At 33.0% G+C, this 70947-nt stretch overlaps 7 protein-coding genes and 2 pseudogenes across 10 annotated transcripts; 6 read left to right on the plus strand and 3 right to left on the minus strand.

The window, feature by feature from the left end:
- Window positions 1-1203: 1203 nt before the first annotated feature.
- On the minus strand, window positions 1204-2797 carry LOC122602322. 2 transcript variants are annotated; one of them, XR_006324214.1, is made up of 2 exons: window positions 2479-2797; window positions 1204-1892 (listed from the first exon to the last, which is right to left on the minus strand). XR_006324214.1 is itself a non-coding variant. In XM_043775018.1 (2 exons), the coding sequence occupies exons 1-2, from the start codon at window positions 2571-2573 to the stop codon at window positions 1519-1521; spliced, it is 465 nt and encodes a 154-aa protein (XP_043630953.1). In that variant the 5' UTR covers window positions 2574-2749; the 3' UTR covers window positions 1204-1518. The 2 variants fall into 2 exon arrangements, 1 of the variants encoding a protein (XP_043630953.1); XM_043775018.1 differs by having other exon boundaries at window positions 1204-1888; window positions 2479-2749.
- A 2354-nt stretch (window positions 2798-5151) lies between these two features.
- LOC122599451 (gamma-glutamylcyclotransferase 2-1-like) lies at window positions 5152-8840 on the minus strand. The gene is made up of 9 exons (XM_043771965.1): window positions 8767-8840; window positions 7841-7978; window positions 7667-7743; window positions 7466-7522; window positions 6964-7020; window positions 6806-6846; window positions 6577-6648; window positions 6406-6485; window positions 5152-5594 (listed from the first exon to the last, which is right to left on the minus strand). The coding sequence occupies exons 2-9, from the start codon at window positions 7947-7949 to the stop codon at window positions 5410-5412; spliced, it is 678 nt and encodes a 225-aa protein (XP_043627900.1). The 5' UTR covers window positions 7950-7978; window positions 8767-8840; the 3' UTR covers window positions 5152-5409.
- A 12986-nt stretch (window positions 8841-21826) lies between these two features.
- LOC122600271 (protein KAKU4-like) lies at window positions 21827-26161 on the plus strand. 2 transcript variants are annotated; one of them, XM_043772971.1, is made up of 8 exons: window positions 21827-22285; window positions 23450-23514; window positions 23818-23897; window positions 24026-24066; window positions 24198-24328; window positions 24492-24639; window positions 24973-25046; window positions 25678-26161. In XM_043772971.1, exons 1-8 carry the CDS (start codon window positions 22009-22011, stop codon window positions 25855-25857), a joined length of 996 nt encoding a protein of 331 aa, XP_043628906.1. In that variant the 5' UTR covers window positions 21827-22008; the 3' UTR covers window positions 25858-26161. The 2 variants fall into 2 exon arrangements, with proteins under 2 accessions (XP_043628906.1, XP_043628905.1); XM_043772970.1 differs by having other exon boundaries at window positions 21831-22285; window positions 24026-24108.
- Window positions 26162-27288: 1127 nt separating this feature from the next.
- LOC122601954 lies at window positions 27289-28578 on the plus strand (annotated as a pseudogene).
- A 5428-nt stretch (window positions 28579-34006) lies between these two features.
- On the plus strand, window positions 34007-35275 carry LOC122602407 (annotated as a pseudogene).
- Window positions 35276-35431: 156 nt separating this feature from the next.
- LOC122600193 (protein ACTIVITY OF BC1 COMPLEX KINASE 1, chloroplastic) lies at window positions 35432-42880 on the minus strand. The gene is made up of 14 exons (XM_043772868.1): window positions 42490-42880; window positions 41488-41694; window positions 40423-40512; window positions 40175-40321; window positions 39866-40030; window positions 39598-39738; window positions 39341-39520; window positions 38925-39120; window positions 38699-38826; window positions 37622-37693; window positions 36956-37062; window positions 36633-36780; window positions 36490-36559; window positions 35432-35839 (listed from the first exon to the last, which is right to left on the minus strand). The coding sequence occupies exons 1-14, from the start codon at window positions 42802-42804 to the stop codon at window positions 35775-35777; spliced, it is 2031 nt and encodes a 676-aa protein (XP_043628803.1). The 5' UTR covers window positions 42805-42880; the 3' UTR covers window positions 35432-35774.
- A 2406-nt stretch (window positions 42881-45286) lies between these two features.
- Window positions 45287-48838, plus strand: LOC122599918 (probable plastid-lipid-associated protein 8, chloroplastic). The gene is made up of 4 exons (XM_043772534.1): window positions 45287-45638; window positions 46826-46949; window positions 48188-48367; window positions 48512-48838. The coding sequence occupies exons 1-4, from the start codon at window positions 45378-45380 to the stop codon at window positions 48700-48702; spliced, it is 756 nt and encodes a 251-aa protein (XP_043628469.1). The 5' UTR covers window positions 45287-45377; the 3' UTR covers window positions 48703-48838.
- Window positions 48839-49592: 754 nt separating this feature from the next.
- LOC122600646 (senescence-specific cysteine protease SAG39-like) lies at window positions 49593-50946 on the plus strand. Its single transcript, XM_043773396.1, has 2 exons — window positions 49593-50046; window positions 50141-50946. Exons 1-2 carry the CDS (start codon window positions 49611-49613, stop codon window positions 50731-50733), a joined length of 1029 nt encoding a protein of 342 aa, XP_043629331.1. The 5' UTR covers window positions 49593-49610; the 3' UTR covers window positions 50734-50946.
- Window positions 50947-54247: 3301 nt separating this feature from the next.
- Window positions 54248-65361, plus strand: LOC122599109 (putative leucine-rich repeat-containing protein DDB_G0290503). Of its 2 annotated transcripts, none has more exons than XM_043771570.1 (9): window positions 54248-54369; window positions 55439-55997; window positions 56169-61303; window positions 62235-63036; window positions 63116-63798; window positions 63889-64033; window positions 64172-64253; window positions 64418-64535; window positions 64951-65361. In XM_043771570.1, the coding sequence occupies exons 1-8, from the start codon at window positions 54319-54321 to the stop codon at window positions 64518-64520; spliced, it is 7560 nt and encodes a 2519-aa protein (XP_043627505.1). In that variant the 5' UTR covers window positions 54248-54318; the 3' UTR covers window positions 64521-64535; window positions 64951-65361. The 2 variants fall into 2 exon arrangements, with proteins under 2 accessions (XP_043627505.1, XP_043627506.1); XM_043771571.1 differs by having other exon boundaries at window positions 55439-55984; window positions 56180-61303.
- The last annotated feature ends 5586 nt before the right edge of the window (window positions 65362-70947 follow it).

Genomic DNA, 70947 nt, shown 5'->3' on the forward strand with positions numbered 1-70947 from the left:
GAATGATAGGTCATAGAGGGTGATAGGTCATAGGGGATGATCGGTGAATGGGTGATCTACCTAACGGGCTTCGCCCTTAGCTATTATGGCTCCGACATAAGCTGAGAGGCTTCGTCTATAGCTTACGAGTTACGCCTTTTGAAAAAGAAAGAAACTTTAAAAAAAATTTAAAATTTTTTTAAAGTTAATTAAAGAGAGAATAGAAAAGGTGAAAAAAAGAAAAAAGTTCAAAAAAACAAGTTAAAAGAAAAAAAGCAAAACCTTCTCACCTTAAAATATCTTCTTATTTGATCTATTTCCTATTTTTACCCACACGATGTGCAGCTATTTAAAACAATCATTCTAAAATAAATAAATAAAAGTTTTGACTAATGATATTAATTTTGTAATGTGAGGCTATTTAAAACAATCATTTATCAAAGTTTTGACTAATGTTATTTATTTTGTAGCTATAAGATTAACATGTATTAAAATTTAATCACATAATTAAAATTATCAATAATATGATATGAATCGTTTTTTTTCAAATTTATTCATGAACATATCTTATAATCACATACACTCAACCTAAGTCCTTACAAAAATTCATAAAAAAATCATTAAAACTCAACATATTAGTTTGATATTAATAATAATATAATAAAGAAGTGTAGTCTGTAGCATTAATATAATATTTAATATTGAATTATAAAGCTGTAATTGTGATTATATATACATAAGATTTGATCATTTTGATGGAAGATTTTTTCTTTTTTTAATCTAAAACTTTCTATAAATATAAAATAGGTTATAAAATATTGTTAAAAAAATATGAAGTTGTCACATGAGATAAATTATACGTGGCAATTTTTTAGAATAACTTTTAGTTTGAAAAATGTTTTAGAAGGCTTGTTTAACTATTCTTTTAATAGATATAAATTTATATAAATATAAATTTATACTAAAGGTGGAATTACAGCTATTTTTGCATTGATTCAGACTTTTCATCTTTAATGAGTAAAGTTTTAAAACATGAGTCGAACTCAAACGACGATCCCTAAAAACAAAAACTTACAAGACCCAAAAGAGAATCACCACAGCTAATGACCATAAAGAAGACATGAAAAAGAGAGAATAAACAATTCAGCAGCGTTGGAAAAACAGACCAAAGATTCACTCACAAATATGTGTATGATATGCAAAGAAAATAAGACTTTTGCAGAGGAAACTTACGACACTTCTCATTAGATTGAAACATGAAAGAGGCTATAAGTAGCCATACTAGACTACAACGTGGACTAACAGAAAATGATAAAAATACTATAAACTTCCTAAAGACTTGGTAGATATGGCCCTATTCTTTGGTTAGAGTACACTTCATGTATCCATGATCTATATTTCACAAGCTTAGGAATCGGTCAAACATCTACCACTCTTCTTATTTAAACCCATACTACTAGCTAACTTAAACCAACTTGACCAAGTAAACTTGTGTCAAAATTAATTCCAATAAGTAGCATAGACCGACACTGAAACACTTTAAGGATAGATTGCCTCCCTCTTCCTCTTGCCCAACTTCTCGCCCTCACGTTCTAAAGAAAATGCTTCAGATCGGACATGTTTATCATCTCCAGCAGCATGGTTCTGCCGTTTTGCTCTTCTTGTGGAGAAACTGAGAGTCTTTCTTAAAATAGACTTGTCCAGGACCTCAGGAATAGAAGATCGAGGTTTAACGTGTTCAATGTGGCTGTTGTCATTAGAGTTGGCAGCTTCAACAAATGCATCAAGCTCCATCCTTGTATTTTTGGGCTTATCCTCTAGATAAAAGTTGACAACATCAACAGCTACACCCAAGCCCTTCAAATTCGATCCATAATCCACTGCATCCGTACCAAATAGGTCTACGAGACTGGCTGCAGCAAAGAGACACATAATTAATTAGCACACGCATGCATATGATATCTATAATACCTTATAAAGGAAACTGGGTTCCTCCCCTTTACTTAATTAAGAACCTAATAAGACAAAAATACCCTTAAATAATCTTCCTTGCTAGGCACCTTCTCATGTGATATACCAACTATGCCCTTCAACTATTTTCATCTCTAAAAAAGTACTCTCACCGTCACCACCGGACCGTCTTCCCCACCACCACCGCCGCATTGCGCGGGTACCATGCTTGTATTATAAAAAGAATAGCCCTTTTTATTTTTGGTAATGTTGAAAATAACTTAACACCCCTTAAAATACTTTCATATACACTATTTTCTTAACATTAATGATTAAATTACACTGTCAGTCCTTTATCATTTAAAATATGTTCATTAACCTTTTACATCAATTATATACACAACTCACCGCCGCTCCACCACCAACAGTCGTCCAACCATCACATCGTCGCCACCACGACCACCGCCGCATAACGCGAGTACCGTGCTAGTATATATATATATATACACACACATAGGAATGAATTTATGCATAGAATTGATTACATACCTTCCAGCAAGAAAAATCATCCTTTTTTCCATATTTGGGGGACAGCCCGCAAAAAGCATCGAGGCACGGTCTATTGCCATTGAAAAGCTCAACATGCGTGCCGGGTGATCAAATATACCTGAGAAACAAGCATAGGCCCATATTTTTATTAGTAATTAAATTGTGCACTACGTGTGTGTACATATCAAATGATGATATAAAATTTATAACGCAAATGAACTGGAAAGAAACGTTTGAAGTCATCCTGGATTTTTTGAAAATCACTGGTAGCTAGGAAGCACAAAACCATATCCTCCTGTAGCCACTGATAATAAGGCCACCTCAGTCTCCGGATTAGCCTGGAGTAATAAAACATATACTCGTATGTTGATATTATTATACAAACAGTTAGTTATTGTTGTTAATGTAAAAATACAAATATTAAATAATGGGCATGGTAAAAAACGCACTTTAAACTTAGCTTTGCAGTAGTATTCAATAGCATCAAGTTGAAGGTATCACGACAATGCGCCTCGAATGAATTGTCAATACAGACAGCTATAAACTGACATCAGATAAATAAAAATCAGTTATTGATTTGAATTTCCATTTTTTTTCTTTTGAAAGGCAGAGAGATATCATATTAACCAACTACTATGCACAAATTAACAGACTTAAAGCACCTATTGTTTTGATGGTATCCCAACTTGACCCGGACCAACACTAAATCCCATAAAAGACCAACCAAAAGAACTACATTATACACCATTACATATGAAAAATTACACAAACAGGATGAGGATAGTTGAACAGGCTTCCTTCCATGAGTGAAGATGATGTAGGCCCAATTATTGAAGCCCAAGCCCATTTGTACTTAGAAAATCAAGACAGGATGAAAAAGAGGCCTTCACTAAAATGGACATAACTTTTGCAACAGAACTCCGATTTCGACGTATTACCAGTCGAAATTGACAGTTGGAAAGAGGAGCATCAAGCTGCAAAAACCCTATTTTCCAGGCGGTTTGGGTCAGTCTTCGGGCCAAAAATGCCATTTTCCATGAGTTATGAGCTTTTTTGTTAGTCTTTTGGACTTTGTTTTTGTTATAGCTTTAGCCCACTTGTCTTTTAGGGCCCCTTCAAATTTTGCTTATCTATTTATATGTATCTCAACTATGGGAAATGATCAGTCTATCATATGTCAAATTTCATTTTTCCCTATATACGTGTGTTTTTAGAGTGAAAATCCCTAATTTTCGGTATTCAATTTTTAACAACGAATTTGAGTAATTTTTCCTGGGTATTCTTTGAATCGACAAGATCAATTATGTATCCATAAATTCTGTCTGCGACGTACTTAAACTTCATGCTCGCCTTGTTTTTACAAACTAAATATGCACCACTGTTTCCATGATATATCTTGAAACTTTCCTAGAATCTTTATCCATATAAAACTTTGGCTTTGCACTTCATTTCTTAATCTCTGCCATGAGGGTACCATTCTGTTAAAACATGCTTCATTTCTCATTTTCCATATACACCACCAAGTTGCGAATAATTGAGTGAACGACAAGGTGTTTCCTACATTTTCCTTTATCAAATAGACACACTAGAAGTCAAATAGAGAATGCAAAAATAGGATTAATTTTGCACCAACTACTGCACAACAAATTAGCAAATTCACATGAGATTAAAATATGATCAATGGTCTCTTGAAACCGATTGCAAAGAGGTCAAAGGAGAGATGGAACCTGTATGTTTCTTTTTAACAGCGCCATTTTCATGGGGATTCGGTCCATTTCTGCCATTTTCGAGTGTGAGACATTTAACCCAAAGATGTTGCTTTTAGTTAATTAATTTCCAGCCGAGAAACAAGTGAGGAACACCTCATGATTTGTGGAAGAACATTCCCCTAAAACCATGAGATCATCCGCATACATGGAATGTGTTATAAAAGGTCCCGCGTTTGGGAGTCTAATGCCCCTTAGGAGTTAGGATGCCCATTTTTTGAAGCTTTAGAGAACACACAGTTAAGAGCTTCCAAAGCAATAATAAAAAGAAAAGGAGACAACGGGTCTCCTTGTCTAACCCCTCGATAACACTTAAAGTTATTGAAGAAAAGTGGACATGGGGACTTCTGTCAGGGCGCAACGTAACTAAGGGATTCCTAAAGTTAACGAGTATGAAGCATAATGAATTAATGATAATCGAATCATTTTGATGGTAATATCAATAATAAAAGTTACATTGCTTAAGTAAACAGTCATTTTTCTTTTGAACGGCATATTAAAGGAAACAATCGGTGTTAACAAATGATATATATTAGCAAAATGAATCAGATTGGCTTTGATTATGTGGAAAAGGTGGTCGTGGACCATCCTGGAGACTTTTATTGCTTCCATGGCCATATAGTGGTCCGCAACACAAACAGCTTGGAGCCTATTACACCTCCATAGTAATGAGGTGGACCAGGTTGGAGCATTGGAACCACAAGCCAGTAGCTTTAATGGACCATGAACAACTTGGAGCATAATGGACCATGAACAACTTGGAGCATATGGTGCTCTTTCGTATATGCCATGGTCCTGAATGGTGGAACCTCTCACAACACTCAGAGTGATGTAGATTCACAAGTCAGGTAAGAGTAAGACAACAATTTCACACCGCCCAATTATCGGATTAAAAACATCATAAAAATTATAGTTTAAAACTAACAATTTCATTGATGGAGAACTTGCATCGAAGCATTACAACTTTATACTCTGAAATATGATCATTCGACTCGATTCTGATGCCTACAATATAAGAAAGTATCCGGACTAACACAAGTATGAACCATTAAAGGTTCAGTTAACAGACTACAAAAGAGAAGTAATCAAGCTTCATGTGTTATGTTATTGCACACCGTTTGAGTGGAGTTAAGTAAACGAAGTTATTGCTTGTAATCTTGTGGTCTTAGGTGTCCATGGCAATTGCTTCAGGAAGGCGGATTAGTTTATGAGGAGACATGGGAGATTTTGGCTTATGAGAAGGCCCTGTTAATCTGCTACTGCCGTTTTCTTTCAGTACTCCTAGGCCTGTGATTCCAAGAACTTTTCTGACTTCATTTGCCAACTCTATGACCATGTCATCTTCATGACCTGTGTACCATGTAGCATACACATATCAGAGTTGAGTACAAGATAAAAAGACAGTAGATATATCCATATACCCCACAAATCGGTTGATGCTGGTTATGTTACATTGATAAGAAGCTAAACCAGGTAAAATCAACAAAAATTAGGTTAAGAATAAATAGGTCAAAACAGGTTTGAAACTTGCACAAATCCTCTTGAACCACTTTATTCAGAAAAAAACAAGCATATTACTAATATAATCGAGCTTATGCCTTATGTAATCATAAATGTTCACCAACTATTTTAAAACCACCAATTTTAAGCAGTTCAACAATAAATTAAGTTCTATAGTCTATACAGAAAAAAAGCCAAAAATGATGCATTCAAGATTTATTGGGACGTCTTGTGATCAACTTGTAGTTTTCACTGGACGCAGTCACGCAGGGAAGATTAGAAAAAGGTTTAATATGATGCCTTAGGACCATCATGATAGTGTTGGTGATAGTGAAAGAAATGCTAGTGTGACAATTTTCTGGTTTTTATGACAATTGCATATCAAGAAGGATAAGCAGGAATTTCAGTGGGGCAAGAAAGCAATAAATGACAATGAACATGCAAGTAATTTATAAATGGAAATATGCCAGAAAATGATGTCTCTATTAGAAAATCGCTTTAAAATTTTATGGGAAAAAGAAGCATGAAGGAACCTGTGGGGTAAAGGCAATAGATGACAATGAACTAAAGCAATAAATACTTGAAAATTCCACCACGGATGCATCTACAATGGTAAAAGCGATAGACGGTAAACAAGGAAATATGAATGTAAAAAACGTACCAATATCAAACATTGCCTTCTCCAGCAAGAAAACGTAGTCTCTGTTGTTTCCGCAGGGGCCAAAAGCAGTTGCAATTTGTCTGGAAATATATGGTAATGAGATAAGCAGCAAAACAAAAATTTTAAAAATTGTGAAAAAGACAAAGCAATGGAGAATGGTAACTATGCGACCTTGCCATATCCTCCAATGGTGCAGGCCCAAGATAATACTTGTTATTTTCCTTATCTGGAGTTGACGTGAAGCTGTAACAAGCGACAAAAATATTAGTTATATTTGCATGCGTCTGGTGAATCTTATTTACATGTAAAAGTAAGAAATTAGAAATATCTACGGTCGGTAGCATGATTACATCTAGTCTAGTTAAGAAATAAAAGATGATACAAATATATAATGACTTACACCATAACTCCTGTTAAAGTAGGCCCATCAATATCCCCTTCCTGAATCAAAAGTTAGCAAAATGTCAAATCTTGGCTTCGCAATTGAATATGTCGATATATGCAGGCAAAAGATGAAATCCTTACTGTAATAGAAAATTCACATATATGCATATTTACCTTAAAAAAGTCTACAGAGGTCTTCTCATCATACTCGCACTCTCTGTTTTCTAGATACTGAAAGATAGACGAAACATCTTATGTAAGACTTTGAACTGAAAACTCTTGATTGTACTATTTTGAAGGACTTGTTTCCATTTCAAGTGAGTTGATTAAAATTAACACAAGCCTGTAAAAGGCAAACTAGCAGGAGCTTGTGGCAAGCAAATCCATAGACAAGATTTTCAAGTTTGGCAACCCACAAGCCGAATTTCTTTTTTTTTTTTTTAACAATCTATGGGTTGCCCTTAGCTAGGAGTTTTCCAGGCCAGAATGCTACCCACTCCGATACCTCCAATACACCACATGGGGGGAGAAACCCCCAATTAAATTAATTGGGAGCTTTTGCCATGAACCAAACTTAAACCTATGTTTGGGTCAAATACCACCCTACTAGCTAGAGAAAGATAAAGTAAATTCCAGAAGTAGCTTGACATATCCACTTATCAGTTATCATACGTACCGCCATTGCCAATCTTTCCTTCTCTTCATCTCCTCTTACACAATACACAGTTCCCCACTGAAAGAAAATCCGTGATAATAATTAGCATTTGAACCGATCTCAAGCAAAACATACACTACTTCAGTAATCAATCATATGAAGAAATACCAACTCTAAAATCAACTGAAATTGCAAAAAAGTCAAAAATTGACGTCTACTTACGCAGATGGCTCCTTCCTTGTATTCAAGTGTGCACGTCCTCGCAGGGTGCTCAGGTGTACCTCTATGATCAATACATGCTGTGACAGAAAGAAATGAAATTTCTTTTTTCAGTTAACACAAAAATGACTAAAAAAAGAAACAAATAAAATGTTAAATCTTTACACAGGCTCTTACCGAGGTCAAACACACGTCGATAATTCTTGATGTACCCAATCATTTTTTCGTCATAATCAAAACCCGGGTTCCACACCAATGAGCCATACCCAAACACCCAGAAAACCATGATTTTTTCAACACTTCACAAACTACAATCTGTATAAAATTACTAACACATCAGCTACATAATTCGATAAAGTTTTGATTTTTATTCAAAAATACATACATTAGCAACATATAAGAAGCTATTTGACAACATTTCAAGCCTAAATTTACCAACTTTTAATTAAAATACTCTTATAGTAATTATAATTTGACTTTTAAAATAATAACACCCCTACCACCTTTCTATAGCCATCAGATTTCTAAATCAGATTCAATTAAAATATCAATAATAAACTCATTCAACTTTTCACCAAAAGCCAAAGTTTGACTTTTTTATATCATTTATACTACTTTCCAAATATGTAAGACACATATAGATATAGATATATCTAGCAACATTTGACAATAGTATTTATCTAATATATTAACTAAATACATAATAAATCAGAAATAAATTATTTTTATACTTTAAAATCAATAAAACTCTAAAAACTAATAAAAAATATATTTTTTTTAATAAAAAGTAATAAAATTTAGGGGTTTTATTTACTTTCCAAAACAAAAACCTAACCAAAAAAATGTAAACATTTATAAAATAGCTCAAATAAACTAATCAATCACACAAGTGAAACATTATTTAAGTAGAAAAATATTAGAAATAAAATCCAAAATAGCTGAAGTTAAATTAGCCCATATCTAACAAATCTATATTTTTGTCATCATTCAAAAACATACACATAGAAATAGATACAACATATATACATATATATATATATATATAAATATAATTTATAAGGTAAAAAATAAGAATCTGAAATAAATTGATTGATTGAGCTTACAAGTGGTAATGTGTGATGGTGGTTGAATAATATGTAATAAATAAATCTGACGAATATATAGATATAGATTTATGGGGATGAATTAAATAAATGGAAAATGAAGAAATTAGGGTTTTGGGATCAATAGATTTGGCGGTGGCGGTGGCGGGGGTGTTCCGGCGAGATAGACGAAAGAGATTTTTTATTTATTATAGAAAGATCTCTTTCTTTTGTGTTAATGTGTGTATAGGCCGGATGTGAATAAAGGTAAAAGGTTGAGGACTATTTATAGAAGTGTTATTTACCTTTTCTTCTTTTGGTAGGTAAAAGTGTAAAACTAACTCATGTTTTTTTTTTTTTCCACATTGTAACTAACTCATGGTTGTTTTTTCCACGTTATAACAAACTCATGTTCTTATGTGTATACATGTATGTATGTATGTAAATGTATCATCTAATGATATTTATGGATGTATTCATGTATGATGAGTGTTAGATAACTAACCATGCATAGGTGGTGGGTGCTTTACGACTTTACATGTATTTTTTTTAAGTATATATCAATATTTTAAATACCGATTGAGGTCGATAACACTAGTTTGATTGGGATTTTGAGGGATGTTTGGTTTTTTACCGGTATCTTATTTATTTTATACTTAGTTCGAAGCGGTTGGTTTCTTGCTTTTTCGTGTCGTTTTTTAATTCAATTGGTTTTATGAATAGTTATATTAAAAGAGATCTTTAAAGTTTTTCTATGATGATGTGAAGTTTGAATGTTATTTTTGTAAACTTTATAACCTTTTCTATTATAACTATTTGGTGGTATTTTTATAAAAAGAAATAAAAAAGAAAATACTCTTACAGTATTTATATGATCACACGATCACATCAACCAAAAAAAAGAAAAAAAGAAAAAAAAAACTAAAAATATGTACTATATCGAATCTATTGTCTCATATAAACTTGTTACACTAAAACTAAGTTCCGCCTTCAAAAGTAATTGGACCATTTCAAGTGTTAATAAAATATAAGGTTTTGTTAATGATCTTTTAAGGCTATTATTAAAACTAACTTAATGCATCATAATTTGTAAATTATTGTTGAGAAGTTTAGGAGAATAATTTTACATTTTTTAATATGTAACGTATTAGTTTTTAAACATATAATAAGTTGTTGTTTACAAAGATATTATAGAATAGTGAAAGACGTAAATTAAAGTTGTCATCCCACACCACACCGAAGACATGATGAGGTATTCTTCGCAACAAGAAAACCATTTTGAAATCGATGTACCACAACGGTACTGCTTTGTTTTGTAGGTTTCCTACTCCACGACATAAAACTTGATCATTTATTAAGAATACGCTTAAATTAAAATCACAACATTATTTCGTTATTTTCGCTAATGTAAATGAATGTCATGCGGCATGATGTGCATGCATGCCATCCATAGATTGAGGAGGTTCATTGAATCTGGACACTCATCTATTAAGTCGAAGTTGAACCACTAATCTTTTCATCAATTATACATTAATTAGTTTTCAATTAAAGAGTACGTAACCCTTTTTAATCAAGTAACGTTTGAAATTGAATACATATCTAACCGCCCCCTGTACGGAGTATTTACTACACTCTTTTATAACAATAAAATCTTCTCCGGCTTATACATATTGTTGTTGTCATTAACGTCATCACCACTCACCAACACAATCACCCATTAAAATAAATTATCGTCATCATACCATTTTGTATGTTGTAAAATAGTAAATTATCGTTACTGACTACATGAGTACCGTATTAGTATGTGTTTGTGTGTGAGAAATAATTGTTATTCATAGATTATTAGGCTTTAATACAGGAATCATTGTTTCCTCTACTCTTAATATTTGATAAAGTCTTTGAAAGCTAGAGTTCTAATTGCCAGCCTATTCATTTTCATGAGGAAATGTTTTCTTTGATTGAATAATCTACATGGTAATTTTAATTAGTAAACGCAACTAAATTAGATTAACAAGAACATTAATCACTTTATAATCAGTAGCTATATATAGTGTAAATTACTAAATTAATTAGCTATAGTGTTTATGGGTTTAATTAATTCAATTTTCTTTACAATCGTTTTCAACAACAACATGAAATACTTTCATTCTCATTCCTAATTAGTTTCCCAAACCCACGTATCAAACACACCCTAATATTCCCAAACCCACCTAATTTAATTTATGTTATGAAAAATTGGGTCATATTATCCGATCCGTATCCAAAGTTTTTGCTGCCACCTAATAATACAATAATATTCCATCCTCTTGCCAATATATTCCCCGTATCACTAGATTCATTGAACCTAGACTCTATATTGTTTATCATTATGTATTGCCTTGAAGTTGCACATATTGAATATTTGTTATGCTTTTAGAAAATTTCAAACGCGGAATGCCTGCCATTGTGTGAGTATTACGAGTAATTAAACTTTTTGATTTGATTTCACTGAATTTGTAGCCAGTCAACTAAAATTTGTCGATTCACATTTTAAATTACTAAAATTTCATGATGTTCTCAACTTTTAAGGTTGTCATCAGGTGTATCTTTTGATCATACGACTAGCAACTTAAGGTTGGCTCGTATCCAATTTTAACTAAATCAAATATTTGGGAGCTTTCGGATGGCGGTTCCCACACATACACAAAATGAAATTAATTGCAGATTGCAAGTGTAACGAACCACATATTTAAAAAAAAATTATTTATTAATTTGATATTATAACCATTTTGAAGACAATACTTATGATATATTAAATATATACAAAAAAAAAAATCCAATATTTAATTTATGCGGGCGTACATAAATACCAAAGGCACAAGGTATAAGAGATCACTAACCCATAATGACAAATACATTCTAATATATTATCATCTCCAAAGCACGTTTACACCTCAATCCTCTTATTGTTCTGGTCTTCTGGGTTGCCTATAAAAATGGGAACAACTAAACAATAAGCGTCACAGCTTAGTGAGTACATCCATATACACATACATATATCATGGCCAACACATCAATTGCCTTAGGAACATAATGTCAACCCGGTCTTACATAATGTTCCTAAGCAAATCAACTAATAGCATATGGATCCATACCAGTGCCACTAAGTACATCGAGTCGTCACCCGGTACCGTGGTCTCTACTCATCATCAACAATATAAGTTAACATGAATTAATGCCCACCGGTCTCACATAATACATGTTAACCCCCATGGTACAAATACATGTAGATAGATGTACTCACTAAGCTGTGACGCTTATTGTTTAGTTGTTCCCATTTTTATAGGCAACCCAGAAGACCAGAACAATAAGAGGATTGAGGTGTAAACGTGCTTTGGAGATGATAATATATTAGAATGTATTTGTCATTATGGGTTAGTGATCTCTTATACCTTGTTCCTTTGGTATTTATGTACGCCCGCATAAATTAAATAATGAATATATATAACTAATGACATTTTAATGAATATGATTTTTTTCTAAAATATGATGAAAATAAATATGAAATATTATATTTTCCAAGAAATTTATATCTATGTGTCTTCAACATCTTTTCTCTACCAAGAAAATTATTTCATTTGCATTTTCTTGCGTTCATATCCGCTACAAAACACATCCTTAGTGAATTCACACGCCAAATTTTTAAGGTTTAAATTGTTTTTTAGGTTAATGACTTAGGTTAAAGTATAATTTTCTATTGATAAATGATAATGATAAATCAACCTAAAAATCAACCTAATTATAAAATATGACTTTTGAAAGAAATTAAGGGATAAGATTAAATTTTTTTTAACGGAATCCACATATGAAGTGTTTATATGATTATTTATAAATCAATAATTTTTTAAATAAGATACTATAATTTTAAGTGTATTAACACTACAACAAATTAGTTGATTCTACACACTTTATTCTACACAATTTTAAAAAGTGTGTAGAATTTGTTGATTTGTTCGCACTTAAAAATGTGTACAAATAGTCTACATAAAAAAATGCGAAGAAATGTAGAAGTTTCACATTTAAAAATGTGAAAAAAAATGTACACACTAATAAGTGTGTACAAATTTTATATTTTATGCACTTATAAATGTGGAGATCATTTATTCCTAAGTGATTTCTACACACTTTCGTAGAACTCATCCGTGAAGAAGTGATTTTTCAGTGCGAAGAAATCACCCGCGAAGAAAATGATCTTTACATTAAAAAGCGCGTACATATCTAATATTGTATACACATATTAGTGTGTAAACATTTTCTTCACACTTTTAAATGTGAAACTTTTAATTTTTTTCACTTTTTAATGTAGACTATTTGTACACATATTTAAGTGCGAACAACTTAACCAAAATTTACGCATTTTTAAGGAGTGCGTAGAAAAAGTGAGTACAAACAACAAATTTGTTGTAGTGTAAATTAAATAAAAAACATATCGTAAAAAGTAAATGACAAATACTATCCATTATCGTATTTAAATGATAACTTATGAATACATTACGAATTTGACATATGCTTACACTGACATCGTGTTATGTTTTTTTTTATATATATTCTTATTTTTATATATATTAAAAGACAACTGACCTAATATTTTATTGAGCAATTATAACTCTTGATTCTATCTAATTAAAAATTGCTTACGTCATCATTATTAAGATTACCATATACTTAAAAGAGTTTTAATTCTAATGAAACTACATAGACGATTATAGTGTTGTTTTTATTATCATTAACAATAACATTGTTATTAATTTATGATAAGGATATCAGTTAAATTATATAAACCACGACATATAGAACCATAACCCCACGAATTCTTTAAAACCCCAAAATCTATTCTTAACAACCATGGCTGATTAGAAGAAGATTATGTTTTTACAAGACCTCAATGACGACAAGATGAACACTTTTTTGGCTCAATGAAGAGTATATAACGTGGGTTAGTGTATACTGATATACCTTTGCTTAAACTTTGGTTGTGTTTCATTGATTTGTCTATTGATTAAATCATTAGTATGGTTGTGTTTTATTGATTTGTCTATTGATTAAATCATTAGTATAGTATATTTTTCCAACACCTTTTTTATTAAATCAAATCCTAACGGGAGAATTAATATAACTGTAGTCATGGAAATGATATTCGGATATATCATTGGTGTTTCTTTTGCATGTACTCTGTTACTTTATGATTTTTGGATCTCAAAATCAAATGATACATTAAGTTTGATGCTCTATCTTTTTTTTTTTTTTTTTGCCATCATCAGTCTAAAAGCCTCTTGAACGGAGTTTCCTTAAAAATCTCGGTTCGTCTAATACACTATAACGCTTAGCTATTTAAAAGCAATTTGTGGTGTCTAAGCTATATAAGTGGATTTGCAAGTGTAAATTTGTGGTGTCTAAGCTATATAAGTGGATTTGCAAGTGTAAAAAATCACGTATCTACAATGATGTAATCTAGGAGTAGTGTATGTATTTTATATATATGCTATTATTATTATTATTTCAAGATAGTATTCTTGATTATATTGTATCTATAATGTCCAGTTTTCACGTTTGAATAATTGTATGTGACCATCTTTTCGGTAAAATCATAAAAAGGCCTGAAGGTGTTAATATATGACAATGAATGGAAGACAAATAACACAACATCGAATGCTGGCTATAAATAAATATTGCGAAAGATGAAGGAAATACATGTTTCTAATTATGGATGGCTTAATGTTAGATACATTCTTAACATCTAAACTTAGTGGATTTTTTTTATTAAATTTTTACATCTGGATTTACAAGGCTTTTTGGACTGCATAAATTAATAAATTGTATTTTGATAATAACTTTATCTTTATAATGTCCTAAAACGGTAAAAACTTATTTTTAAAATGCCGTAAACTAATCCCGTGTATTTGATACGGGTCTAAAATCTTGTATATACTAAAAGATAACTGACATAATAACTTATTAATCAATAAAAAATGCTTAATTTCATCAAATTAAAATTTGCTTATGTCTAATTCATAATGAAATTAAAAAAATGGATATAAACAAAATTTAATATTTATATTTTTTGTTTTTTTTCCTCGAAAATATGAAACTAAAATATAAATGAAAATATCCATAGTCCAAACGTATATGTATACTATAATTTTATTTTTGCGTTTCAACCGGCGAAGTCATTATTCATCTTTGAAACAGTCGAAGTCAAAAAAAACCAAAATAATTTGTTTGTTTAGTTTTTATTTAGCAGTAGTAAAGAAACAAAACACTTGAATGTTTAATACTTTTAATACTTAAATACTATTTAACCGAATTTTAAAATAATCATTTAATATTTTTATATGTAAACCAACAAATTAATAAACTCATTATTTTGGTCTTGAGGTATGTTCTCACATGAAGGGTGTGTTTGGTAGAAAACTTTTAGGAGTTTTTAGGGGCTTCAAGCTTTTGGGAAAAAGCTCTTATCCAATAAAAAGCTTTGTTTGGTTGAGGATCTTCAAGCTTTTAGATTTGGAGAAAAAGCTAGTTTTTGAAACGCTAGTATACATAGCGTTTAACACGAGCCGGAGGTTTTTAGCATATAAGATTACCTATATAACCTCTAATATTTTATTTAGCGATAGAATTGTAAATGTGAAAGAAAAGAATTGTTCATTGGTTAATTTCTATTGGATCACATGGTTGAAGGAGAGTCGGTTGTAACACACTAACACATGCCTCCAATTTATTCTTATCTTTGTTGTATATGCTTAAAAAATTTTTTATTAGGATACATATAATAAAAATATAATAAAACATACAGAATGTAATGTGAGTATGAGACATTATATATGGTTAAAACTTAGATAAAATATGTATACACATGTTGTATTAGTTTTTTAAAAATTTTATTAATGTCTATTTGTGTAATTTTATACATTTTACTAAAAGCTCAAACTACTCCACCAAACGTTTAAAAATATCCAAAAAACTTTAGCTACTAGCCTTCAGCTACAGCTACCGGCTACCAACTAGCTGCTACCAGCTACTAGCCCCAACTAGTTTTGCCAAACATACCCGAAGTCGAATGGTCACACGAGTACATAATATTTTTTTGATATGTTTATGATGATACTGTATAATTTATACAAATAAAAGTATTTAGGTAAATTTTAAAAAATACAATCCTTCATTAATATATTTAGGAATCCATTGATATATTTTAGAAAGTTTATAAATTTTTTTATCTTAATATATACGGTGATGAATGTAAATCTCATTAAAAGGGAATGTAGTTTAGTATTTATTAATTAGTAATTTAGTATTTAATAATTCAAGAAATTATTTTAAAAGTGGTAAATGATGCAAGCAAAGTAATCTAAGGGTTGGAATTCAACTTTGCTTCTCATTTAAGGGCTATGGCTTTTTTAAAAATAAATTTAGAAGGCTATTTTATTATTATTGGGAGATATAACCTTTTTAAGATGGTCTATACCAAAAATCATAAGTATTGTCTTCAAAATGGTTATCGAGAATATCAAATTAATAAATAAAAAGAATTTTAAATACGTGGGGCGTTACAAGATCATCAAATAAGAGGTATGGTTTCGTTTGAGATTATTATTCATCAGTGTGCTTGTTAAAATGAATTGGGTTTTTAAGCTTGTAATATTGTTTGAATATATATATAAAAGTCCAAATAATATGGTAAGGGTAATTTTAAAATGATGCCATCGTAGTTGGATGATTGCTTGATTGGCTAGCCTCTAGTGATCCTATTATGATGTTTGGCTAAAGAATTGTTTTATGGGATTATGAAGTATAAATTGGTTAGGCTTGACAGAGCTAACAATCGATAATGAAGAGATTGAGATGTTAAAATTGACATGAAAATGGAACTTTAATATTAAGTAAATGAGCCAACACCATGATAAGGTTTAAGTTATTGGCTAAATTGGTGATGTTGAAGAACGAGTTAGTGGTTTAATGAATTTCAATTGTATTGATAAGTGCTCATGTGGAAATTGATATATTAAATTAGTCAATGGTCGTGGCCAAGGTGAGTACATCTATCTACATGTATTTGTACCATGGGGTTAACATGAATTATGTAAGACCGGTGGGCCTTAATTCATGTTAACTTATGTTGTTATGATTGGTAAAGACCACGGTACCGGGTGACGACTCGATGTACTTAGTGGCACTGGTATGGATCCATATGCTATTGGTTGATTTGCTTAGAAACATTATGTAAGACCGGGTTGGCATTATGTTCTTAAGGCTATTGATGTGTTGCCCATGATATGTGTATATGTATATGGGTGTACTCACTAAGCTGTGACGCTTATGGTTTCGTTTTTCCCATTTTTATAGGCAACCCAAAAGATTCAGACAATAAGAGAATTGATGTGTAAAAGTGCTTTGGAGGTGGTGACATCTTAAAATATACTTATCATTATGGGTTAGTGATCTCTTATACCTTGTGTTTTTGGTATTTATATATGTCCACAACAATTAAATATTTGATCATTTTTACGTATATATATAATATCACCTTTTTAAGATGGTCTATATTTTAAATTATAATTTTGTTTTTAAAATGGTTATCAAAACTATTAGATTAATAAATAAAAAGAATTTTAAATTATGAGACGTTACAGCAAGGGCCCGAAATCAACCATTAGTAATGCAAGCTACCTCAATGACTCCCTAGCAATGGTTGATCGAATTATCCTAAATATCCTTTCACTTCCACCATCACCACCAACGATAATAATATTTGACATCACCACCAATCAATGCCACCATCAAATCGACATCATTACCACCTTTGTCATGTTGTGTGGATATCGTGCTAGTTTTTTAAAAAGTATATACATATGAGAAATGATGAATACTCCTAAAAGTCACCTCCTAAAGCCATAAGATTGTGACATGTAAATTTCATTAATTCTCTTTCCTAGTTTAATCATTTGATTTTGCCATTTGTATTCATCTTATAATTAGGAGGATTTTTAGACTATTTAGTTCGAAGGGTTAATCATTTTCCTATTTAAGTAAAATAAAACAACTATTAAAATATAAATAAATAAAATAATAGGTTTTTCACTGAAAATTACAATGCATTATAAAAATCACCGTGCATCATTACATATATACCTATATTTTGTAAATATTCGTGCATCAACTTTTATTATGATCTAAAAGTTAAGATATCATTCTACTTATTTTAAGTTAATACTTATTTTATAATAACTGTTAATATATATCGAATGGTTGCCTATGCGGCGGTAATATAAAGATACGAGTATAGGACAACACCACGGGTAGGTAGACACGTTTTTTTTAACTCTTTGCTGGTTATATTATAAAATAACACTATCTATGACTTGCACGATTTAATTATACAAAAGTAAAGTCAATGAAATGGTTTTTAAGAATAAACCATTGTTAACCAAATGTATTATTCACCAAATCTAATTTCACGTAAAGTAAGGATAGTAAGTAAACATCGATCTTAAAAATTTACTCCTAAATGTTACGAGCTCGATCTAGTCATTATCTTCCATATATACTAGTAGATATGTAAGCACATTATAAGTTGTTATTTGTTATAATGTAAGCTATAGGTCCGAAAGTACTATTGTTTATTTTTAGCGTATATTCATGAAAAAAACTATAAAAACGGTTAAAAGTTATTTTTAATAAACTATTGATTTTATGTATAACAATTTAATACGTGTTAAATAAAACATGACCCTATTGTTATGACTAGCAAAATCATTATTAGATTTTTTTGAAAGGTGAATTTCACTTGAGAACTTCATGTCGCGATTCGACAACGGGAGGTTAATATACGTTGTCTTAACCGGGTCCACGTTAAATAGCTCCCTCGAAGTAGTAATGCCTATTTCAAATACCCGATGGGGGGAAAACCCTCTACTAATCCGCCCGAATACACGACGATCAAGAGGGGTAAACCCTGTCCCCTCAGACTTGAACCTGGGTATACCCAAGCCAAGCCTTCATAGGAAGACTTCCTATGTACTTCCCAAGTCTTGAACCCAAGACCTTTTACTTATAAGATAAGTGCTCAACCACTTGAGCTAACTAGGACTAGGAAGTACAAAATCATTATTAAATAACTGTACAAGTTATTAGTAAATTGGTTTTTAAATGTTTTTCACCAAAATTCAAGTTCTTTCTCGTAATGAAGATAGCACGTAAGATTTTGAGATGAACTACAATTGGTGGATTTGGCATGAATCATGAAACGGAATACAAAGGTTGCAAAAGATAAATGTAGTACTCCACTCATTTCGTTTTATTTATACCCACATGTTGGATCTATATGGTCTAATATATAGATGATCCAAAGTTAGCCGAATGACAAACTTCCTTTTAATAAAAAAAACAGTGACTGTAATATCCATATATTATGTTGTTACATATGATTCAGGAGTCAAACTCATCACATAAGTTTAAGTATAATGCATGAAAAATAATATATATCAAAAACAAAGTTATTGTGTAAAGTATAGTTACGGGCAATTTTTATTTTTTTGGGGGGCCCGTTTATGATTTTTAAATGGGCCAACATCATTTTGATTAGGCCTGTTTTTGTTTAATTATTTTTAGGGTTAGACATATATATATATATTTTTTTTAGCCTTCTGTTTTGATCTTTTGAATAATTTCCAATTTTGTTTATAAAAATAACTTATTTTAATTGAATATTATCATTTTATCAATGAAAATAAAATAGATGTTAGATAAGTTCATTAATTTACGTTCACTATACGCAAAGATGGTTGCGAGGGGACACGTTAAAAGTTGTTTGTCATACATATAAGAGTCCTATTCGATAATGTAAAAAAAAATGAACCTTAGCTCGGGAATAAAAAAATGGACCATCAAAAGAATTTCGTTACTTACACCGGGTGTAACACTCGTATTTAAAAGGTATTTTAATATATAAATGTCACACGTGCCATACAAGGTATTATTAAATGAAAACTTATTCAATCATAATGCAGGAACCATAAAATATAGTTTTTTTTATGAAATAGTTAGCTTATATATATATATAAATATATATATAATATATATATATATATGGTGATCATCAAATGAGAATGAAATTAAAATAAAAACAAATAAGAATACTTAAAAACTATATTTTGATACATTAAAAGTCCATAAAACTAACATAGTGTATAACTAATTATCATTATCTAAGTGTTTAACAACACATTGGCATGTCAAAATTAAGAAAATCATATTTTTTTGTTTTGTGCATCCATCTTGGATGCATATTCTTTAAAATGATGTATCCAACAAAAAACGTGATTTTTTCGATTTTGACAGATCAATGTGTTGTTAGATACTTAAATAATGATAATTAGCTATGCACTATGTTAGTTTTATGGACTTTTAATGCATCAAAATGATGTTTTTAAGTGTTCTCACCGTTCTTATTTTAAAAGTGTTTTCACCGGAGTGTTAACATATATATATATATATATATATATATATTACATAACTATTATGATAGTTACAATTAAAACAGCTCAAGTTTATTATTCTACTAATGAAAAGATATCTTAAAGTTAATGCTTCAATGACCAATGACTTTCAAAGAATAAGCTTACGACAACGAAAATAATATTCATATGTATTTCCAATTTTTTTTTCTTAATTAAAAAAAAATTACACATATACTATTTAAAATTTAAAATTATGCTGTACCCAAATTGTAATTAGGGCAGTTGACTGTTGCCCATATGGTAGATTGGTCCTTAAATATACGTATCAACGAGATATGTCACTCATACGTTGCCCCAGGAGACATCATATTTATTGTGTTCTGTACGATGTAAACTTTATAACATATTTTCACAAAAATTACATAGTTCGAAAAACTGAATTGATATTTATCTTTTACTTCGTAATGAGTAAGCAAATATAAATTTAAAGAATTTCTGACAATATAATTTTATAACATATTAAAATACGAGCATATAAGTTATAAAAGATAATAAGTATGGAAATAAAAATAATAAAATAAAAACACAAAATAATAGTAATACAAATACATTCAAACTAATATTCATAATCATTGAAAATAGAAAGTGAAACGAAAAATAATCCATAATAATAAAACATTAACAAAATAAAATAGAAAACTAACAGATATTGCAAACTAATATTCAGAGATGATGTGTATATATTTGAAGCATACCCACTACTATTACGTGTATATATACTATTTAATATGTTTCACGTTTAATGAGATGAGATAATTAAAAAATGTAAGAGAAATTGTAATGGAGGAGTGTGTGGACGGCGTGGAAGTTAAGCCATCGACCACATGGTGTGGAGCCATTACACCCTCAAGGTCTTTTTGGGGTGGAAGGTTCAAGGTTGAAATATCCACGTTGAAATTATGTTGGGTCCTTTAATTTTTTTTCTTTTCTAAGTGTTATATATTAATATAAAGTTGTGGTGTGGTATGGTTATTGTTACAAATGTGGTGTGGTTGCTGAGTAATTTTTGTGTGGTATTGTGTGATACTGATGTGGTGCTGATGTGTTACACCACCTGGTGTGATGGTGTGAACCATTACAAACACTCTAACAAAAAGTTCGATTAAATTAAAGGTTAACGCTTTTTGCTTTTGGATCAGAAATCGATGTTCCTCAACAATTTTTTTTTTATGAAGACAAGCGAATAAAACCTGTAACTAAATACTAACAAAAGACAACTTCATATGCTGACACCCCTGGTATGGTGGTGTGAACCATTATAAACACTCTAACAAAACGTTCATTTAAATTAAAGGTTACCGCTTTTTGCTTTTGGATCAGAAATCGATGTTCCATAACAATTTTTTTTTTATGAAGACAAGTGAATAAAACCTGTAACTAAATATTTACAAAAGACCACTTCAGCACTAGATAGCCCAAACCTGTAAAAGTCCAAGCAAATATTGAACTTCTGTTTACATAAATTGGCCCTTCCCGAACAAAAAATGTCCTTTTAAGGAAAAAACTAAAACTATGTTAAGACAGAAAAACCGTTAAAAAGACCAAAACTGAAAAATTAATTTGATATAAGTCAGTGGTACTAGTGGATATATATACAACTCATATATATCTCTAACTGTAAATAGAAGACAGATAACTTCCTACTCACTAACTTCCCTTCCCTTTTCTTCCCTCTCAAAAAAATTAAACTATTTTAATTCCGACCATGAATTTCGGTTCTCGGGCGACTGAAGACGGCGGAAGCAGTAGATCCGGCGGTAAAGTGGTGAAACGACGACGTATTGGTGTAAAAAAAAGCACTCCTTATGACCGTCCAAGTTCAAGTATGGAAACGAACCCTAATAATAATTGGATTAAAAATGGAGTTCTTTTTCCGGCCAAGTTTGTCGCTAGTGGTGCAACCAAACTTTTTTCTTCTATTTGGAATCCTGTTAGTTGGGCCTCTCGTTCTGTTTCCACTTCAGACACTGATTCTGATTCAGGTATTTTATAAATATGTCTGTTTGTATGTATATATGTATATCTATATGTATGTATGTTTGTAATTGGTGAAAATTTTTGTTAATTAAGTGTGATTAATTATGATAAGAAGTTGCTTAAATTTGTGATTTTTGATGGTGTTATGTAGGGGTAATTATATATGTAAAAATTTATATGTAATGATGTGTTATGTTTTTTTCATAATGGCCTTGTAATGTGAAAATAGTGGTTTATATAGGGTGGAAAATTTGGTTATAAGGATACAAAATGGAAGAAAGTTTAGATTAGATCAATAATCGATCCAAAGACGTCTGAATTATTAAAATTAGGAGGGGCACATTAGATAATTACTTTATATGATAAGTAGAGAATAGTCAATGCTGCCGGGGAATGGAAGGGGAATAGTTCTCTTTTTTTTTTGTGAAAAAAAAAGTGCGGTCTTTTTATGATATGTGATGGTTTGTCGTCATATGTGGTTGTGTATAAAGGGGCCAGGGGGAGAGAGTGTCCGTGACATTCTAACTGATAAAGAAGGATGTGATTTGTCGCGGTTCAGTTTTGATAGTCGGGTACTATAGATTGATATAGATTAGGAGGATATTGTATTTAATTTAGTGAAAGTTGATTGCTTTGACTTGGTACATTGTTTAAGCAAGTGTTTTGACTGTTTTTTGAAGAAATGTCATGATTCAAGTCAATGTAGACCAGAAATTGGATACTTGCTACTGCATTTTACAGTAGAGTTTAGTTTATAAAAGTCACATATATCAAGAGATAATGACTATTTATTGAATTGACATGATGAATAGTTAAAAACAAATTACTTATTGAATAGGTCTAGGTGGATAAAAGAAACTATTAACTGACTTGGTGTATTAGCGGGATGACTTGATAAAGGACTAAACAGATGAAGGACCAAACTAAAGTTTTTTTCCCCTTTTTTTCTTTTAAATTATCACATAATCCCACTAACCAAAAGCCTTCGATTTATTGACTAAACAGCCATTCTAAAATCTGGTAAAAAATGTATATCTGAAGATTCTGCCGCAAATGCGGGCGAAAGATCATTGCACCCACACAAATTGTTGGTTTAAGTTTCTTTTTTCTTAAACTAGTTATTGATTTGGTTATGCAAAATATGATTTTGTTGTGATTTGTTTTTACAGAAGGTGGTATAGAAGATAATAATGGTGGGAAAAACGTTTCTGATTCTGGTTCTCAGCTGAATCAGGTAATTACAAACTTATAATGTGTGTCTGTGTGTGTATTTAGCCTAGGTATCCAATCCGCTTTGCGAGCTGACTAATCCTAGGGCGATAGACCGGAGTCGTCGTGGGCCACAAGGGGGTATATTTTGATGCTCCTAGGATTTGAACTATATGAAACACATGCATATCTAGTTTTTTAGTGATTCGATTGAAACTGGTGGAACGTATGGTTATATTTTGATGATTTTTTTATGCACGCTTTAGCTTTGGATATTAATTGCAAGCTTTAAAATATAATATGTTCATTAACATGTATTTTATTACAGCATAATACTGGCAGTTTGTCGGGAAAGAGTGAGATATTGTATTTAGTTGAACAACTACTTATGCTCGAAAGCTACTCAAGGTAACAATCTTTTCTTGCCTGCCCTCTGGTTTCATGCTAATTTTCATCAGTAATCCTTTTTTTGCTAATTTTTTTTTTTTTTTGCTTTCTGTGTACTTGTGAATATGTTTTCTTATTATTTTCAACAGGGAAGAGTGTGATCGACTAATTGAGATCATCAATTCGCGAGGTGCGGATTATTCCCCGAGAGAGGGTGTGGATGCCGAGCCAAGTTTGTTTCTGAATATCTTTATTTTTACTGTTTCTTTCTCTTTGGAGTGATTATATTTATAGATGATATATAATGTAAATGATAAACAGAGAATCTATATACCCACAACAAAGCCATCATGGAAGCAAGAAAATTGATCACAGAAAACATGGTTGGATCAAGCTCAAAGTCGGACTTGGACAATAACATTCAGGCCTCCAAATCTCCAGTTACACCAAATGTCAGTACTACCTCACGATATCTTATTATCTGATTTGGAATCATATATAGTTTACTGGATTACATATTTGATTCTTGTCCATATGCGTTTGTATATTTCCCTATTTTTGTGGTCTATTTTTTTTTATAGCTTTTTCATGATTTCATATGCTTTGACGTCACAGAGGGATCATCTTTCTGGTGGATCATGGAACCTTCAGAATGAAGTACAACAGTTGCATTCCAAGGCCGTAGATACAATGAAACCAAGTGAACCGATCTCCATAGAAGCTCCAAAACCGGATGATAAAATTATGAACCTGTCTTTGAAGGGTTGGTTTTTTCTGTCTCATAATTACACTTTACCCCAATCCATCTAAAAACAAATGCAATTGCACATATATTTAGCAAGTTAATAACTATCGGTCAAATACTCAAATGTAAAATAAACTGCAGTATTGATAGATAAATCTTGCAGACACATATAAGTACTATAGTACTAATAAAATCAATGAACTTTTTATGAATAACAGTACGTAGAAGATCTTATTTTTTTAATAAAATTTTGTCAACATGAGAAAAACTGCATTTCATTTTGGGATACTACACATGTTTCACTCTTTTTTCTTAATTTTATTTTCGTGGTTTTTTTCCTTTGTCCTTCAGATACGAGGACCACTCAAGATACTGCACCAAATGAAGCCTTGTCATCCCTTCCAACAATTGAGGAGTATAATCAGGTATTAATGCCAAAGAAATATCGCTACTTCTAAATAGCTAAAAAGTGGGAAAAGGCGGAATGGGTAAAAAGTTATTTAAATTGTATTGCTAATGCATGCAACTTACACAATTGTTTTATTAAAAAAATTATATTACTATTGTAATTATATACTTTTGTAATTAAAAAAAAAAAAAAAACTATTGTAATTATATACTTTTGCTAAATATATTTACTAAAAATTTTCTGTTATTACAAAGGTTGCAAATCAGGGGTGGAATCTAAGTTATATTAAAAGATGATTTAAAATTTTGCAGAAAAAGTGTTAAGGGCCAACCTAACCTGACCTGTTTCACAAGTACAATATTGTTCATTGTGACCCACCCATTTTGCCACCTCTCATCTTTTATGATGTATGAAAAGTATACGGACTGTTTGGATAAAACTTGTTTATGAAGCACTTAAATGTGTACTTTAGTTGGTCCCACATCCAGAGTACATCTCATGGAATCATCATTTGCACAATTGTTTCATCAACTTTTGTGGAACGACTTCATAGTCATTCTCTGCCTATCCGATATGATCCTAAAATAGTCACTTTGATTAGATGTTAGGATGATTATCAATGACTTCAAATCTTTTGTGTTCTCCAGATGGCAGAAGAAAACGAAGGTGAAGATGAGTTTACAGACGTTCCTGATGTTAACGCTTCTCAGGGTAGCTCTACCACCAATTTGCGCCGCTCTACCCGAAAGCTTGATAGCCCAACTGCAAACCGAGCAGTGGCAAGAAGCAGGAGGTACACCAAAAGAGGCAGGGGCCGTGGCAAATGATTTGTGGTAATGGTTAGTGCTCTACAAGCATTGCTTGTAATTAGCTAACTAGACAAATCTTTCTGTAACTTTTACGGTTGATTGAGAGCCAGTGACTGTAAGCCTTTTTAGGGTTTACATTCTTGGTATTTGTTTATTTCTTTTAGACTACAATGTATTTGTATCTAACTAATCCATTCTCTGATCATGTGTAATTTCGGTAGTATATCGTGAAGAGTTGTAATTGTAACATGTAACATTGTAATTTACTGTAACTCTATTGTTGTATCTCCTCGAAATTTAATAAATTTATTTTGACAACAAATGGTGTGGAATCTGCAAGTCTTCCGAGTGATTCATCGTTAAATGGCACCAAAACCTAAATGAAACTGACAGGAAAATGAACAATTTAAAGTTCTATAAGACAACCTATTTATATTTCATGTTGGATTTAGATTGGACAATTAAGTTAATGGGTTGATCTACAGACCCAAAAATATTTTTTATTAGGATTATTTAATGGGTTGATACATATACCATTTGATTTAATAAACAGTTGGGCGCTTTCAATTGCATTTGGCATGTACGAGGTAACTATTTATAATTTGGTTCCGAACCGGTCATAAATTGTTCTGCAAGAGTAACTCTATTCAATTATTCATAAATTGGTTGTGTTAAATGTACCCATCAACAAGGCGATGAACATGAACCAACATACCCAAAACGATACGAAATGCCTGCCCTTACAGGTGCTTGACCAGTTGATTATTATGGAAAGCATAAAGAAGCTAACCTAAACTGGTAATCATGCCCATTCACACTACAAGAGTATTGAAAATCGGAGAAACATATGGTTTTTAGCAAATACAAACACATGAACAAAAAAAACACGGTTCACACAAATACGAAAATGATGATTACTAAATTATCCATCGTGTTACAATTGCCAATCCGTGAAGCTTAATTTACAATTGGTCACATGAAAAATGCAAGATCACATTAAAAATGCGAGCTCACATGAAAACAAAAATGATGATTACTAATTTGCAATAAATTTTCATGTTTTAAAGGTTGATCCTCAGTTAGCTTTATATAGAATTTGTCACATGAAAAATGCAAGATCTCATGAACAATACAAGCTCACATGAAAAGAAAAAAAAACAATGGATAATTTTAAAATCATCATGATCCAAACTATGGTTAGTATTGATGCTTCACATGATAATTGTTCACAAAAAAAAGTGATCTTTACTGAAAGTTTTCACCAAAAAAGTGATCTTTATTCAAAGAATAGTTCTTTCACTATAAACATGTGATTCACACAAAAACAAAAAGCATATGCTCTTATTGATAAGAACGTACCAATGCATTTCATGTGTTAAGTAGAGTCATCTTACCTTACACCCTGCCTATAAATACTTCAATAGTCCATAGTTTTTCCTCATCACCCATCTTCAATATTCTCTTCTTGTTAGGTTGCTGCAATGGAGTTTCATCTTGTCCAAAGTCTATCAATCCTCTTCGTAAGTAAAACATCTATCATATTGAATAAAAAACATTTATCTTATTAGAATACTTTTTGAGTGTGTTGACATTGATCTCGTCGCATGACTAATTCTCATTTTGTTAATTTTATTCTTGGTTTTAGCTCGTACTTGTTGCAAGTCATGCATCAGTAGATCCTGAAGTGTACTTCAAATCCATGTTGCCAAACACTCCACTCCCGAAAGCAATCAAGGATTCTCTTGCAAATGGTTAGATATGATCATGTCCATGTGCTATACTACAGTATTGGCTAATATATATTACTGTACAACATCTGATTTTTATAATAATTTATAGTCAAGTAGCCAATGTCGCAACCATTAGTAATAATGACTGATGTATACATTGTATATATTTTGACAAAGCAGGGAGAAGCGCTTCATATGCAGTGGGGAAGCCAAAAGCAAATTTTCCATATTATGAAGACGCGGCAACAGATGAACAAATAATGGGAATGAGAGTGGCATCGCTCTTTATCAAAGAAGAGGAGATGCGTGCAGGCAAAAGTATTAACTTGCACATCAGTAAAGATACAACCACAACACCTCAATTTGTACCTCGTCAAGTTGCAGATTCATTGCCTGTTGCATCAAACAAGCTTCAAGATATCTACGAGGCGTTCAAAGTCAATCCCGAGTCTCTAGAAGGAAAACTAATCAAGACAACCGTCAATGAATGTGAGAAGGCTTCTAACCTGGGACAAGATCAATCTTGTGTGACTTCCTTAATTGGAGTCAATGGTGGATTTCGCTACTTCAAAGTTAGGGAAAAGAATTAAGGCAATCTCAACACATGTAGATGGTCACGAGAGCACACCATTACAAGGATACAAGGTAAAAGAAGTTCGAAAAGTGAAGGGAGATACCGTTGTTGTCTGCCACCAACAGTACTATGGTTACGCCGTCCATGTGTGCCATAAATCACCCAAGGTCAGCGCTTATGTGGTTTCTTTGGTCGGAGAAAACAATGTAAAAGCTAAGGCAATATCCGTTTGCCATGAAGATACCTCCTCATGGAACCCCAAACATTTAGCATTTCAAGTTCTTAAGTTAAGTCCCGGAAAGGATGCTGTCTGTCATTTCCTAGTTGAAGATGGGTTAGTTTGGGTTCCTTACTAGGTTGTTGTACATAGTTTGTATCATCCAAATTGCAATGGTTAAATAAAATCAAGTATGCGTATGCTCTTTTATGCATTAATTATGTGCTATAACAATCGTTTATGTTGACCAAAATCTCTTAACCACGTGGTCCAAAGTTCAGTCAAAACTTGGTCAGCTCAGAATATCAAGGTAAGAGTTTTCAGTCTTCCTGACTTGATGTGTGTATTAACCACAAAAAGGCCTGAACAAGCATATGATTACTTTTAGGAACAGTGGCATATACTTGTCTAGGGAGTCAAATAATTATAAGGCATGTAACCTCTAACCGAGAGAAAGTTATTTGTAGGCTATTTTTTTGGGTGTCATTTGGGGAATTATATCGCTCTCCATGTTTTTTCCAATATCACGTTATTAAGAGTTTGTTTTAGTTTTCAATTTTTCTTTGCTCTTAAGCATGTATATTTTTTGCTTAATTCTGTGAATAACACTTTAGAGTGTGCACTTCAATTAGTTAATCCATCTAAGCAAAACTGATGATGTGGTAGTGGTGACGTGACACTTAACGGAGAGTGAGAGTTGTTAAAAACTAACGACGTACATTTTATTGTGAAATTTTTAAAAATGGAATCCTTTAAATAGACGAAAACTAAATAGGTTCCATTTAATAGAAAATTTGTGTAAAAAGATTACCTTTTATGGGGTGTTTACTAAAATATATCTACATTTTTATTAACGAACGGACCTCGCAGGCATTTCTTTGAAAAAAAGGCAAAACGGGGTTTTAATTAATTTGTTATATGTTATGAATTGTGACCATGAGTGTGAGTATTTGACCTTTCAAAAACAGTAAAAAAAACATTTCAATAGACTAAGGTAAAAGCTCAGTTAAAAAGTTCTAGAAATTATAGGTCCAAAACAACTATAGGTCCAAAAGAGTGGCTTGGATCTTTAGCAACCTTTGAGCCTCTTAATAACCCTGCTCACATGAATAGAAAGACAATGGTTACTAGCAATATCCAACTATTAGAATTTTAAAATTATCATGACTAAAAATTTAGTTCAAATTTGAAAAAGTGTGAGAAATTGATTACATTTTTTACCTTTTGTTTTTTACTATTAGATTTTTTTTATGACATCATTATTGACCCAAAAATTAGTCTAGAACATTTTAGTCCTTATACTTTACTTATTACAATTAATTTACTTTTATTTAGTCTGTTTAGTAAATGGCCTAATTAAGTACCACTATACTAATAACTTTTTTTAACCATATCTTTATAATAATGATACTTCTTATTTTTTAATGTTATAAATTATAAAAAAAATCATTTATTTATATAATATATATTATATTTTCATACATACAAAATTTTATATATTGTATATTTGTATTACTAATGTTGTATAATTGGGTCTTTGACAAAATTTTAATTTAAAATGGTTAATTGAATATGATATTTAAGTTTTGATAAAAAAAAAACTTTTGATAAATTTACTATACACTTATTTGTTGTAATCTATACCATTTAATTCACTAATTACCTTTTGGTAAACAATCTTAGTTCTATGATTTTTTTTTATTTAAATTTTTACTTTTTTAGTGTTTAATTATAATAAAATATTAAAAATATTATATTGTTACGAGAAATTTCAATTATATTTTATATCATTAATAATGTTTTATTTCAACGCCACTACAAATATTTTTAAAAAATCTTTATATTACATGATTTTTTGATATGATTGGTTAAATACATGAATTAGAATAATACCTTTCGTACCCTTGAAAAAAGTAGAGGTATAGCTACAACTTAGTGTTAATAAAATATCACTTTAATATTTCATGTATATAATTTAATTTTATAGTTGAAAACATGATTTATAAAAATATTGGTATTATAATTGTTGTTCAAAAGTATCTAAATATATATTTAGATGTTAATAATTTTCAGATATTAAAATTTTTTTAACGCATAAATATACAAAGATTGCGTGTTACGCATGTTATAAGTTAGTATATACATAGATACTAAGGAAAGTTCTTTCATGAAAGTAGTTATATGAACAGAAACAAAAATTATGGTTACCAGAAGTGTATGCTAACGAGACTTAAAGTCTTATCATGATTTTTTATTTTTTTTAATATTCTTATCATGATTTAAAATCATTGTCTCTTAATACTAATCACCATTCATTGCCCTTGGCTTACAATGAGCATCTCCAAAGGAGAGTTCTTTCATAAGAGCACCCTCAATGTCTTCTAGTATTGAGCGTATTGCTCTTCCAATACGGGGCACACCACTGGGACTGATCCGTATTGAGTTTGTATTCGCGAGTGTATTGGAATTTTGTGGTGGGGAATACGGAGGTTTCTTTCCTTTTTTTTTTTAAATTTGTTTAATATATATATATATATATATATATAATAAATATAAGTATATGGTAACACTACAGTGAGAACACTTTCAAAATAAGTAACGGTGAGAACACTTAAAAACATCATTTTGATGCATTAAAAGTTCATAAAACTAACATAGTGCTTAACTAATTATCATTATTTAAGTGTTTAACAACACATTGATCCGTCAAAATCGAAAAAATCACGTTTTTTGTTTTGTGCATTCATCTTGGATGCATCCAACAAAAAACATGATTTTTTCAATTTTGACGGATCAATGTGTTGTTAAACACTTAAATAATGATAATTAGTTAAGCACTATGTCAGTTTTATGGACTTTTAATGCATCAAAATGTAGTTTTTAAGTGTTATCATTTGTTCTCATTTTAATTTTATTCTCATTTAATAGTCACCCTATAAGTATATATGTAAGGAGTTGCAGGGTTTTTTTTATCTCCGATCTGGACTACGAAGGAAGAAGGGAGATGAGCATAAATTCTTTTTATTATTTAGATTTTTAGTCCTTTACAATTTAGTCCTTATGATTATTGTTAATTTCAATCTAAACCTATACTTTAATATAAATATTATTATTACTTTAAAATAAATAAACTTTCTATATTAATTAATAACACCTATTTTTATTATTAATTTATTATTATTATTATTATTTTTATTATATAGAGATGTTTTAGTTTTATTTAATTAAAAGTGTAAAGTTAATATATTGGAATGTATTAGATGTATGGAAGGAGATGCCCAAGTTGAAAAAACTTGATAGGTCAAGTTAGTATTATAACTTGAAGGAATCCTCATCCTTTTTGGGTATTGGGTGTGAATTGGAGAAAATGTATTGAAAAGAAAATTTTCTGATGTAACGCTAATATGATAATGTATTGGTTAGTATTGGAAGTGACCATTGGGAGTGTTCTAAGAAACATGTGACTTACCAAAAAAAACACAAAAAATGGTAGTTAATTACTGCAATTATTCATCGGATTATTATTGGCAAATATACTTATTGTTTAAAGGTTGATTCTCGATGCAGCTCTATCTTGAATGCGTCACATGAAAACGCAAAATCACACTTCGAGCTCACATGAAAACAAAAAAACTATGGTTACTAGCACTACCTAACTACTAGAATTTAGTACTTATCTTTATTCATAAGTAGAGTTCTTCGATCACAATAATATACATGTGATTCATCCAAAACTCAAAAATGATGGTTCGTGGATTCATTACTTGGGTCACAGATAGTAATATTTTATGTTTTAAATGTAGATTCTCCATGAAATGTGAAATTCCTCACATTACAAATGCATTATCACAATAAAAATTTGAGCCCACATGGAAAGAAATCGATGATTACCGGCACTAACTTTGTGCGGGAAGTTGCATATATCCTTCACGTGGAACTTCTTGTTCGCACAAAACCAAAAATGATGGTTAGCAAAATTGTCTTCTAGTCTTTTCATGATCTAAAAAACTTGTCTTTTACTATTGATAACCATTCATCGGCCGGGTTATGGAAAAACTTTATTACTTATCTTTATTCAAAAATTTTTGATATTCGTACCACATATTTTGATTAATTTACCATATATGTGCTTTGATTACTTGTATAATTTATTTAGAAAGTTGTACTGTGTGGTAGATATATTAAAATTGGTGGTACGAATATCATTTCCCTTATTCAAAGGGAGCTGATATTCGTAACATCTAATATTATCTTATAAAACATTTTGTTCTCTTTTTTAAGAAAAGATGATTTGAACTACCCAAAATACCTATATTATTTATTTACTAATTTAAACGGATGGAGATCCCCTCAAGTTACCTTCAACTTGAGGGGTCAAGTTAAGAGGTTCTTAGCCCTTAGATGAAATTCAAGGGTTAAGATGCAAAGATAATCTTTTAATCTTGGCCCTTGATTTTCATTCAATGGTCAAGATCCCCTCAATTTGACTCAAGTTGGAGTTTCAACTTGAGGGGATTCTCATCCAATTTAAACATCTTTATCTAATATACCTATAATAATTAATAACCTTAAATCTCAACCATTCATTTTTTTCTCTCTTCAAATCTCAATCACTCATTTTTTTTCTCTCTTATCTATAAATCATTTTATTCCTCTAATTCATCCAAAATCTTTTATCTCAAAAACCGTATATCGATAAATTACAAAAGTTGTATGGGTGTTCTTAAAATTTCATGCTCTTTCATTAGAGATGTAATTCGATATACTTTGGACGAATTTTTAAATCCGAGGGCGGAGCCCTTACGGTTAAGGCATTTGGCTATCATACTATATGACTTGACCTATCACCCCCACCATCTCACCGCCGCAACACACGGGCACTATCTCTCGTTATTTTTTTTTATGATAAGTACCACAATGTACAATTTTTACAGCTAATTGTACATGTCAACAATGCACAAATGTGATATATCTGTCAAAATAAGTGCTACTAATATCACTTCTCTTATTCCAAGTAAAGTTTTCTCGCAAATTACATGTGATTCACACACACAAAGAAAAAAAAAAAAAAAGGGTACTGGACGGGGTTACAATTGGCGATATTTAATGCTATAAAGGTTGATTCGCCTTGAAGCTTTATCTAAAATTCGTCACATAAAAAATGCAAGATCACATGAAGAATGCGAACTCAATAAAATTTAAAAAATGGCTATCAGTGATATCCGACTACTGCATTTTTAAAATAATCAAATGTGTTTAGTATTGATGGATCCTAATTAACACTGTGTGCAAACTAGCGTCCTACACATGAAAGTTGTTGCTCGAACAAAAACAAAAATGATGATTACCAAAAGTGTTCGAGACTTTGTGTCTTACTACCTATCACCATTCAAATGAGAGTTATAAACATGTGATGCACACAAAAAAACAATGATGATGGTTAATGGTATTATGGTAATCAATGCTTAAAATAGTATGCAATATTTCGTGATGTTTTAAGACTCAATGCTTTTCATGTGTTAAGTAGAGTCACCTTACCTTGCTAGCTTCCACCCTATAAATACTTCAATAGTCCATGGTTTTTCCTCATCACTATTCATCTTTTGATCTTTAATATTCTATTCTGCTTGTTGGCTTACTTCTGCAATGGAGTTCCATCTTGTTCAAAGTTTATCATTTCTCTTTGTAAGTAGAACATCAATCATATAGAATAAGAACACATTTAATTATCTTATTAGATACTTCTATTGATCGTATGTTTTATGACTAATTCTCATTTGTTATCTTTATACTTGATTTTAGCTCGCACTTGTTGCAAGTCATGCAGCTGTAGATCCTGAAGTTTACTTCAAATCCATGTTGCCAAACACTCCAATCCCGAAAGCAATCAAGGATTCTCTTTCAAATGGTTAGTGTTGTCTATATATATGTATCACAATATTTATTTTTTAAATATATTTCTCGCAGACACGCTTTTTTTTTTTGTCGTCTAATCTTATAAAGTCTAGTACCTAATGTCGCAACTATTGGGACTAAAGGTATACATTGTATTTTGACAAAGCAGGGAAAAGCACTTCATATGCAATGGGGAAGCCAAAAGCAAATTTCCCTTATTATGAAGACGCGGCAACTGATGATCAAATAATGGGAATGAGAGTGGCATCACTCTTCATCAGAGGAGGAGATGCGTGCAGGCAAAAGTATCAACTTGCATATCAGTAAAGATACATCCACAACACCTCAATTTGTACCCCGTCAAATTGCAGACTCATTGCCCGTTGCATCAAACAAGCTTCAAGATATCTACAAGGCCTTCAAAGTCAGGCCCGAGTCTCTAGAAGGAAAACTAATCAAGACAACCGTCAATGAGTGTGAGAAGGCTTCCAACCAAGGACAAGATCAATCTTGTGTGACTTCCTTGGAGTCAATGGTGGATTTTGCTACTTCAAAGTTAGGGAAAAGAATTAAGGCAATCTCAACACATGTAGATGGTAACGAGAGCACACCATTACAAGGATACAAGGTGAAAGAAGTTCGAAAATGAAGGGAGATACTGTTGTTGTCTGCCACCAAGAGTACTATGGTTATGCTGTCCATGTATGCCACAAATCACCTAAGGTCAACGCGTATGTGGTTTCTTTGGTCGGAGAAAACAATGTAAAAGCTAAGGCAATATCCGTTTGCCATGAAGATACCTCCTCATGGAACCCGAAACATTTAGCATTTCAAGTTCTTAAGTTAAATCCTGGAAAGGATGCTGTTTGTCATTTCCTTGTTGAGGATGGGTTAGTTTGGGTTCCCAACTAGCCACTAGGTTGTAGTTTGTATTGTCCAACTTAGTTGTAATGGTTAAATAAAATCAAGTATGCACATGCTCTCTTAACCATGAATTATGTCCTACAACCATCTTTTATTTTGACCAATATCTCTCTTGACCATGATTCATGGTTAAATAGAATCAAGTTTATATGTACACGTCCTCACATTTCTATTAATTTATCAGACAATATAGATACATAACCACCATTTATGCTGGAAATGTAAAAAACCAACTTAAAAAGAAAGCTCAAATTGACCAAAAAATAAAATAAAAAATTGCATTAAGTCGATTGCTGTGTTATTTACATCTCCTCCAACATCTAAGCGACAGTATATATCTGCTAGTATATGTTATATACCCAATGGTGTCTCAATGTAAAGGCTAATTAATTATCATACATCAACTTAAACAGTTGCTATCACCTATAAAATTCGTTTAGCCATGAGATCTGATGGCTTGATTCTATACATCCATAAATACATCTTTAGTTGTCAACGAATGATGGGTGCTTTCTGTGGTTTATCGAGGAAAGTGTAAGGAAAATAAAAGAAGATATGAACACATAGGTGGAAAATGGTACGTCAAAACCCCGGATCATTTATCAGATAGAACAGAAGCGCTCCAGGAAAGCATGAAATCACGGGCAGCCGTTGGTAAGTCTGCAAGTAGACCAAAATATTCATATATTGACTTGACCATACAGCAAAGACATTTCCTTCGGACAAATATTTCTAAAATGGTTGGTGGCAAATGAGTAGCTCAGGCGAGATGGTTCAAAACAAGTTGGGCTGGGTTGGGTTGGGTTGACCAACACCACTTGCTGTCCAAAAGAATTTTAATTTTTCATAATAGTTGGTGTCAAAGATGATACGAGTAATAAATATTAGCTTAAAGATTAATGTTCTGAGTAACAATTTAGGAGACTTAATGCATGTGAAATACAATTTGTGAGATGTTCGGCCCATTTTACATGTTCCTTTATAAGCCAATTTACTTCATATTACCTGTTTGACTAATTAGAGATTTACTATAATCTGCATAACTCCATAATTAATTGGGTCGAAATTTGCCACCTCTAACTAATATAACAGTTTGATATTTTGACTTATATAGTTTTATGACACAATAAGTATCAAAAGATTTGTCGTTGGTTACATGATGATAACAGTAACCATGTTGACACATATTAACTGCTAACTGGTATACCAGTGGCTTATAATGTGTTGAAATATATGCTCCTTGCTTTTATGAAACTATACTTCAACTTGGGTAAAATGACATATCATAAGTTTATATGAGTAGATCATACCTCTGGCTACCTCCAAAGCAACTGATGGTATGTCTATTTGGTCTTCTACAAGCCTATACACATCAACAAGCTACAAAAACACACATTTAAAAGTTAGCAGGTACACAGAAACCTAATGTATCTAGCAAATTCTACATGCATACCTCTTCAACATGAAGCTTAGAGTCTTCTGTTAACGCGAGAAGAAGCTGCCTACGTATTCCTTCATCAATCAGGATAACTCGAACTCCATCTTTAATGGTGTCTGTTAGATCCAGTTTCCTTTGAACCTGTAACTCTCCAGAATTTTGCCTGATCAAAAATTCAAAAAGTAAATTATTAAATTCCCAAGTCATACCCATCCAGCTCACATGGCTCATGGTTTATTTGTCTGCTTTTTCTTTAGCGGTAGAAAAAATATACATATCTGCATGCATTTTTATATGCTTAAAGAGAAAAATATAGCTCAGATGGAACATGGACGCACATGTTACTTCCTTGAAATGCACTGCTCATCTTTGTCACATTCTCCTTTGCAAGCACAATTAAGTTTTCAAGTCGTTTCCATTGGAAGAGACCGTCTTTGAACAGAACCTAAAACATAAAAGAAATCACTAAGACCAGAAAACATAAAAATAAGACCATTTTTTAAAATTCAAACTTAGGCACACATATGCATACCATGCTTGAAACAAAAAATAAGTTACAAAACTTCTGGTCATTACAAGTAAAAGGAAAACAGCTAATTGGGCAGATTGGTTAACGTGTCAAAAGGAAAAGAGACTTGTTGGCTACATAAATAGCAAATTAAAAATACATCAGATAAATGGTAGTGGTAGCATCACACTAAATAGGAACGTTTTGCGGGTGAAACTCTAAGCCCATGAAAATAGACTTGTTGGGAAAAGACACAACAAAAGGATATGATCAGACTTAGCAAAGAGATGAATTCAGCTTTCACATTGTTAGGAAAAGACACAACATAAGGATATGATCAGACTTAGCAAATAGATGATCATTCAACTTTCACATGCATGTTATGAACACACTAGTAAGCTACTAAATATGATATTTACTATTTCAAAGTTCAAGGAGAGTGCGTGAATAAACAGAAAATACATGTTTTACCCACATTAAAAATAAAAATATTGACCTGTACGAGACGTTCTCGAAGAGCAGGATTTGGGTCAGTCAAGAGGCGCTTTGCAACATAAGGATACGCAACCTAGTAAGATGTTTAAGCATTAATAGATAAATCAATATATAGACAAAAAAAGATGACTTGCTGTGTACTATAAAACTTCCTCAAAAGCTGACACTTTGGGGATGCCTAAATCCTAATACTCCAGTCCCAAACACATAATACTTTTAGGTTGTTAAGTTCAAGTGTTTTGAAATACTTTTCTTTGGATCAGAAAGACTTACAAAGAGAAGACTACAAGTCTCTCTAAGATGACAATTACTGATCAATTGTTCTAAGGGGGTGGTGACAGTAACTTATGAGTAGATTGCACGAAGGGCCCCTGTGGTTTATATTTTGCAAATTCGGTCCATTTTAAAGAATTTTACACATATGGTCCTTTAAACCACTACCTCCATACCTTGTTGAAAGAGAGGTCCCTCCCTTCACAAAATTGACCAAATAGGATGGACCATTCGTGCATTGAAACAATGGTTAAGAGACCAGACTTGCAAAAAGTTTCAAAATTGAGGACCAATCTAGCAACCAAAGACTGTATTCAGGGATCATACATGCAAAAAATCATGATGAGAGGTGGAGGGTACAAAAATGACCAAACCACAAGGACCATTTGTGCAATTTACTTTAAATTATTAAGGATACTGGTACTTATTGGCTTATTGCATTATCCTAATGCAATAAGCTTATCCAAAGACTTCCTATAAAGTACATAGCTTTTTAACAAGTTACAAAGTGTTTAATAAGATAGCCTAAACCTAAGCACCCCCAAACTGACTAACTCACTAGTTTTCATATGGTTAGAAAAGTAGCTATGATCATTACTGGTAAAATCCTAGATGCTATAGTAATAAGATGAACAGATTGTAGAGTGACTATTGGTCAACATGACAGTTCAATTTATGAGGAAATCAGAAGTAACATTTACTTTGGGAAGAATAATATTGCTAGTTTGCTACAAGGGGAGACACACAATTAAGCTTGGAACAATACAAATTGCATAAAGAAGACAAATAATAGGAAAACTCTTACCTCAAGAAACTTAAAATCGGGTTTTAGTGTGAAACAGATGCCTTCTTGAGTCAACAAAGAGCGAATCACGAGAGAAAACCTTTCAGGGATCCGAATAGGGTACTGATAAACAAGTTGATTGAATTTGCCTATACCAAGATGAAGTTCACCAAATTATTAGCTACATGATGTCATGATATGAATGACCACCCCCACACGTATATTTATCGTAAATCTAACAGTATACCTGTAACACTTCTAAAATTGAAATCAGCTAGTCCTTTTCCTGCAGAATTCTGCCAAATTGCTTCCAGCGCTGGAATAATTGGAGAGACGTCTGTTCCTTTAGCAAGAAATCCAAGTCTGGTGAAATCATTTGCCATTTCAGCATAATCTTCATTTACAGCATGCACAACAGCATCAATCAGAATCTGCTTATTTTGCTGTAAGAACAACAAACTGACATTAAAATGACAGAGAAACCTGGTAACATTAAAGTAGGTTAAAAGGATAATATACTAAAAATCACAAAAGAAAAAGGTTTCCGTCTTAGTATCACTTATCTGAATTGGTATACTATTGGTTACTTTCTATGTTACAGCCAAAATAAACAAAGCTCATTTTTATTGTGATATTGTCTATATCATTAAGACATTGTTTTACCTGGCTTAGCTGAGCAACATTACCAAAGTCCACATATGCAATACGTCCATCACGCATAGCGAAGATATTTCCAGGGTGAGGATCTCCATGAAACAATCCAAATTCAAGCAATTGCCGCAAAGCAGCACTAACACCAACAGTCAAAAATCCATTAACATCTATACCAGCGTCCTTGATGGCCTGAGATAAATGGAAATTAAACATTGGTGTCGAATGTGATTTACTTCCAGAAAAATTAATATGAACGCCATTCGAACCTGTGGATCAGTACACCGTATTCCATCAATCCATTCCATAACTAGAACTCGTGAACCAGAAAGCTGTCTGTATGCCCTGGGAATTTTGACAGTAGGATCACTTTTGAAGTTCTCAAGAAAATCTTCAATATTCCGAGCTTCCTGATAATCACAAAACCCAAGAAACCCAGTTAATGGTTTCATTAACACATAGTAATTCACATATATCCAATAATCATGATGCAGTGCTTCTCTTCCAGAAAAAAGAATACACAATCTGAAATACTACCAATGTATAATCAAGCTCTTCCAGAAGCTTCTCACCAAATTCATCAACTATTAGTTCTGCGTTGCAACCCAACTTCTGCAAACTTATTCCATTGAGAAATGAAGCAAGTGTTCGGAATAGGAAAAGGTCCCTATATATTATGGGCTCTATTTCAGGCCTTTGGACCTGCAAAAATAGAAAACAAAATGTCTATAAATTTGAAATGGTAGCTTCAACTAAAAAAAAAAATCAAACTATTGACCTTTTAGTCAGAAAATAGTACAAGAGATTCAACTAAATCATACAATGTGTCTGATTTTTAATTCTAACCTTAATAGCAACATCCTCTCCTGATGCACGTAGAGTAGCCCTGTACACTTGACCTAAACTTGCAGCCGCTATAGTTTCTGATGAAATTTTACTGAAAACAGCTTCTAGAGGTTGACCCAACTCTTCTTCTATAATGTTGAAAGCAACCTATATTTTTGTTAAACCACTTACAGGTTAACAACAAAATAAACCAATATGGTGTAACTCATAATATTTTGTTGCAAAAACCATATACATCAGCTCATTACCTGATTGGGGAAAGGAGGAACATCATCTTGCAGAATGCAAAGTTCATTCATATAATCTTCCCTAATAATATCAGGTCTGTTTGCAAGAACCTGTGGATATATTACAAAAGAGTAAATGTATTAAAACAACAAAAAAATTCAGCTTGCAATGACAATAATACATCAGACCATGAACAAAAAAAAGCAACTAGTATTACATTACATGCTGTGTTTGTAATCTATCAAGTGTTTTAAGTATCCTTATATGGTTAGTCATGTTTCCAGGAAACATTACTATCAAATAAAAGAATGCCACGAAGAAGCATTTAATTAGTTAAGGCGGATTGCTTTTTATAAGAGCTTTTCTGCTTCAAAAAAAAAAACAACTGGGTTGGATCAATGATTGGAGCCCTTGCCTCTGGAAACAGAGGTCATGGGTTCAATCCTCATGCCCAGCAAGGCTAGAGGTCCTTTTTCACCTTTAGTAGAGACTGGAAGCAGCCTCTCTACCTTTGGTAGGGGTAAGGCTGTCCACATATCAACCTCCCCCATACACCGTCAAAGACGGTATTGGGACCCAAAATCCGTGGAAGACGTCATTAGGAGTTACTTTACTTTTTTCTGCTTCAAAAAATAAGCATATACCTACCTTCTTATTAAAAAGCTCTTGTTTCTACTAAAATAAGAATAAGCAATTTCTGACAGGAGTGTTTGTTATTGCTTATCTGCTTAAAATACCCCAGCAATAAGCAGATAAGCAGAAAAATAAGCAATCCCAAACACCCCTAAATATCCCGAGTTAATCACTAATCTTTCCCTTGTGTGTCAAATAACTAGTTTTAATATGTTTAAGATATGGTGGCTGATATGATGTCTGTGGTAGTTATCTATTGCATCACCTAACAGCTACGTATATTATTCAATTGATGGTAAAACATCCTATCTTCTTTATGGCCATTCCTAAGAGGCTAAAACAGCAGATTACATCGAGTAATCTTGACCAACGGACATAAATATCAGGAAAACACAAAAACTTAATACAGAACAACCCAACAAAATATTCGAAGCTAGATAAGAGCGACAAACCTGGCCGGCTTTAATGAAAGAAGGGCCCAAGTCAACTAACAAATTCCTGAGTTGCCGAGCGCGGAAAGGAACAACTTCTTCATCACGGCCAACTAGGTAATCATACACCAATCTGGTCCAGTAGAAACCTAACTTCCAAACAATCTCAACTCCTCTGCCAAGCAATGACAAAATTGCACCTTGATTTTCCAACACCTTACTACTAACCTTCATGCCCACAAAAAACACAGTTCATTCACATATAATTCCAAACAACAACAAAAAAAATACCATTGATAGAAAACTATGTAATTTAACAAGGGCATTAGGAGAAATGTCATATAATAGCAAATTAGTATTATACTTTCACGTTTCATCCATTTTGGTAGTCATACTCCTCTCAAATACATTATGGCAATTGATGTTTTTTTGGTCCTGTTTATATATTCGGTAAGTTAAATTCTTTTTTTATCCTTGTCAGACTAATTTTATTATTTTTAGCAACGGGTGAAATGCAGAATACACAAACTGCCTTCCGTCAAACCCATCACGTGAGAGATAAATCAAGCTCACTCAGTAGCCTAGTATAATGGTGTATCGCTAACCATCCAATTCAACCACAAAAAGGCATTTCGCCCTCATGAATTAGGTACGTTTTACTCAGTTTGAGGACTGGCTCATCGTTTATCCAAATGTCCTAATCTTCGGAATCAACCATGTTATCCTTTTTTTTTTACAATAAATAACAAATTATCTACGAGTAGTTCTGAAACTTGTATCTAAGTAACAGCTTCATTAACATCAACATTTGAAAATGTCAATACAAGCATATATATATATATATATCACTAATCCTATATTCCTAGAGCCCTAAAAGCTAAGCTTAGCAAAATCCTTTTACCAAAACACGAATATATATATATATATATATAAAATTATATATATATAATCCTATATTCCTATAGTAACAACAAAAATTAATTCTGTAAAAAACAAAGGAAAGTGAGTGAAGAAAATACTGACGGTTTCGGGAGAGTACTTTCGGAAAGGAATACATACACCTCGTTCTATATCTAACTGTTCTAAAGCACTATTACTATTACTATTACTGGTACTCAATTCCTCTCCGTTCACACGCCCACGGCCAGCCGTCGCAACCGCCGCCTTGGCAACAATCTTCCTCTTTCTATTTCTATTTCTAAATCTATTTCTAGTTACCGGAAAACGGTTTGTGGAGACGCAAACAGGCGTCGAGTAACAGGTTGAATTTATAAACTGTGTATTTAAATTATAATTATAATTATAATTATGATTATTATAATAAGTAATGGAGTTCATTTTTGCATAAATTGAGGGATGGAAATTTGGTTGTTTTTTTTTTATGAAGAATTTGTAAGGACTGAAATGATGATGATGATGAAGAAAGAAGTGGTTGGAACAAGAAGAGAAAGAAAGAAGAATAGTAGTGTAAAATTGCTAGAGTATTAATTAGCCACGTGTATGGATGGGAATGGTTGTCAAACCCCACATGACTTACTTTTTTGATGTGGAGAAGCCGGATAAGTGGTCCCCATCTTCATATTGTAGCGTAGGTCTTCCAACTCTATCATTAAGTATTTGGAAATGATTAATAGTTTTAAATAAATAGCCTAAAAATCATTAGGCCGGAGCCAACGGAGTGTTTATGGGCTCTTCTTCAAAGTTGTCGACAAGGACTCCATTGGCAGCAACGTGTTCGTGGCACTCGTCGAAGGAGGTAGTTCGATGGGTAGAAGGGGGAGCACGGAGGAGAATGGATCCAAAAACTGATTTCCTTTTGTTTTTTTGTTTGTATAGTGTAAAAATATGTATAGTATATATATTTAGGAGAGGAAAAAGTTGAGGAAGAGATAGAAGAGGTAGGGTTGGTAGTGAGTGAGGAAGAGGTGGTTTAGGAGAGAGAAAAGCTGATGTGACAGTGAGAAAGAGGGAGGAAGGTGTCTTGAGTTGGCTGTGGCCTCATAATCACAAGATAATACCACATGTAAAAATCAAGGAGGAGCTAAAGAAAGATAATAAGTAGAATATAAGTGTTTATGATATTAGGAGGATTTTTAGGCCATTTTTTAAGATGATTAATCATTTTCCTTAAGTATATACTTAAAAATGAATTAATATTGTTTTTATTCGTGCCGATTTTAGGGTGCCAATAATTATGATATACTAATAGTAATTTGGAAAAATTATACGAGTAAATCTTTTTAAAGATTAATCTAAAAATTCTCTTAAAACTATTAGAAGATGATATGTGGTCTACTAATTATCTTTACTAGTCTTGCCATTTAATTTTTTCACATATCATTATCTAATAGTTGTAAGGATTTTTAAACTATTAGTTTAGAAGGATTAATCATTTCCATAGTTATAAATGATAATGATACTATTATTTTCTAAAAAAAAAACAAAAGTGGATCAAATTAGCTAACCAAGTATAAGAAGCTTTAACTATTTCTTTTAAATCTAATATATATCTCATATTTTAAATATTAATATAATCAACTGATTATATTTATTTTTTACCAAAAAATACTAAAGTTATAAAGTAAATTGGACAATTCTCAATTATTGAAAACACTGTACCAAAAAGAACTCTAGCCACATTATTGATTATTCTAACTATTCTCTATATCATACCACAACAACAAATACATATTCTTAATTATTTTTTAATCCAATAATCAGTCATCGATTAAGTTAATTTTCGCTAGCTAGTTGTGGCTGTAAATCCCATTTTTTAAATTCCTCCGCGACTCTAACATAATTCCTAACTTTTAGACCCACCATTCACAAATTTTCAACTTGACTAATGAAATCAAATTAAGTCTTTTCATTTCGTTCTTCTCCACAATCTTTAGTTTCTTTTTTGCCAGAAGTAGTACTCGTATGCATTATCACCAAGGATTATCTTTCCCATAACATTGGAAATAGCATTATTAGTGTAATCAAAAGACATTTTAACCAGAATGTCTCTCCAATTACCATCCATATTTTTGATAAAACATTTGCAGAGATAACATTTCAAATTTCTATCCTTATTCCACATTTCACGTCATGACTCTATTTTGTATTTGGAGTTTCCTTGGACAACCAACCACAAAATAAACATAGTGCCAAACAAAAAACCTACTTGATCCAAGAGTATTGTGGGCAACTATCCTTATTTTAATTTTAGTACAATGTAGTTTATTTTTTTATTTCAAAATGTATGTTTAAAATTGTACCCCTACAAAACGGAAAAATATCTATAATACCTTATAAAACAAACTGAATTCCTCCCTTAACTTAATTAAGAACCTGATAAGATAAAAATGACCTTAAATAATCTTCCATGCTAAGCACCCTCTCACGTGATATACCAACTATGCCCTTCAACTATTTCGTCTCTAGCAAAGTAAAACACTATCAACGCCATCACCAGTTTGTCTTCTCCACCACCGCTACATTGCGCGGGTACTATGCTCGTATAAATATAATGAATAGATACAAATCATAAATAAACTTGAAGTTTTAAGTTTGCCCCTCAAAATAAACTTTTTGGCTCTATCTCTGAAGCTATTATAAAAAAAAGTTTCGTGTATCGTATATATCCGATAAACCAAAATTTACAAGTGTCATATATATCTAAACAATATAAAAATTTATTACTTACAATTACAAGTTTAATTTTTTCATACGGTAAAGTTGGTCCTCTACAAAATGTTGACCACCAATCAAGAAATCCTTGTTATACATGGCGCAATTGTAGCCTCTCATTGGCACATATCAAGACGATCGCACCATTTTTGCCCTCTTCATTCTTGACTTCAGTTATGCACAAACAAACCCTTCCCCTAAAATAAAATTCATTTTTATTAATCCTCTTGGGCCAATCCATGGCTTCTCTTCTTCCATCTTTCTCTATGGTTTCATTTTCATCCCACAATCTTAAACCATCAGTAGTGACTTCACTTAATTTACTGCCACTAAACACTAGACCACAATGCCCTCCTGCTGCAATTTATTATAATAATAAAAATGTTGGAGCTCTTCGCAATGTTATCACTTGTTCATCTATGTCAGCTCCTGCACAGCAAGTACCGGCCTCGCCATCACAGCTCCGCCCTGATGAGCTTGCTGCTTCCATTTTCTCCAAGGTACCTCTCTTACTCTTTCTCTTAATCATATTTATATATACATCACAAGTCCTAATAACCGTATGATGTATGGTAGCTATATCCCTAAGATTATGAAATAACCGGTGAAAGTTAAAGTAAACCTATGATCGAAGCTAAAATATAATAAACAAATAATACTCGTAATAAATATAATATATGTTTAGTTAGAGTTTTAGATATACCTTAAATTTTTACAATTAAATCAAAATCGGAACTTGTAAGTACAACGACAAATGGCCTTATGATTTCGGAATGTAAGCTCAAAATTTTGAAGTCTTCATGTTAATATCTTATTATAATTAATATAAGTTATAGGAGTTGAAGAATTGAGGGGAAAAAAGACAATTTTATTAATGAAAAAAATGATTAATCAAATAAGGTTATAATATGTTTTGTATCTATAAGACAAGATTTAGAGTTTAAGTCTAATAAGGAAATTGAATCTATAAATAATTAAAAAAGCTAATTTAATAAAATAAATTAATTAAAAGGACATGTGTCGATCAATGATTATGCCACCTGTCGTTTCAAGAACATCTCAATCTTGTTTTAGTTTATTGGTAGATTTTTATCTATCTATCTCATAGCTCGTTCATTTTTTTTGTATCTTTATTTAGGAAAAAAGAAAACCTATATCCTTATGGTTTTTCTTTTTCTTTTTTGAACTTTAATTTTTAAATAATTTTTAAAAAAAAACTAGTTAAAGTAGAATGTTAAATATGTTTCACGAAAGTGATAACTAATTGATTTCCATTGAATTTTATGAAATGCTAACCAAGATAGAGTAAAATGTTGAATATGTTTCGCGAAAAATTAAATTTGTATTGGCCTCCAAGCTGAGTTTAGTCCAAAAATTACGATACCTCGAAAAACTTAGGCAAGTTGATCTGTGAAGATAAGCAAACACTGAAACATAGAACCCACGTAGTAAACAATCTATATCCCAAAAGATGTTTGGTAAGATGACACTATCAGTTCACCAGAGTTAGCTGAATTTGAAAGTTTTAGTTCATATGTCTTTGCTTGTAATTGTTCCATAGAATAACATAAAGTATGCCTTTTGGTACTTGGATGATTGTCGTGTGTTCCTGTGTTATTCAGCATTTAAGCTTTAAATCTTTGACGATTTGGGGGAACTTAGTTGTATGTATCTATATCTAAATTAGGTTATGCAAACAGATCGAGGAGCAACATTGACACGGGAACAACATCTTCAAGTAGCTGAATTGACTGGTGAATTGAGTAAATATTGTATCGATTCACCTGTAACTTGCCCTCTTATTTTTGGAGGTATGTTTGTGGGTGTTTTGTTGAATTACTATTTTCGTGACTTATTGTTTTGCCTTTTCTTAACTTTCTGAAGAAAAAAATCACTGAATTTGTTTTCACCAGATTCTTATTAGGCTTTGAGGGTTTTTGGGAGTACATCGAAATGAGTACTAATGCTCATTGCATATTTTGAAAGCTAGAAAGGGTTTATAAGCGTTGGAGTACCAAAAAATCTCTTTGCATTTTAGTTTATATTGGACAAATAAAACATTTTCTCGTAAGAACCAAGTTTGTTGCCTATTTTGAATGCAATAAGCACTAAGATGTAATCAAGATCTAATTACCATAGCCCATTTGGTAGAGGCTCTTGCCTCCTGGGGTGTAAGTCGTGATCCCTGACACAGGCGTATTTAGGATTATTTAATAGTAATGTAGGTAATGTAAGAGATTTGCCGTTCAAAGAAAAAAGAACGAACCCAAACTGATATGATCCCACATCGGCCAAGTATGAGATTGGTTGGTGGTTTATAAGCCTAGGTGTCCCCTCCTCCTTTGAGCTAGCTTTTGGGAATGAGTTCTACACCTAGTTTATGGCATGATGCGAGCCTATTATGGGATGGGTTTGTATCAGTTGGTATCAGAGCCAGCCCTACCTTTCGAGGTTCTAACGCTCGGAGTGGTGGCCTATGGAGTGGTGGCTTGGACCCAAGGAGAAGGGTGCCAATCGTGACCAACATAGTCGTGACTAACGAGGACGTTGGCTCTTCAAAGGGTTGGGTTTTGATATGATCCCACATCGGCCAAGTATGGGATTGGTTGGTGGTTTATAAGCCTAGGTGTCCCCTCCTCCTTTGAGCTAGCTTTTGGGAATGTGATCTACACCTAGCTTATGGCATGATGCGAGCCTATTATGGGATGGGTTCGTATCACAAACACTCCCTTTGTATGCACTTTTTGTCATACAAATATTATTGTTTAGCATGCCACAACACTAGTGAGCATGAAAGAACTCTCCTAACATCTAAAAGGGAAGTTTTCGCTGTAAATGAAATCTGTCAGCATAGCATCATTCATTATATGGAAGCATTTCTTAAAAAAACCTTTTGTAGATTTTGTGAAATTACTTGTTATAGAAATCCTTCTTTTTACCCAACCAACACACTAAATGGTGTTTAAATTTAGAACCAATGAACCAAATGCTTCCTTAGTGATTAATGATTTTTCTAAAAGTTGTTATTGATTCTGGAATTTCTATATAGACTGGGATGTGGTGTATTGCTCAAATCCTACATCGCCTGGTGGGGGTTTCAGGAGTGGACTTGGCCGCATTGTTTTTAGAACAAAGGAAATGATTCAAGTTGTTGAGGCTCCTGATACTGTAAGAAACAAAGTATCCTTCTCTGCTCTTGGTTTCATTGACGGAGAAGTCTCTTTGAAAGGTATGCTGCTTCCATTCAATCAATAAAAGAAAAGAAAGAAAAATTGCCAATATGGAAGGACCAATCAGTGTTGGAGATTGATGAATTCATACATAGATATATTCACTTACTAGTTTTCAAAATATATTTTTTTTGGCTGTGTAGGCAAACTGATAGTTCTAGACGAGAAATGGATTAAGGTGGTGTTTGAGCCACCTGAACTTAAGCTTGGATCGGTAGAGTTTCAGTTTGGTGGTGAAAGTGAGGTTCAGCTCGAGATTACATATATTGACGAAAAATTGAGGTTAGGGAAGGGTTCTAGAGGGTCGGTGTTTGTTTTCCAAAGGCGAAAATAGGTTATTCAATTGTCAAGTCGATCTTTATGCATGTCTAGATGTCTTCAACCTATACCTTTTTGTTATGATTCATGTAAGTTGTATTGTATACTGTATATAACAATAAATAAAATGAAGCATTCACCTCGTTTGATTATATCTTGCTGTTTAATCTGTGGTTGCTTTATGTGCATCTTTAGATTCTGCTTAAGAAAAATTGTGAAATATTAGCCTCACTAAGCCAAGCTTAAATAAAGAGAGTTAACAAACTCCACCAGGGCATTTAAAAAGTTGAACAAAATTTTTTGGTTGATTTGAATGAAATAAATTACAGTATATAATAACACAAGCCATAAGTAATCTTATTACCATGCTCGGTTTATGGGAATAAAAATGTTGTCAAATATGTGATGATTTGGCATCTTTTACTTACGTAAACTTTTGATCCGTGTTTTAACAACAGTGATTTTAGGAGTCATTTTTACTAACAAAATGATAGAGTATGTTGGGTGAATTGATTTGTACAGATTGACATCCTTATGAAACACAAGAGACAAACTAGATATCAAATGATAGATTAAGACAGAAGATAGTCCAAAGATAATGTAATTACCTGGTCATTATCATATATACTGTATTTAATACTGACAAAACAATATAGTCAGTGTAATACTACCATTAACAAGACAATATAGGGTTCAGTTCGTTGTCATAACGATAATAATTTTGACGTAAAACCTATCATGACATCTTGCCTTGCCATCTATCCCACCTCAAATTTGTACATCTTCAGATGGTAAGCAGACTTCTAATTTAACATATTCTTTCTCTATCCTCTCTATATATGGACCATTTTCATAGATTAGAGAGTACCTTCTCATTTAGTAACTTGATTAAGAGTCATAGTCCACTCATTGGAAGCCAATACTATGGGTTTACCACTTTGTAGATCAATCATTCTGGCAACCTTGTTGGTTTTTGGGATGTGGGCACTTCAAGTCACATCTCGAACATTAAATGATGAGACCATGTTACAAAGGCATGAAGAATGGATGGCTTGTTATGGACGTGTATATAGAGATGAGTTGGAGAAAGAAATGCGCTTCAAGATATTCAAGGAGAATGTTGCATACGTAGAAGCTTTCAACAATGCCGGGAACACAGCTTACAAACTAAGTGTCAATGAATTTGCAGACCAAACGAATGAGGAGTTCAAGGCCACTCGTAATGGATTCAAGTTACCATCTACAGTAAGATTGGGTCAAACCACACCATTCAGGTACGAAGATGTGACTGCAGTTCCATCTAGTATGGACTGGAGGAAGAAAGGAGCTGTTACCCCAATCAAGAATCAAGGTCAATGTGGTAAGCCAGTCGTAAATCTTAAATCAAACACCCTTCTTAAGTTCTTTTTGTTCAAGCTTGTCGGTTTTTAATTATTGCCGTTTGTAAACCATAGGAAGCTGTTGGGCTTTTTCAACAATTGCTGCTACTGAAGGGATTACTCAAATCACCTCTGGAAAACTGATTTCACTATCCGAGCAAGAGTTGGTGGACTGTGACACGAGTGGTGAAGACCAGGGATGTGGAGGTGGCTACATGGACGGTGGATTCACATTTATCGTCCAAAACAAAGGCATCAACACTGAGGCTGCATATCCTTACAAGGCAGTAGATGCAACTTGCAATACAAAAGAGGAGGCTATTCATGCAGCAAAGATCACAGGACACGAGGATGTGCCAGTTAACAGTGAGTCAGCTTTGTTAAAGGCCGTGGCTATGCAGCCTGTTTCAGTGGCCATTGATGCTGGAGGGGTAGACTTCCAACTTTACTCGGCCGGTGTTTTCAATGGAACTTGCGGTACTGAATTAGACCATGGGGTTACTGTAGTTGGATATGGTACAAGTGATGATGGCGTCAAGTACTGGCTAGTAAAGAACTCGTGGGGCACGGGTTGGGGTGAAGATGGATACATTAGGATGCTGCGGGATATTGAACCTGTAGAAGGGATGTGCGGCATTGCTATGATGGCTTCTTATCCAACTGCTTAATGTTTCGGAAGCTATGCAAAGTTAATTGCTTCTATATTGTTGTCCATATGTTATCAATTGCCTCATCATAATATGAGGACTGTATGTAAAAGTTGTTGTAAATTTGAATGTAAACCAATGAACAAGTTAAAACCTTGGTAAAGAAACATGTACATAAACTAAATTATATTAAGACACCAGTGACTAATATCAACCTTTACTGAAATATGACTATACTGATGTTACTGGTTTTATGTGTTTTATTTTCCTATTTGTTTATCTAATCTACTCTATGTAGTTTCCTTCTAATATTTGCTTACTAAGATTATGTAATGTAATATTAAGAAACCAATAAAATCTTTAAATATAAATAAAGGCCAAGATCCCTATAAAATACAATATATCCTTAATACATACCATTTAAAGTTTTTATTAAACTATGACCTACCATCGTGTTATATTAGTAGATATAAACGTGTTCGTACACTTGAGGAAAAAGGAAAGCGAGACCTTGCCTCTAGCAAATTCATTTTCACTTTTGCTTATAAAGAGATGATCACAGAACAATAATTGTCCATACACAATATTTATATTGAATTAGACTATTTTAACCTTATTTTATTTTTTAATATTTAGCCCTCTTATTTTACCCATAACATTTCAATCATGTCTTTCATAATTAAACCCTAAAAGGTTATCTTTCACCCCACACGCTTCCCATTTCCCCCAAATCTCTTTGTTGGATCGGTTAAAATCATAGAGGCACGGGTAATATTTGCGATTCGGTAACTTTTATTTTTATGTTTTTACCTACTTTGTGTGCTATTACCTTTAATTATTTCCACAGTTTTTTATTCCACAATCTATAAGTAAATTGATTAATTAGTATGATGTTTTTCGGGTTTACAGATGTGTTTGCTATTTTATATTATATATTTTTTTGGAGGAAATATCTAATATTTTATATTGTTCGATGTAATTTGGAATAAGTTTTTAGCTCTTCCCGACTTATAGCATCAATGAGATGGACTACATTAAGTCAAAAAATAAGTTCAGTTAATTTTGTTAGTGGGTTGATGGTATAGGGATGTGCATGGGTGGAAACCCGATCCGACCCAAGATGACCTGCGACCCGCGAGAGCATGAAAAATGGAACCATGACTGAACCGTGAAGGTTTGGGTCGCTTCGGGTTTAGGCGGGTCACGGGGTTCCTTCACAATTTTTCAATTTTTGGCTTCACCCGACCCGGCCAACCCGTGACCCGCGAATGTACTAAAAACATGACATGACACCCGGCGCGGGTTTCTAGGTCAATTCGAGCCGGTTCCGGGTCTTTTGCACATCCCTAGTATCTGACGTTGTAATGCTTTTGGCGTTGTAATGTTTTTATATAGAGTGTGGACTATTGTATTGTAGCTATTTATTTGTTTTATAAAAGTAGGCACATAAAAATTATGAAATGAGAAGATTGAACCGACAATTAGGTTGAACTGAGTGAGGCGATTTCCCCTAGTCGCCTAGCCCGTCACCGGCTACATCGGTCCGCTTGGTCGATAGAGTCAAAAATGAGAGGTTGGCAATAGAAATCGATCGCCCATATTTGCTTCACTTTTTCAATTTCCAATGCTTATTCATTATTTTAGTTGTTTTGATTTTGTTTATTAATTTATTTATATGTTTCCATTTTTAGTTTTTCTGTTTTTGTTGCAGGTGTAATGGTGTGTAGCTGTAGAAAATCAAGGGTAAGTGGTTAACTCAAATTTTTTTGTTTTACCCCCCTTTACTTTTATTATGTTTATATTAGTTCTATTAGTTTGGAAATGAAAAAGGCTTATGTGAAACACATGGTTTATTGATTTCGACCAGGTCAAAATCTTTATACAATACAATACAATACTAAATGGATCGTATTGTTTTGTTTTTTTTTCCTTTCTTTTTTCCTTTTTTTTTTTTAAAAAATTAGCCACACCTATTAACTATGTGACTCTATTTAACTATGTAATGTCTTTTATATATTTTTTTGTATTTATGCGTATAGTTTTGTGTAAAAAGTAAAAAAAAAAAAAAAAATCATCAATAGGTGTCATACGGCAAGAGTCCCCCCACTTGCAAGTAGCCTCACTCTTCCATTTTGGAAGGGCTACCCACTTGGTGACATGGCGCCACATGGCGCAAGTCCCCTCCTCAATGGGTAACCTCACTCTTTTTAGCCTTAGATCACCTTTTTTATTTATTGTAGCTAATATAGGCGAGCCAACCTTGTTAGTTGCTATTGTAAGATGGTTTCAAGCTTTATAGGTGGGTCTTGGTGTTAAAGTGACGTGAGGGGGAAAACAAATGGGTCAAACATAAACATTAAACATAAGGGTAGAATGGTCTTATTCAATATAAATGTTACAATAATTGTTGTGTAGGGATCCGCTCACTTATTTATACTTAGCTTTGTTTACATTTTGTGTTTGTATTTTTAACTAACTTATCATAATACATACACAAGATTATTCCTTCCATTTGAAATATTTTATATTTTTTTAACTAACAATTATTACACTACGAATATAGATTTGGAGTTTCGAGTTGAGCCTAAAATCAAAATAAGAACATGATAAAATTGAAACCTCTAAATTAACATCATTACTTCGTTTATATAACACAAACATAAAAGATTTTCTTATCACCGTTCTTAATGAAAACATTCATTAAAAGACATATGTTAAGAACCACTACAACTAATTACCATTCATGATATATTCAACCTCACGGGTCCTCACCACCTTGTTTCATAACTATTGCATGAACATCATATTATTACCTATAAAATCAGTTATTAACTATATGAAAATTTTATCTTGCACGTTAAGGTGGAACATATTATGATGCGCCATCTTTTATTAAAATTTTTGATTTTGCCTTTCAAACTTTAACAACGATGATTTCTAATCCTAAAATATATTTTCTTAACTATGTTATTTTTGTTTTTAATTGGTATCTTTATCATATCTAATCCTAATATATATATATTTTTTAATTTTTTCTTAACCATATTATTTTCGTTTTTAATCCGTGGTAGGTATTTTTTTCTTAACTTGTTAAAATCAATTTGAAAAGAGATTAAACTTTTGTTTAAAACCTGTTTATCTTAATAATAAAAAAAGTACTTAACAAACAAACAAACAAACCCACCAAAGCAAAAAGCGTAATCTTAAAACACACCCTAACAAGACGTAACTCATCACCTACAACTTTTTCCAAACTATCAAAATATTCAATTGCATTTATATAAACAATTTTCTTTTTCTTTTTAGATCTAAATCGAAATAAATAAATAAATAAATAATTTCAATTTTAATTTCCAAAACCTAACTCACACCAAGATCCATCCAAATTCCTCAATCAGCTCAAAGGTCTTACTTCAATTCCCTTCCATTTTCCCAATTTTACTATTTTTTTTTTTCACAATTTACTTCAATTATTATTTCATTAATATTATTATTATATAAATAAGTTTAAATCTGAAATTGCTACATTTTGCAGGTCCTTTTTTATATAGCGTGATATGAATTCGAGGATTTAAGTAGAATTAATTTAAAATTAGTATTAATTTAATGGATAAAAATAAAAACCGCACCGATCTGCTTGCTGCTGGCCGTAAAAAGGTTAGTTTTATTTTTCATTTTACTATATTTAATTTATTTTTTTTGATTTATTTTAGTTAAATTGTTATAGGTTAGTTATAAGCTTAGAATTGTTACTGTTTAGTTGACGATTGAGAACGAATGAGAATCGATGTTAGTTTATCGATTTTTGAACTGATTTTGTGTTACTGAAAGTAACGATGATTTGTTAGTCGTTTTATCGGACCTCGGTTGTATCGTATATGCAATCTGTAACTTGCTCTGGCTGCCATAGTAAGATTTAGTTTTTATTGAACTAGCATTGTACGATAATGATACGGCCGATGACAGATAATTTGTTGAGTTTTTTAAATTTTATATCTAAGTTATATAATGATGATGTGGTTGTTATTGTTAGTGACTTGGTTTATAAGTTAGGTTTTGTTGAGGTTATGTAGCTTGTTATGGCTGCCATAGTAAGATTTCGCTTTTACTTGACTAGCATAGTAGCGTAATACTTGCACACTTTGGCGGTGGTAGATAGTAGGTAAGATGTGGTTAGAAAATCTGATAGATAGTTGTAACTTTACCTGGCTATTCATGAATTAAAGCTGATCTGATTCTTTCTTCGTCAAGTGGCAATAATCAATATTCCGTGTGACTATTGAGTAGCCAATCGCACAACTTTTGTTTCTGATATTGATTAATGGGTTATATAAACGGTGAACTAGGCTTTGTATTCGTCATGCAACTAGATGTATAGTTATGTACCTACAAATATAATATATATATATATATTTTTAGACAATATGGCCAAATACTCATCTTGTTTGTACAACACATGCCCTTAGCTGTATGCATTGTAAGCATAGATAAACAAATAATCATTTATGCTATCGTTTTATTTGTATATTCCAGTATTGCCTAATTGATTTTGACAACAAATTCTATTGCCAACTGCCAAGCAAGCTTTAAAGTTCTAGTTGAGTTGCCACATCAGCCTTTTGGTTATAATTTTAAAGAATGATATATTGGAGAACAGAGATTTGGCTTGTGTTTAGTTTTCTAGAAATACGTTTGACTCAGATTTGGCTATTGTGTGCTTTATCAGCTTCAGCAGTATCGGCAAAAGAAGGATGGTAAAGGCGGTAAATCGTCAGGTAAGGCCAATAAACCTGAACCTGATGTGGTTGCTGATGAATCTTCATCTTTTTCTAAATCTACAAAGGGGAAGATACAACTCCCAGCCCCAGAAGCCCCTGTGGAAGGTTCGACAACAGAAGCACCTGTAGAAGGTTCAGCCACAGAAGCACCTGTTGAAAGTTTGGCCACAGAAGCACCTGTTGGAGGTTCGGTCGCAGAGCTTGCTAATTCATCTAATGATGGCGTCACGACTCCTGATCTCTCTACATCAAATCTACCAATAGAAGTTGCTGAAGCTGATGAGTCAATAAATGTGTCGGTGCCAGATGAAGATCTGCACAGCTCTAATATTGATGATGTAACACTAACTGTCTCCTCTCCAAGAACTGTTAATATTGAAGGTAACTCGGAAAGTGGACATGTCCCCGTGACTCCTGTTGGCTTGAAGGCCGTTCTTGATGATGGTTTTGCTCGCAAAGCAGGTGAAGCAAAAGCTGTGAGTGGGGAAGATCAGGTACCAGATGTAGGTTGTGCCTGTATTCTCTTGTTCTCAACTACTATTTCTTATCACCATTTTTGATTCAATTATATATTAATATCAGTATATAACATTAATATTCATAAAAACAAGTCCCAAAATTCTAAAAATGTATCCATTTCTGTGGTTTATAATCAAAATCCCTTTTGTTGTTTGGTAGGGGCAATGCAGGAACAGGATATTTCATGTGCAGAACCAGATAATAACACCAGTTCTATAGAACTTGAAGTGAATGAGACAGCTCAAATTTTTAAAGGGGAAGTTGAAGAAGACAGTAAGAGGGATAACACAAGTAGTGCAATAGAACAAAATAGTGAATGTGAACATGATGTAGTCTCTAATAGTTCAGATTTACATTCTTCATCTGCGCTCCCTTCTTCTGATCCTGAACTTCAAATTCTGCCAATAGAAGACGTAGCGGTGGGATTTCACAGTGGTGATGAGTTACGGCCTACTTTAGGTGAATCTGAGGTCAACCCAGTTAGCCATACTCAGCTTGCAAAGGCAAGAGAGTTAGTTGGTGGTGATCTGAAGACTGATGTTGATATGAAGTCTGGCTCTATTGAAATCTCCGAGAGACTTAGAGACCAGTTGTATATCTATAATATCGAGAAAGAGTTGTTATATATGCAACTATGTGAAGAATTGAATGAGCGGAAGGAGTTTGATTACGAGAAGTCATCTTCGAGTGCTTTCAGCGATCTTGAAGGGAAGAACAAGCTTCTTTCTGAAGAGCTTGCCAAACATAAGTCTGAACTGAATAGAGTTACAGGTGAAATGGAGAAGCTTCAGAGAGAATTTTCTATTTCGAAGACAGACTTAGACCAGTCCTCTGTTCGTTTAGAGGAGTTGCAGGTTGAACTTGAAAAGTCTGAACATCAGCTGTCAAACGTGTCATCTGAATTGGTTGACTGCAGGAGTTTGTTGTCAGATTTTCAGGCAAAAAATGAAAACTTGAATTTGTATATTGCTTCATTGACTGAGGAGAAACAAAAACTAGACAAGGAGAAAGAAAATGGGATTCTGGAGAATGAAAATTTAACAAAAAAATTGTTGGAGCTTAAATCGTTACTGGACTCATCGCAGGTTGAGAATGTCAACACCAAAGAAACTCTTGCTCTTGTAATGGGTGAGAGAGCTAAACTGGAAAATGAGAAGGAAAATTATGTTTCTGAGAAGGAGACTTTGCTTACTGAATTGGCAGAATGGAAGACATCAATGGAAGCACTTCAGGTGGAGATCGCCAGTTTAATTGGGGTCCTTGCATCAGAGAGGGAGGATAGAAGTAAACTGGAGGAAACAAATGGGCATTTTGCTGATCAGAATAAGAAATTTTCTATGGAGATACTAGAATCCCAACACTTGGTGGAAAGTTTACGGTCAGAAATTGCTAGCTTTGAAAAGGAGAGAACCAGACTTGGAGAAGATATTAATCGATTGAGTATTGAAAAGGAGGAAGTTTTGACAGAATTGGTGGGATGGAAGAGATCAATGGAATCACTTCAGGTGGAGAATGCAAGTTTGAAGGGGGTTCTTATGTCAGAGAGGGAGGATAGAAGTAAACTAGAGGAAACAAATGGGCACCTTGTTGAGCAGAGTAAGAAATTTTCTTTTGAGTTATTAGAATCCCAACAGTTGGTGGAAAATTTACGTTTAGAAATTGCTAGCTTTGAAAAGGAGAGATCCAGACTCGAAGAAGAGATCAACTATCTAAGTATTAAAAAGGAGGAAGCTTTGACAGAATTAACAGACTGCAAAACTTGTATGGAGGATCTGCAGTCACAATATGAGAAGTCCATGTCTGACTTTCAAGACGGGGCACATCGATTTGAACAACTCATCGTGGAAAATGTCACTCTTACCAGTGATTTGGATATGTACAAAGCAAAGATCAGTGAATTTGATGACTGGAAAATGAAGACTGAGCAGAAAGCCTTTCAGGAAATGACTATTGAAGACAGCTCTCAGCATGTACTTGAGCAGGGTGTAAGGGTAATTTCTCATCACGAGACAAGTGGCAAGACACCATCTGACGGCAAACTAGAAGATCAGAGTAACAGTTTGGAGGAAACATTCTTTAAACATATGATTTTGGATGAATTTGTGAAGCAATACGTGTCTACCGTTGAAGCCAAAAAGAGTGAACTTGTATCTCTGTGTGAAGACTTGAGGCGGGAAAGGGTCATTGCTAAAACCAAGAACTCCGAGCTTACAGAAAACCTCTGCAGATCTGAATCAAGAATCAATGAATTGCAAGCAGAAGTTGATGAACTACAACAACTGGAAACTCTTTACAGTAAGCTGGATGCATGTATCGGTTTCAATGAAACCGATGATGGTCAACCTACGAGTACTCGTGTGGCTAATTCTGTTGACCAAGCTCTTGCAGTGATCCAGGAACTGCAAGAAAAGCTTGAAGATGCTCTTAGGAACCACAACTTGCTTTCTGATTCTTTCAAAGAAATGACTGAAAAGACCAAGGATCTAGAAGGGAGAAATGAACTGGCTTTCTATGTAATACATAAAGTATTTGATAATCTTCAGAAAATTGTGAACGATACAGGTGTGTCTGTACAAGAAAGTCAACATGATACTACAAGTGAGCAGTTGGATCATCTAGAAATCAGCAACTATGATGTCTTCATTGAAAAGCTGATTATGATTCTTCGTGAACGAGCCCAACTTGAATCCAAGAATAGAGAATACACCTTGGAGTTGTTGCAAAGAATAAAAGATTTGGAGGAATTTAATCAAAGGTGTATTCATCCAGAGATTATTGTCAAGTTGTTTGAAGATATCCAGTCTTTGGCTAGGCTAGATGACATTGAGATGAAACCAGATGAACCCATGTCTTCCTTAGAGTCTATAGTTCAATTTTTCATTACGAATTTGAAGTCTAATGAAAAGAAATTGATCGAGTTGCAGAATCAAATAGACAACTTAACCCTCTCCATCGTTACGTATGGAATTGAAAGTGAAATTCTAAAGGGAAGTTTGGTTAGTGCAACGGAGCAGCTTGGTACTGTTCAATCTGAAACACAATTAAAAGAAATTGAACTTCATCAATCTGAGCAACGTGTATCTGCCCTCCGGGAAAAGCTTCACATTGCTGTTACAAAAGGAAAAGGTTTAATTCAGCAGCGTGACAGTTTGAAACAGAATCTAACTGCAACATCGAATGAGTTGGAGAAATGCCGGCATGAGTTACAGTTGAAAGATGCCACTCTTCAAGAAACCGAGACAAAATTGAAAAACTATTCTGAAGCAGGTGAGAGAATGGAAGCCCTTGAATCTGAGCTCTCCTACATTAGGAATTCAGCTACTGCATTGAGGGAATCTTTTCTTTTAAAAGATTCAGTTCTTCAGAGAATTGAAGAGATTCTAGAAGATTTGGAGCTTCCAGAAGATTTTCATGCGAGAGATATCATTGACAAAATTGATTGGTTAGCAAAGTCAATTTCTCAGAGCCAGTTTCCTTCTAGCATTTCAAATCAAATAAGTTCAGTTCCAATTGAAAGAACTCGTTCATATCCTGAATCACGGGCTTTGGACGGCTGGAGAGAAGATTTTGAACTATCTTCAGGTCCAGATGATGAATTGAGAAGAAACTATGAAGAACTTCAAAATAAATTCTATGGGTTGGCTGAGCAGAATGAAATGCTAGAGCAATCACTAATGGAGAGAAATAATCTTGTTCAACATTGGGAAGAAGTTTTGGGGAAGATAAATATCCCACCACAGCTGCGATCCTTGGAACCAGAAGATAGAATTGAGTGGTTAACAGTCTCTCTTTCGGAGGCAAATGACCGTTGTCACCTACTTCAGCAGGATATTAATGATTTGGAAAAGGTTCGTGAATCTCTTACTGCTGATCTTGAAGAGAGTCAAAGGAGATTGATTGACCTTGAATCAGCTCTAAAGTCAATTACCATTGAAGGTGAACAGCTATCTGCTAGCTTGGAGGTGAAAAGTCATGATTATAATAAAATTTGTGAGAAAGTTTTATTATATGAAACCGAGATTGATAAACTGCAAAAGGAAGTTAGTGTATTGCGATTAAAGTTGGATGAGAAGCGTGTGGATGTGGAGCATACACAACATCTTCATGGTGAAATTAGGCGGTTACAGAATTTACTCATGGAGATGCTGCAACTTCCAGAAACAGAAGATCTTGATTCAAATACAAGTGATATCCAGTGTCTGGAAGCATTACTGAGGAAGCTTGTAGACAGATATGTCATCGAAACAAGTGGGTTGGCTCATAGAGAAAGAAGTGTTGACCAATTAAACGTGCAGGAGGAGTTGGAAAGCAAATTGGAGGAGGTTGAAGGTGAGTTAGTGCGAGTGAAGGATGAAAGAGAGAGACATGTGGCAGAAAGTCAATCTTTGGTCCATGAAATCGACACATTACAGGTCAAGAATCAAGAGTTGCAGAATTTACTTGCTCAGGAAGAGCAAAAGACTGCTGCTGTTAAAGAGAAGTTAAATGTCGCTGTTAGAAAAGGGAAGTCTTTGGTCCAAGTGCGAGACAGTATGAAGCAAACTATCAATGATTTGACTTCTCAGGTGGAGCGCTTGAATGCTGAGATGAAAGTTCGGGAAAATAAAATATTGGAGCTCCAGCAGAAGATGAAAGATTTGTTCACTTTCCAAGAATTGGTGGAAAATAAAGACTCTGAAATTCAATATATGAATAATCGTCTGAAAGAAGCTGACAGCGAGCTACAGGAAAAAAGCAACACGTTGAACATGATTCTAAGTTCCTTAGGGGAGATTGATCTTGGGGTTGACATGACTACTGATGACCCCTTTGAGAAAATGAAACAAATTGAGAAAGTGTTGCAGGATTTACAAGTTGCAATTTCGTCTGCTGAACATGATTCTAAAAGATCCAAAAGAGCAGCTGAACTACTTGTTGCAGAATTAAATGAGGTTCAGGAAAGAAATGAAGATCTTCTCGAGGAGCTATCGAGAACTACCATGGAAAGGGATACGGCAGTGGCTGCTAAACAAGAATCCGTCACTCGCATTGAACAGTTATCTGCTCTTCATTTAGAGGAACGGAGAAGCCATATTTCTGAACTCATGAATTTGAAATCTGGTTTAGACCAATTACAGCCTGGGTTCAGCAAAATATACGATATCCTTAATGATGTTTTGCCCAAAGACTTGGATCATCTATACAATCTTGAATCCAATGTTGAGTCAATGTTGGAATTAAGTGGTACTTCTAATGTTGGTGGCCAAACTCTAAATAGTTCTCATGGTGGCATTAGCTCCAAGTCAGAGTTCAAGGTAAACTAGCGGTTGCACCTCTACTTTTTTTTTAATTCAGCTCAGTTATCGGGTACTATTCAACCTTTTTTCTTTATATATCTCAAGTTGTTAAAATGTTTTAAAGTCACACTTTTAATGTAGTTGTCAACCTTCTTCATTAGAAAATAACTTATCATCAATAATAATCTATACTATATTATAAAGCAAATTCACTTTTCAACTTTCAACATTTAATTTCAACAATGTACATATGATAATGCATGATATACCATACATCAATGCATACAACTTTCTCTCTCCTTCATAAATCATTTTATTCCTCTATTTCTTTCAAAATCTTTTATCTCAATAACTGTACATCGATAAATTATAAAAATTATATGGGTGTTCTTAAAATTTCATGCTCTTTCATTAGAGATGTCATTCGATATACTTTTGACGAATTTTTAAATCCGAGGACGAAGCCCGTACGGCTAAGGCATTTGACTATGACACTATATGACATATAACCTCCTATGACCTATCACACTCTATGACCTATCACCCTCATCATTTTACTGCCACAACGCGCGGGTACTTGCTCTCGTCTACAATAATAGCTTATCTCTTGTCAAGGTTATATTACTTATTACATATAAGAGGTCGCTATTCAGACTCATTTACTTATAAATGGGTTGATGGAGCTTTTTTTTTTTAGGTACAATGGAAATATACTGATGGCCCATGTTGATTCTGTACCATATTTTACAAGTTATGACCCATTAGGCAACCCATTTGACCCGTCCAATTTCCAACTCTGCTAGTTATCAATAGTGGTTTACTTCTTCTTATACTAGGACTTACTATTGAGTCCTCTTGTTACAGAGTTAAGTGGATGAGAAATTTATATCATTCTTGTTGTACACTTACACAGATACCCATTATACTTCTGATTAGATTCTTATCACAGGTCAATGCTCATTCAGAACTATTTCTGGACAGCAATGACAGCCAGATCACTGATTTGTGGAGGTTTATTCGGAGCCACATTAAAGAGTTCGTAAGTAATGTCAATGGTATTGAAAAGGGTTTACAGAGCCATTCAAAATCTTTACATGAAAAAGTTATTTCTTTATCCGAGGCAATGGCAGCTCTTTCTAGAGAAACAACCTCCCATAATTCTTCCATTGAATCTGCAAAGGAAGAGATTGCCTGGTTAGAATCCACTTGTAAACGTAAAGAGACAGAAAATTTAGTGCTGCGTAAATATGTATCAGTTCTGTATAAAGGTTGCAAGGATTCAGTTTTAGAAATTGAGAAAAGTAAAGGCCAAGTTGTTGCAAGTGATTTTCCTGGTGAAGACTTTTTAAGTGGAGAAATTCTTTCTGTCTCCGAAGAGCATATTATTAGCATGGTGAACAGATTATTGTCACTTGTGAAGGAATTTAACACTATTAATGCTGAGAATGTGGAAGTTAACCTAAATGAAATGAAGTCTACGATATCTAGTTTACAAAGGGAACTAACAGAAAAGGATGTTCAGAAAGAGAGAATATGTGTGGATCTTGTCGGCCAGATAAAGAGAGCTGAAGCAGCTGCTATGAGCCACTTGCAAGAACTTGAACCTGCAAAGGCTCAAGTAAGTGATTTAAAAGGACAGTGTCAGGTGTTGGAACAAAGGGTTAAAGAGCTAGAAGGTCAAGAATCTGTTTTGGTTGACTTACATGGGAAGGTCAAATCACTTACCGAAGCAATGACAGCAAAAGAACAAGGTCGTGTTTTTACAAAGTTTGTTATTCTTTGATTTGTGCAGGGAATAATTTCTAATCGATTTTGACCTGTTGACTGCAGAAAATGAAGCGTTATTGCAGGCACTTGATGAAGAGGAGGCCCAAATGGAAGACTTAAGGAACAAGGTCACTGAATTAGAAGAACTTGTGCAGCAAAAAAATGTTGATTTGGAGACTGCTGAAGCTGCTCGTGGCAAAGCTTTAAAGAAGCTTTCTATCACCGTGAGCAGATTTGATGAACTCCATCATCTGTCTGAAACCCTCGTGTCTGAGGTTGATAAGCTCCAATCTCAGCTTCAAGAACGGGATTCTGAAATCTCTTTTTTGAGAGACGAAGTTACACGTTGCACCAGTGATTCCTTGCTAGCACTGGAAACTGACAAAAGGGGTTTGACTGAGATCCAGGAGATCTTGACTTGGTTAGATTCAATGGTTTCTGGAGTGGATACTAATAATATGCATCTTAATGATGACAAAATCAATCAGGTTCATGAAGGGAAGGAAATACTTAAGAAGCAGATCACATCTATCTTTTCAGAACTGAAAGATCTAAGACAAGTGTCACAAAGCAAGGATGATCAATTGCACATAGAAAGGAGCAAAGTTGATGATTTGATGCGTAGAAGGGAACTTCTTGAGAATTCTTTGAAGGAAACAGAATCTCGACTAAGTTTACATGAAAATAATGGTGATTCTGCACCAGGGACGTCTATGACTTCTGAAATTGTTGAAGTAGAACCTGCGGTAAATGATTTTAAACTTCTAGATCCTTATGGTAAGTTACCAACAAATTGATCATTTATCAATTATAAAATACCAATTATTTCTGTGCAGCTCAATAAATGGCCAATGCAAGGGACCTCCATGGCACCTCAAGTTCGAAGCTTGCGCAAAGTAAACAACGACCAGCTTGCCATTTCGATAAATGATATGGACTCTGATGATAGGGATAAGTTAGAAGACGACGATGATGATAAAGGTAGTTAGTTCTCTATGCTTACTTTGATTTTACTTTATTTATCAGTTATTCTAAATTCATCATCCATGGTGAACTTTAAATTAAAAGTGGAAATGTGTATTCTTATGCATTTTTTTACTTTCTGTTTTGTTCACTCAGCTCATGGTTTTAAGTCTCTTACTACATCGAAACTTGTCCCAAGATTCACTAGGCCCATTACAGACTTCGTTGATGGCTTATGGTAGATTCTCTCTCTCTCTCTCTCTCTCTCTCTACACATTCATACTCACTGACACAGTTTTTGTGTTTGCAGATCTATCTTTTCTTTATATTATTTAACTGAATATGAGCTATCTTTGGAAGTAAGGATCATCATGCTTTTTCTTTTGCAATGCTATGTTTCAGGGTATCATGTGATAGAACATTGATGCGACAGCCTGCTCTGCGGTTGAGTCTTATTCTTTACTGGGCCGTGATGCATGCACTTCTTGCAATTTTTGTAGTGTGAGAAACAGCTGACCTGGTTAGACTCTCTCTGTGTGTGTGTGTGTGTGTGTGTGTGTATGGTGAAGTGTCCATAACTTTGTGATTTTTTGGAAAAATGCAGAACAAGGTTTTATGATAGCTTTTGCTGTATTGTTTCCTAATAAAATGTTTCACTTGGTTTTATTTACCAATGTTTTCATTTCTGATGCAACCAAATATGTTAAGTAATTGAAGTATTTATGGAATTTCTTACTTTGAAAACCAGTTTATCTGCATGCTTTAGGTTTTTCTATATGGCTAAAAGGCAAAATGTTGTATTTATTGTGTAATCACCCAATAGTGAAACTGGACAATTGGTGCACTTATTTTTTTTTTTTCATATGGACTAGTTTGTGAAAGATTTGTTCTCTGGTTGGTACCCGATTTCATAAACAATTTACTCTTTTTTGCAGGTTCTCATTTGATAGAAAATACGGCGGACTCGATGGCCATAGACTAGTTTGCACAAATATGGTTGATTCTTTATTTAGCTAAACCAAGCACAAGGGGGTGTGATTTCTCCATATTTTATCAGAAAATCACAGATTGCTTCTTGTTCAATGAATTATAAACCTCACCAATAAGTCGGGCATGTCTTGTAAGTTCTATAGTTTGCCTTCCAGTCAAGAACCATAGTTCGTCTTATGTGAATGCGAGTGGCCCTTGAAAATGTTTCAAACTTTTTCTTTTTACTTTTCCTTTCCCCTTTGTTTAGGGCAGGCAAGTGCATATATGTGTAGTTTTGTTATACCCAAGATGTCTGGGTTTAATTGTAAGATGATTGCATAGATTGTATGAGCAATGAAACTTCAGATTTTGATGTCTTCTTTTTGAGAACTCTTCAGCTTTTCTGCATACTATAATAGTACCTGTTGTTGTGACAGATAGTTTAAGCCTTTTAAGATGAAAACGATTTTTGAAATCAATTCTGCTAGGTTGGTATAATAGATAATTGTCATGTTTTTACATTTAAAAGTAATGATATTATGCTTTTATTCTAATATGAAAATGAATATTTTACTGTACAAAATATTAACCATTCTACGTATACATATGAAATACCCAAATAACTGTGTTCCAAAAATTTAGTGACGATTCATTGTGCATAGTCTTCCAAATTACGTGTATCCCTTCATGTTGATATGTTATTCATCAGTTATGTTTTCTCAACTACAAATCTTCTATCCAGATTTTGGTGTGTATAATACTTGGTTTTTGGAAACTAAATGTTGACATCAATTTAACAACGCTCCGGGAACCTCAAAATAGTAAAGGTTCATGATATTTTTATACAATCATTGATTTGTAATATTCACTGAACAATTGTAATATTAGTAATACTAGCCTTGTACCCGTGCGATGCGGCGGGGCATAAAAATAAAGCACCAGTTAAGTAGCGATACCGTGTTATTATATGAATTTATGATTCAACTCAAGTGTTTCCTAGTCTGGTAGAAAGTGCAAATCGCCATTATTTGTTTTAGAGTGAGCGTAATTATGTTGATCAATTATTAAATTTAGTAACACGTGTGTTTTTTTTGTTATATTATGTGAGCAACTTCAGTCTTCAGGGAAGGGATGGGACACGCGTAAGGTTTTTTTATAAGGATATTTTTGGAATTCCAGGGATAAAGAAATGATGGTAGTATAAATTAAAAGGATAAATTAGAGATTTTAAAGGTAAAGTGTTAAATTTTAAGGGGATAGTTTGTTTATATAGATAGTATAGATTTGAAGTCATAATCATGAATAACAATCATCCATAACCAACATCATATATAAGTGTCATTAACTTTTTTTACATTTTGTTTATGTTTTGAACAATTGAAACGCATATTGACCTAATTTAGAACGAGAGCAAGTACCCGCACGTTGCGGCGGTGAGATGATGTGGGTGATAGGTCATAGAGTGTGATAGCCAAATGCCTTAGCCGTACAGGCTCCGCCCTCGGAATTAAAAATTCATCGAAAGTATATCGAATGACATCTCTAATGAAAGGGCATGAAATTTTAAGAACACCTATATAATTTTTATAATTTATCGATGTACGGTTTTTGAGATAAAACTTGAATGAATTGGAGGAATAAATGATTTATGGAGAAGAGAGAAAACAAATGATTGGTTGAGATTTGAGGAGAGAGAAAGGGTGTTAGGTAAATATATAATTGAAATATTTGCATTTTGAGAAAGTAAATGTTAAAACTTAAAATATAAACAAGTGAGATTTGTTTTATAATATAGTATAAAATATAATAAACGTTTAGCAAAAGGATTAATTTGCAACACTTTTGACTAACTAATCATCCTTCAAAACGGCATGTCTCCTTTTGCCTTGAAATAAATGCTCATTATACAAAAACACAAAGTTTAAAAAAATCAATTATTGTACCTTTTCAACTAGATAAAAGTCCGTAAGAGAAGATCGATCATGCATCATGATTGGGAACACATGATTTTAGAACTATATAGGGGAATGATATCTTTGAACACTTAGTAGCCATAAAAAAATAAATCTATATTGTATAACTGTATAAAATATATATTGTTGTGTGTGAGAGATTAAAAGTGTTGGCATATGATCATATTATTATAAGTCGCATGTCCGGGAATAATTTAAGCCTACGGGGTCACACGAAATGACACGGTAACTCGATAATAACAATTGATATATTAAAGTAATATATTAATTAGTTTGATCACGAAATAATTAATTAAACATAATTAAAGGATTAATTATATTTAATTGATTAAAAAGGAGGATTAAAATGTGAAAATTGGAAAGTGGACTTGGACCAAAGTCCATTAAGGGGGACGGTTTCATCAAGGCTTTCCAAAGTCTTGATGGTTGCTTAGTTTCCAAGTTATTGTTAACCTAATATTACCCTATAAATACAAGGGTTAATTCAAGGTTTTTCATTCATTCAATTTACAAACAAATCCTCTCTTCTCTCTCCTTTTCTTCTTGTTTCGCCCGAACACCCCATCTCAAAGGGGTTTTCGGTTTTCGACTTTAAGTTTAGGGTTTTAAACAAAGGGTTGTTTAGGTTCGTGATCGGGGTACTAGCATACATTATTCGGGGTGTCTAGTGTGCGATCGTGGAGGGGTTTTGCTTTAAACCCTAAGCATTAATAATAATCTTATTATTATTATCTCAATTGGATCTTTGCATATAAGGTACACGTCTCAATTTTCTCTTTGTTAATTAATGTGATTGCATATATGTTTCGATTTCTTCCGTTGCGCTTATTCGTGATCTTGTATGTTTTACGTATTCATATTCTAACAAAAAGAACGCGGATATCACTTCCTTTGTGGATATGATTGGATCATATATACTAGGATTGTGCTAGTAAATTAAGATGTTAATTGCCTGGCTTAAACTTTAAGTAAATGAGTTATCAGGTAAAATACACTTTAATTCCATCGAAACGACATCACATTCCTAAAAGATACAAATGGATCTGGAAGCTATTTTATTCATGTAGTGGCGGTCGCTATCAAAACATCGAAGCAACAATATAATACGTTCAATTCAAGTACTTGTAACATCCCAGTATTTTAAGGTAATAGAAAATTAACCTTTTTTGTAGTTTTGACATTAAATTAATTTCCTAGTATTTTGTTTTGAGTTAAGGGATTAATTTAGTTGGAACTTTAGTGGCTAACGGGTATTTTACCCACAAAATACAATATGGGACGTGGCTAGCAGAGAAAAAAGCCAGCCACTAAGTTGATGATTCATGTTTTCCCACTCAAGCTCTTTTCTCTTCTAACTACTCCATTTTCTCAAAATCCTTCCATGGTTCATGCAATAGAAACTCAAATTGAAGAAGTTTAATCTTAAAAGCTATAACAATAATCATCTCCTATTGTGTTAGAATTGAAATTTGGGGCTTCCTTGGAGGTGGTGGTGACCGATTCTTTAAAGAAGAAAAAGAGGAAGAATTCCAATTTGAAAACCCTAATTCTTTGTTTCCCATTCTTGAGGTGTTGAAGATTAAATTGTCGATCTTGTAGCCTTGTTGTGTCAAATAGCCAAGTTTATGGTGAGTGTATATGCATATAATCATGTTCTTGTTACTAGAGGTCATAGGTGGGTAAATTCCTATGACCCATTAGATAGTTGTTTGTTAGAACTAGTAGGTGGGTAAATTCCTACTAGTCAATTTGTTTATAAGAGCTAGTAGGTGGGTAAATTCCTACTAGCCAAATTATCCATGGCCATGTTGAAAATGAATGTATGTTGTTTGAAATGTATGAAAAGGCTAGCTTGCTAGGCCTATATGGTGTTTGATGCACAAAGTTGAAATGACATGATTATGATTATATGTGTATGCATTCACTAAGCGTTGCTTATGTTTTAGTTGTTTAACTCTTTTATAGGAGTTGGTAGTAGCAAAGGTAAAGAAGTGATCGAGTGAAGTTCGAATTTGGAAGCTCTTGTCATTTGGAAGGTTGGCACTTGGATAATTTGGGTAGATGGTCCCTTTTGATACCCATTGGCTTTTGATACATGTTCTTTGGTCAAATTATTTTTGGATGAACTCCTGAAAGGTTGTAGTTGCGTTGGAAACTTTAGTAATGGTAGAATTTGTAACTAACTTGACAATTACCCAAGTAGGGTTATTGACCCGCTTGTGAAATTTTTGTAGTCAAAAGTCTTGTTAAAAGGAATGATTTCAATGTATGGGTGACTTATGCTCTAAAGGTCATGTTTTGGTATTCGGAAATGTTGAAGTTGAAATGGTGTTTTTGGTTTAACATTTAGAGTTAAGTGCGGGAAAACCTGATTTTAAACAAGTGGTTTGCTGCAGGTAGCCCCCACTACGCCGCAGTGGGAGCCTGCTTTAGCTCACTGCGCCGCAGTGGACTTTTGGTTAATGTTAGCCGAGATATATCACTGCGCCGCAGTGAGTGTGTCCTACCTCACTGTGCCGCAGTGAGCTTTCTTTCACTTTTGGCAGAGAATTTCCACTGCGCCGCAGTGGAGGTGGTCTCGCCTCACTGCGCCGCAGTGGACACCAAAAAAAAAAAAAAAAAAAATTATTCGATTTTGTTTAAAGAGGTTTGGGTCCTTACAGTACTAGTAGAGATGTATTTCAATTTATTGATGTTATTTAATTTATTTGATAATCTAAGCGATGTAAAACAAGAATCTTGCTTTTTTTTTTTGGTTTTGCTAAACAAAGTCTTAATGGCTTTCATTAAGGTGCATTAGATAGTTGTATATTTACCATAAAAATTAGGGGTGGGCTTTTGATATGGAAACGTACAACGTTTTTATGCATGTTAAATAAAGTCATAAGGGCTTTGTTTAGCATTTTCTTTTTTTCTTAATAAAAAACCTTAATCAGTAAGTCAACACAATCATATCATTTCGATACAAACCCAAGTATATAATATTTCCATTTTAAGAGATGAAACACAAGAATAAGAGAGCATATTTGAGAAGTAAGCATCCATCCACGTGCATGCATCACCACCGACAAAAGGATTTTATTTAGTATGCTTGTTGTCTAACGTACTCCTCGAACACGTGCATACAATTCACCCCAAAACTGACGTACTACAAAACAAAAGGCGAAAGCATTGTATACCTTAGATAGGTACCAAACAAACAACTACAACCAACATATATACATCACATACTTTATATATGTACATTTAAAACTAGTTTTGACAAAAAAAAAAAAAAAGTAATCCAATGAGGCAATGAACATGCAATACATATGTAGAATAAAAACAGGAAATAATTTATACACCTTATAATAATACTAGTGGTCAGGCCCGTCTAATGGACGGGTAGTCTCAAAATATATTAATCAAAGCTACAAAAATTGGATTTCAAATATATTAAATAGATATATCGAAATCAACTTGAAAATTTGCTAGCTGAATAGTCACTCCATCGGTCAAAATACTCCAAAAATTATCCGCCCAACGAAGAAACATACGAAAATTAACTCCATATAAATATTGATTTCAGTTTATCTTTTTTTTCTTCAACTTTAGTTAAATAAAAAATTTACAGTTTCTTATATTCTAAAAATGTAAACTATATATATAAAAGTATAATTAAATAAATTAGGTTAAAGTGTAAATTGGTGATATAAAATAAAAAAGTGTAAGTTAATTATTTTAAATTAGGTTAAAGTGTAAATTGGTGATGGAAAACTAAAAAGTGTAAATTAATTGTTTTAGATTGGGTTAAAGTGTAAATTGGTGATGGAAAACCAAAAAGTGTAAATTAATTTAGATTAATATTAAAAAAATTAGATGATTAATAACGGGGAAGAATTAGACTCAAGGAGGTGGATTAGGAGTGCCAAGTGTACCTGAATAGAAAGATGCATATTTTAGTCCATACTCTATCATATATAAAAAAAAAGTAGACTCTAATATCATCAT

The sequence above is a fragment of the Erigeron canadensis genome, chromosome 5 (assembly GCF_010389155.1).
Source record: "Erigeron canadensis isolate Cc75 chromosome 5, C_canadensis_v1, whole genome shotgun sequence".
NCBI classification, from domain to species: Eukaryota; Viridiplantae; Streptophyta; class Magnoliopsida; order Asterales; family Asteraceae; genus Erigeron; species Erigeron canadensis.

Excerpts from the sequence above, each read along its gene's own strand:
- LOC122602322 (XM_043775018.1), bottom strand. The coding sequence starts at position 2,573 with ATGTTGAGCTTTTCAATGGCAATAGACCGTGCCTCGATGCTTTTTGCG. Across the intron at positions 1,889-2,478 it reads ATGATTTTTCTTGCTGGAAG|TCTCGTAGACCTATTTGGTA; the intron begins GTATGTAATCAA and ends TGCTGCAGCCAG.
- LOC122599451 (XM_043771965.1), bottom strand. The coding sequence starts at position 7,949 with ATGGTTTTCTGGGTGTTTGGGTATGGCTCATTGGTGTGGAACCCGGGT. Across the intron at positions 7,523-7,666 it reads ACAAGGAAGGAGCCATCTGC|TGGGGAACTGTGTATTGTGT; the intron begins GTAAGTAGACGT and ends ATTTTCTTTCAG. Across the intron at positions 6,649-6,805 it reads ACTTTAACAGGAGTTATGGT|CTTCACGTCAACTCCAGATA; the intron begins GTAAGTCATTAT and ends CGCTTGTTACAG.
- LOC122600271 (XM_043772970.1), top strand. The coding sequence starts at position 22,009 with ATGAATTTCGGTTCTCGGGCGACTGAAGACGGCGGAAGCAGTAGATCC. Across the intron at positions 24,329-24,491 it reads AATCTCCAGTTACACCAAAT|AGGGATCATCTTTCTGGTGG; the intron begins GTCAGTACTACC and ends TTGACGTCACAG. Across the intron at positions 25,047-25,677 it reads CAATTGAGGAGTATAATCAG|ATGGCAGAAGAAAACGAAGG; the intron begins GTATTAATGCCA and ends TGTGTTCTCCAG.
- LOC122600193 (XM_043772868.1), bottom strand. The coding sequence starts at position 42,804 with ATGAACTCCATTACTTATTATAATAATCATAATTATAATTATAATTAT. Across the intron at positions 40,031-40,174 it reads GAGAGGATGTTGCTATTAAG|GTCCAAAGGCCTGAAATAGA; the intron begins GTTAGAATTAAA and ends CTATTTTTGCAG. Across the intron at positions 37,694-38,698 it reads CCGATTTTAAGTTTCTTGAG|GTTGCGTATCCTTATGTTGC; the intron begins GTAAGAGTTTTC and ends ACATCTTACTAG.
- LOC122600646 (XM_043773396.1), top strand. The coding sequence starts at position 49,611 with ATGGGTTTACCACTTTGTAGATCAATCATTCTGGCAACCTTGTTGGTT. Across the intron at positions 50,047-50,140 it reads CAAGAATCAAGGTCAATGTG|GAAGCTGTTGGGCTTTTTCA; the intron begins GTAAGCCAGTCG and ends TGTAAACCATAG.
- LOC122599918 (XM_043772534.1), top strand. The coding sequence starts at position 45,378 with ATGGCTTCTCTTCTTCCATCTTTCTCTATGGTTTCATTTTCATCCCAC. Across the intron at positions 45,639-46,825 it reads CTGCTTCCATTTTCTCCAAG|GTTATGCAAACAGATCGAGG; the intron begins GTACCTCTCTTA and ends TATCTAAATTAG. Across the intron at positions 46,950-48,187 it reads TTGCCCTCTTATTTTTGGAG|ACTGGGATGTGGTGTATTGC; the intron begins GTATGTTTGTGG and ends ATTTCTATATAG.
- LOC122599109 (XM_043771570.1), top strand. The coding sequence starts at position 54,319 with ATGGATAAAAATAAAAACCGCACCGATCTGCTTGCTGCTGGCCGTAAA. Across the intron at positions 55,998-56,168 it reads AGATCAGGTACCAGATGTAG|GGGCAATGCAGGAACAGGAT; the intron begins GTTGTGCCTGTA and ends GTTGTTTGGTAG. Across the intron at positions 64,034-64,171 it reads AGACGACGATGATGATAAAG|CTCATGGTTTTAAGTCTCTT; the intron begins GTAGTTAGTTCT and ends TTGTTCACTCAG.